Genomic DNA, 72,089 nt, shown 5'->3' with positions numbered 1-72,089 from the left:
GGTCCCAAGAGGGGACAAGCATACAAACAACGGTCCCATCATTAACGGACCCGCTGTTAGCATGCTATATTCCCATTGAGCCCTATGGGGATCACATGGGAATGGGGATTGTCCGGGTCCGGGTTCCCTGAATGGGTAAATACTGGGCCCTCCAAGGTCAGAATGGCCTGGTATTTCCCCATTCAGGGACCACGATCCGGACACGAGTTTGGGGGGAGCCATGCCCTTATTTAGGGCATGGCTCCCTCCAAACTCGTAATGAGGCCCAATGTTTTGGATTTTAAGACAAACATAGAGAATGTCACACTTGAAAACAGGCATGCAGATCTCGGCTCTTAATGCAAAGGGCATAAACTCAAACCCCCAAAAGATATGTCTTGGCCAGCGGGTTGAACATGAAAACACTCTCTCTAAAGAAGAGAGTTTTGGATTTAATGTATACATTTGGGTCACATGTTCTATGCCTCTAATACCACAGAACAGAGTGCAGTGGGAATATTTTTGCAGAAGATGTAACATGTCGAATGTGTAACAATCAAAAGGGCCTACATGTGAAAAGTATTGTGGAGAAAGAGAAGAAGTCTTCAAACTCACCTTCAGGAATTCTGATTCGACCCATCAGTAGCCATTGTCTTGACACTGATGAGGATGCCACTCAAAGCACTCAAAGCATTAGGAGACACTCATTTCCCTGTTTTGAATGATGATGACTTAACTCTTCTGGAGCCTACACATTTTAATTGACTCAACGCCAATCACCATGGGATCGCATTGACAGGAATCTTGACATCGTATCTACTGCAGTAAAAGCATGAAGAACCTGATTTGATGCAGTTGAAGAGCCTACTGTTAAAAGGCCAAGGCCAATTTTCGAGCAACCTAATGACTGTTAAGACACTTTTTACTCCGGGATTGCCAAACATAGACATAGCCTTTGACCAGTAATATTGCTTCAATTTATTGCCCGAACAATCCAGCTCAAGTTCCGAGAGTGCCAAAATATACACCAGTCTCCATTTTCCATGTTCTCTTGATTTTGCTTGTGCTTTCTTGTTACCCACTTGCATTTTCATTGTTTAATTAAAAGTCTACATTGTTATGAAAGTTTGATTGAAGATTCTTTTTTTTTGTAGTCCTGGTATTATTGGTTTGCTACTGTTATCAGCTCAAACTTACCCACCCCCCGCCCCCGCCTAGAGCATAACCTGCCCTGAGCCCATGTTTGAAAAAAAGGAAAAGGACGTTTACCCTACTGGCTGTGTCTGCTTTATTTTTATGATTGGGATCACTGCTCGTTTAGTAGTAGGGTGGGACTGACGTAGGCTGTTTAGCACCTGCTCATTCCTGTACTCCTATTATCTTGAATAAAGTTTAAGTCACCATGAGGAGGATTAATGTGCACCAGACTCTTATCTCCAGCGAAGGATTTCTTTACTGACAGTTTTTCCTAAGATTTACCTTGATACCTTTTCTGGTTAAGGTTTCTAATGCTATACTGCAGAAGGGAATCACCCTCTGGTCTCAGAGCATTAGGATCAGGAATCCCAAAAGAGAGAACAGACATAGGTAGCTGTGCTACATGTAGGCCATTCTCACTTCTCAACATTGTTGCTAAAATCCTGACCAGGTTATTGCCATTCAGTCTGTCTTGACAGAGTCCTTCCAGGAACTGTACATGGTGACTAGGTCAGCTTTAAAAGAAGTAGGAAATGTGACCATAACTAATAGTTCACCGGACCTGGTCCTGTCAACGCAAAAATGATATTTCAACTGGGCAGTTGACAATTGATTTGTTAAATTCTAATGCAGGTTGGTTTGGAAGGCAATGTAATTGATGTGGCCACATTGTACATGTCCAACAGAAAGAGTAGTGGTCAATTGATTCCAATCAGAGGTCTTCTCTTTATGCAGCGATATGGATCACGGCTGTCCCTTATCGCCATTATTATATCCATTAGTGATCTCAAATCTTTCTCTTCTTTCTCTCCGACAACACCTAACCATGTTTCTAGACTAGTCTGATCTATGAAAGTGTCATCCAAACAGGAGCTCCCCTGCACCTCCAGAACCTTCAAGGACCACATTGACACTCTTGCTCCAGCCTTGGCCAATTTCTGCCATCATTCTTTCACCAGTGGATCTTTCCCCTCTCTCCTCAAGCACTCAAGCATTCCCTTGTGCACCATCTCCTTAAAACTTAAAAGCCTGATCGCTCACTCCTTTCCCGGGCAAACTCTTGGAAAAGCTGGCCATCTCCCAGCTTACTCTCCACACTGAATCTGTTGGTTCTCTCCATGATCATTAGTCCGGCTTTACAGCAGCCAGAGGCACGGAAAATGCTCTTCTGAATACCCATGAAGATGTGCTCACTAATCTTGATTCCAGCTTTCCTTCTGCCCTCATTCTCCTTGACATTTCCTCTGCTTTTTTACACAGTCAATCAAGCCATCCTGATCAAATGATTCAGTGGGAATCTGGGCATCATGGACCAGGCCCTGGAGTGGTTGATCCCCTTGCTCCTGGACCAACCCTCGCAGGTCCAATTTGGCCCCTTCTCTCCACCACCTCTCTCTCCACATGTGGTGTTCCCCAGGGCTCTACCTTCTTACCCTGGCTCTTCAATGTCTACTTGGTCCCTTGGGCCTACCTAATCTCTAACTTCTCTTACTTCCAGTGTTATGTGGATGACAATCATCTCACTTTCAGGCTCTCCTCAGCCTCCTCGCCTCACTCGCTCATTCCTGACTGTTTATCTACAAATCAGGACTGGTGAGCCTGCAAATATCTCTGCCTTAATGGCAGTAAAACGGATATCATTGTCATTGGGACCCCGACTCCCACTTTCCCTCTCTCTCTCTGTCCACCCTCCTTGGGCCCTCTTCCTTTTCCTTCCTGTGAGGTCAGAAATCTTGGTGTCATCTTCGACTCCACTCTCTCCTTATATCCTCACATCACATACCTTTTGAATAAGGCCCACTACCAGCTGCACCTCATAAGAGGTATTCTTCCTTCTCTCTTTTTCCCCTAAACTCACCGTCTCCAGAGTCCTGGATCTCTCTAAGCTGGATTACTGAAACAGCCTCTTTCTCAATCTGCCTTCCTCTACTCTCTGCCCTCTGCAACTAATCAAGAACAGGACTGCATGACTTGTCCTTGGCGTCAAGCCCAGGGACAGTATCTCTCTAGCCCTGAAATCTCTCCACTGGCTCACGGTGGCTTTAAGGATCAAGTTCAAGACCCTCTGCATCGTCCAGAAGGCTTTCTGGGGCCCGCACTAAATCCAACTCTATCTTCCAAAATACCTGCATTCAAGAGCCCTTTGCTCAGCTACCTCAAACTCTCTGAGGGTCAGATGCTTCTCTGGGCAGAGAGTGGGAGGTAGATCTCTCTCCACTGTAGGTGCATTCCTCTGGAATGGCCTCCCTGACCCTCTCAAACATGAGCTGGACCCCCTAAAGTTCCAAATGTATCTCAAGACCTTCCTTTTCTCCTGTGCTTTATCTCTCTCCCCCCTGCTGACCTACCTGTCTGCTATGCCAACTGGTTGCTTGACTACCCTCAAAGTCTTATTGGGTACCAGGCTTCTCCATGGTCAGTATCCCCTGCATTGCCTCCGGGCGTACCGCATACTCAGGGGCTGTATCTGTAACCCCACAGCCACCTGCCACTTTGCACTTACGCAGAGCCGTACTGCCCTGGCTGCATCTCCTCAGAACATTGCCCTGATTGCACTACCCCTTCTTCTTATTCAAAATATAAATATATTCATTTTTTGATAAAAAAGGATTTTTTGTTATAGCATCCATGGTTCAAAATCATTACACAAAACATACATATTTAATATGACAATCTTTCAGACAAACAACAACACTCTACAATTGTGCCTAGGAGTTAGTTCGTTGTGAATTCTACCATATTAACAATGCAATTTTAACTTATTTCTTGATAGTAAAAAAAGAAAGACACTACACATAGGGCCTCACTACACGGTAGGCGGTAAGGGTTTACTGGTACCGGTAAGGGCACCGGCATCTGTAAACCCTTACCGCCTTACTACGAGGTCCCTTTGGGGGACCCGACCTTAATGGCTGGTGTAGACCAGCCAATAAAGTTGGGACCCGCAAAGGGACCTTGGTGCTAATTACGGTACCGCAATTTGCGGTACCGTAATTAGCCCCTTCCCCATTCCCATTGAGCCCTATGGGGCAAAAATGGGAATGGGGAAGGGCCATGGAGAAAGGGGGAATTACCACCCCGCCAACCTTGGAATAAGGTGGTAATTCCCCTTTTCTCCATGGTGGTACCGGTATGGTACCGGCGGCAACCATGGTGCTAATAGCACCATGGTTTACCGCATTCCGTGTAATGAGGCCCTGCACTTCCACCTAAGGACATTAGAAATCTTTACATAGGTTTTTGCATACAGACATTAATTTGTTGTAGTACTGGGACAGGAATATTCCTATCTCTTTAATGGAAAAAAGGCAAGACTAGTCAGCCCATGAAATTTAGTCATGTTCTTGTCGACATGTGTTTTGGCCCCTCCACCGTGATATGCTTGTCCATATGTTCTCAGTCAGCTTTATATTGGGGCTTCATCAGGACAGAAATATTTTGATGTTTGAGTTAATCAAATGTACCCCTAGGATTTCAAAGCAGTCAATCCAAAACAGAACCATAAAAAAACATAGAGCTCCTAAAAAACTATCGTCTGTGATACGACTTTATACTCAGTCTCTGCTTAGGGAGCAAACTACTGACCATAGTCTTGATATTTTGAATGCAGGGCAGACTTTCAATTTGATTTCCTCTGTTTATAGTGCAGGAAATGACTTTGTTCCACTCAGCCCGACAGAAAAAAAGACCACTTATTACACAGCCTATTACGTTGGCTTACTGGCAAGGCATTGTTTTATATTACTGACCTTGCAGTGGAGAGTAACTTCTACTGTGGGCTCTGGTGCCCTTGATGTTGATTATTTTCTGTTTCTAAAACTTCTTCTTCTTAATATTTCATATTACTTCTAAGGAATAGCAAAAAAAGAAACTCAATTAGATTCTTGTCCCTTTCTAACCTATCTTGACATATATTTTACCTAAGGCCTATGATATTGCACCTTAAATATCTATTCTTTGACTTGTGTGTAAAGTTATAGTTAGTCTTTTAACTGGCCAAACCCGTTTCATCATTTTACCCATGACATTCAACACACACTTTTATGGAACATTCATTCTAAACCCTCATTCTAGTGGAACCAATCCACAGCACCACAGACCATGGGCCTCATTACGAGTTTGGAGGTAGCCATGTCCCTACTAAGGGCATGGCTGCCTCCAAACTCGGGTCGGGGTTCCTTGAATGAGGAATTACTGGGCCATTCCAACCTTGGAGGACCCGGTAATTCCTCATTCAATGTACCCATCCCATTCCCATTTGAGCCCCATAGGGCTCAATGGGAATGGGGAGGGAGCTAACAACGGGCCCGTTAATAACGGGCCCGTTGTTAGCTCCCTGGTCCCCTCGCGGGACCCGCAAAGGACGTATGGTCTGACCAGACGTCCAGAGTGGGCCCCGCAAGGGAACCTCGTAATAGGGCGGAATGGGTTTAACGGCCCTGGCACCTTTGCTGCCGCCGTTAAACCCATTCCGCCAGGGTCGTAATGAGGCCCCATGTCTCTCTATTTTAGGCATCACCATGAATTCAATAACTCAACATTTCAAAAATGACGTGCCTGCATCAGTTAATTTGAAAAAATACCTTTTTGGGAAAACAATTTTTTTGGCAACATGTCATTGGTACCACAAATATTAATTTCAATGGTTATGTTTTTAAAGTACGCTGTAGCCCTCACTGGGTCCAGACATTTTAAAAATACAAAATTACACACCCGCATCATATCATATGCAAAAAATGACATTTTAAGAAAGACTCCTCATTGGGAAACGTGTGGTTGGCCACACTACTCTTAGGGCCTCATTAAACGGATGGCGGTAGGGATTTACCGGTACTGGTAAAATACCAGTACCGGTAAATCCCTACCGCCTTACTACGAGGTCCCTTTTCGGGTTGGGGGATTTAACGCCTGCTTTTTGCAGGCGTTAAAATCCAACCCGCTAAGGGACCTCAGAGCTAATTACGGCACCGCAAAATTGCGGTGCCGTAATTAGCGCCTTCCCCATTCCCATAGAGCCCTATGGGGCAGAAATGGGAATGGGGAAGGGCAATGGCGGAAGGGGGATTTACCGCCCCTCCAACCTTGGAATGGGGCGGTAAATCCCCTTTCCGCCAAGGCGGTGCCGGTATTTTATATATAGCGCCATGGCTCACCGCCTACCGGGTAATGAGGCCCTTAGTGTTAGTGATTATATTTTCATAATTTCAGGGATTATATTTTCACTGTAACCCATGCTCGGATGAAGGGGAAAAAGGAGAGAAAATACCCTTACTTGCATCCTGCTCCCTCTGTAGTTTAGTTCCTCCCTGATCGCACTCTAACAAACGAGTGGCAGAATCAGCACAAGTTAAGGTGCTCGAGACTGGAGAAAAAACCCATGTCAACAACGTAGTATATATATGACTGCCATCTTTGGAAGGGAAATGTCCCATTAAAGTTATACTTTTAATATAAAAAAAAGATGATTCAAGGATACAGTTATTCCTGTGCACCCTACCGTGCATCAGAAAATAACCTTTTTCCTTCTTCATATTCCTTAGAGTATTTACTTTCTCTATATTCGTGCTCTGGCTACGCATGGCTATATCAGCAGAAGCTAAAATACTTGATACTAAAAGAATGCATAATCCTAGGAAACAAAACATTCTGGAGTACCCATATCTTATACATGCCTTCAGAAAGCTGCATTTGGGCACCCATATAAGAAACATTATGGGCCCATTGAAGTTTCCGGATTAGTTTGAGATGGGCTTAGAGACAGTGGTGAACATGTGGAAAAGAGACTGGTACAGACGCATGCTTCAATTGGAACTAAATCTAGGCAGACAACTCCTTTCTGTCTTTATGTATTTTCAATTCAATGAGCTCTGTCAGATTCCAAATGGAGTGAAACATACAACGAAAATGTAACCTCTTTCAAGAAAATACTTCTTACCTATTGTGGCACAGAACATTTGATTTGTTCCACACATACAAAAGTAGTGAGGGCTGGCTCTGATGCTCCACAGAGGGCAAAAATGCTTTGGGAGCAAGATCTGGGGTGTTACATCACAGATAGCCTCTGTCAAATTGGCCCTCATTACGACCCTGGCGGTAAGTAATCTACATTACCGCCATGGCGTAATCATCGTTTACGCCATGGACCGATGGCGTAAAGAGCGCCATATTCCGACCCATCGCGCACGAGCATTACGCCATGGCGGTAATGTAAACTACGCCATGGCGTAAACAGCCCTTACCGGCATCGAATGCCGCGCTGGGTGACCTACCGCCACCCATCATTGCGCCGACTGTAATCAGCGGGCCCCGTAATCAGCGGGCACCGTAATTAGCGGTCACCGCAAATAAGCGGAACCGGAAGTAGCGTCATCGTGGCGGAACGGGAAAGAGCACAGCGGCCATCTTTAAAAACACAATCCATTGCCATCCTACCCAACCACACTGCATTCGACCCTGAAACCCTGTGAATCCCATTACCCACCCATTTCCTCACCTAACCATGCCAAAAGTTGTTAAAAAAGCCTGCGACAGGCAGCGGCAGGACCGCTTCAGTCGCGAAGAATTAACCATGATTGCAGAAACGCTGCAGGAGAAGGCAGACGTCGTCTTCTCATCAGAGATGACGAGACCAGCCATAGCCCGGAAAAAAGCAGCACGGGAACTCGTGGCACAACGCGTCAGTGCCATAGGTACCACCCCACGCACCGCCAGACAGTGCCGCAAAAGGTGGGATGACCTCCGGCTCCGAGTAAGGGGCATACTGTCAGCAAACCACAACCTGGGACTGGCAACTGGCGGTGGAGCAGACTCCCCACTGAAGATGCAGCCATGGGAGGAGACATGTGCCTCATTGATCGGCATAGAGTGCATTGAGGGCGTCGGCGGAATGGAGAGAGGAGCCCCGACATCAGGAGACACAGGTAGGTGCCTCCAATGCAGCCTTGCAAAACACCCTGAATCACACTTACATGGGAATCACAATGTCGCCCCATATGGCAAACGCAACACATCAGCAGAAGACCCACACCCTGCACACATGCAGCATGTACACTCTACGGCAGGCACACACATTCCTGCATGCTCAACCCACCCAAAAGGGAGACAACCTGTATGTCACGGCCTACAAAGTCCACCATCTATCCATCTAAACCATGGCACTCATCACAATGCCTGCTCAATGTCCGTTGAACCATCAATAACACTTTCCCTCCTCTGCTCCACCACAGGCTCACACTCGGACACCGGCAGGGACGAGAGTGGCACCACCCCAGCCAAGAAGACCAGGACAGAGGGAAGAGGCCACCAACCATCCACCTCTGCTGGACCCATGGCCAACCCACAGCAGGCCACAATTCCTGTTGCCGAACAGCCCAGGGCAGCAATTCCCCCCGAGGAAAGGGACATGATGGCACCCACGGCAGACCCACAACCACTGCCGCCCACTGAGGGGATCGTGTCTGCGGGGAGCAGTACAGTCGGGGAGACTGCAGCCATCGCAGCCTGTTCTGACAGCGATGTGGCGAATGGGGATGATGACATGGAAGGTCCCCCCAACACCCAACTTACCTCCCCACACCTGTCCCCATGTAGCCTGCATGGACAGGACACACAGGGGCAATCCCCTGGAGGTTCATGGCCAGCCACTCCAAGCACAGTGGGAGTAGGGGAAGAGGGGAGTAGTTCTATTGGGCCTGCAATTGCAACCTCCATTGTGCCTGATTTCAGCCAGGTGCTGGACCAAATATCAGCGAGGCAAGAACAACTGGCGTCAATCCTAACGCAGCATGTTGCTGATTGTGGAGGTGCCAGTTCAGGCATGGAGAGGTGTGCTGACAGCATCAAGGCAGCCATCCAATCAGCAATCACGAACATATGCACAGAACTAGCCGCAGTGCGGAATATGACTGGTGAACTGATACGGACAATCATGGACACAAGGCGTAGCAAGCAGGCCGGTACCTCCTCAGCTGCAAGTTCGGCCCCATCCAGCCCCGTCCGCAGGTCATCCAGGACCCGGAGGAGTACAGGCAGGGGGGCCCCAGGTTCCAGGACAGGGGGCTGCCAATAGTGCCCGCCCAGTGGACCACTAAAACATTACCCACTTCACCACAGGCACTGGCACTCCTTTGCAGAGATTTCTGGGGGGAGGGGGAAGGGGGGATTGGGTGTGTTGGGGTTTTCAGGGGGGAGGGGGGATTGGGTGTGTTGGGGTGTTCAGGGGGAGGGGGGATTGGGTGTGTTGGGGTGTTCAGGGGGAGGGGGGATTGGGTGTGTCATAACTTTTCAGAAGCACAATACACTTTTTCGTTTATCACAAACCAAATGTGTGGACATTGCTCATTGTGTATGTGTGCTTTATTGTTGTACAGTCTACAGTGTGCATATACCAGACACACACAGTGCCCCAAGTGCCGTCCACATGTTACACGCACACGCTGTGTGTGCTAGAAGTATTGGTCAATGAGATTCTGACGCATTTCACGCCCCTCCTGTGCATCGCTGCCTCCTTGAGATGCTGGCCCATCCCCACCCTCATCATCCTCATCATCAGGTGGTTGCAGTTCTGCGTCAGGGGGCATAGGCACGTTACGTCTGACGCATATATTGTGTAGCATGACACATGCCATGACGATCTTCGCAACCTTCTCATGGCGGTACAGGAGTGCCCCGCCAGACCTGCTGAGGCAGCGGAAACGTGCCTTCAGTAGGCCAAAGGCCTGCTCTATCACCACACGGGTACGTGCATGGGCACGGTTGAAGTCCTCCTCATGCTGGTTCTGTGGGTTCCGGACTGGTGTAAGGAGCCACCTCTTCAGGGGATAGCCTGCATCACCTGTAAATGGGCAACAATGTATGTGTCAGGAATGAGATCGCTTTCTGAACATGACGCGCCGCCATGCCTTGCATTCAACTGTTACTTTGCACCAAATTTAGTTGTGCTAATGGATTCACACTATGCAACCGGTATATGTTCATGGCTCTCATGTACTGTTTTGCATGCCAAGACACAATGCAGGGGGGACAATTGCCTTGTGAGTGCCCATCCACTGTGTCCGTTCAGGCCGTTACTTTATGTGACCTGGCACGTGTCCTGTGATGTCAAAGCTCACATGATTGCAACATTGCTGTCTGGCTCATTATGACCCCAGGGAACAATACTGGTGTCAATGGGGGGAGTTTGTGGGTCTTGCTGTCTGTGTAGTGGTGCATTGATGTACCTGTCCGACATGTGCCTCCTTTGTGCGCAGTTATGGGGGACAGGCCTTTCAGTTGATCAAGCCATCCTGATCAAATGATTCAGTGGGAATCTGGGCATCATGGACCAGGCCCTGGAGTGGTTGATCCCCTTGCTCCTGGACCAACCCTCGCAGGTCCAATTTGGCCCCTTCTCTCCACCACCTCTCTCTCCACATGTGGTGTTCCCCAGGGCTCTACCTTCTTACCCTGGCTCTTCAATGTCTACTTGGTCCCTTGGGCCTACCTAATCTCTAACTTCTCTTACTTCCAGTGTTATGTGGATGACAATCATCTCACTTTCAGGCTCTCCTCAGCATCCTCGCCTCACTCGCTCATTCCTGACTGTTTATCTACAAATCAGGACTGGTGAGCCTGCAAATATCTCTGCCTTAATGGCAGTAAAACGGATATCATTGTCATTGGGACCCCGACTCCCACTTTCCCTTTCTCTCTCTGTCCACCCTCCTTGGGCCCTCTTCCTTTTCCTTCCTGTGAGGTCAGAAATCTTGGTGTCATCTTCGACTCCACTCTCTCCTTATATCCTCACATCACATACCTTTTGAAGAAGGCCCACTACCAGCTGCACCTCATAAGAGGTATTCTTCCTTCTCTCTTTTTCCCCTAAACTCACCGTCTCCAGAGTCCTGGATCTCTCTAAGCTGGATTACTGAAACAGCCTCTTTCTCAATCTGCCTTCCTCTACTCTCTGCCCTCTGCAACTAATCAAGAACAGGACTGCATGACTTGTCCTTGGCGTCAAGCCCAGGGACAGTATCTCTCTAGCCCTGAAATCTCTCCACTGGCTCACGGTGGCTTTAAGGATCAAGTTCAAGACCCTCTGCATCGTCCAGAAGGCTTTCTGGGGCCCGCACTAAATCCAACTCTATCTTCCAAAATACCTGCATTCAAGAGCCCTTTGCTCAGCTACCTCAAACTCTCTGAGGGTCAGATGCTTCTCTGGGCAGAGAGTGGGAGGTAGATCTCTCTCCACTGTAGGTGCATTCCTCTGGAATGGCCTCCCTGACCCTCTCAAACATGAGCTGGACCCCCTAAAGTTCCAAATGTATCTCAAGACCTTCCTTTTCTCCTGTGCTTTATCTCTCTCCCCCCTGCTGACCTACCTGTCTGCTATGCCAACTGGTTGCTTGACTACCCTCAAAGTCTTATTGGGTACCAGGCTTCTCCATGGTCAGTATCCCCTGCATTGCCTCCGGGCGTACCGCATACTCAGGGGCTGTATCTGTAACCCCACAGCCCCCTGCCACTTTGCACTTACGCAGAGCCGTACTGCCCTGGCTGCATCTCCTCAGAACATTGCCCTGATTGCACTACCCCTTCTTCTTATTCAAAATATAAATATATTCATTTTTTGATAAAAAAGGATTTTTTGTTATAGCATCCATGGTTCAAAATCATTACACAAAACATACATATTTAATATGACAATCTTTCAGACAAACAACAACACTCTACAATTGTGCCTAGGAGTTAGTTCGTTGTGAATTCTACCATATTAACAATGCAATTTTAACATATTTCATGATAGTAAAAAAAGAAAGACACTACACATAGGGCCTCACTACACGGTAGGCGGTAAGGGTTTACTGGTACCGGTAAGGGCACCGGCATCGGTAAACCCTTACCGCCTTACTACGAGGTCCCTTTGGGGGACCCGACCTTAATGGCTGGTGTAGACCAGCCAATAAAGTTGGGACCCGCAAAGGGACCTAGGTGCTAATTACGGTACCGCAATTTGCGGTAACGTAATTAGCCCCTTCCCCATTCCCATTGAGCCCTATGGGGCAAAAATGGGAATGGGGAAGGGCCATGGAGAAAGGGGGAATTACCACCCCGCCAACCTTGGAATAAGGTGTTAATTCCCCTTTTCTCCATGGTGGTACCGGTATGGTACCGGCGGCAACCATGGTGCTAATAGCACCATGGTTTACCGCATTCCGTGTAATGAGGCCCTGCACTTCCACCTAAGGACATTAGAAATCTTTACATAGGTTTTTGCATACAGACATTAATTTGTTGTAGTACTGGGACAGGAATATTCCTATCTCTTTAATGGAAAAAAGGCAAGACTAGTCAGCCCATGAAATTTAGTCATGTTCTTGTCGACATGTGTTTTGGCCCCTCCACCGTGATATGCTTGTCCATATGTTCTCAGTCAGCTTTATATTGGGGCTTCATCAGGACAGAAATATTTTGATGTTTGAGTTAATCAAATGTACCCCTAGGATTTCAAAGCAGTCAATCCAAAACAGAACCATAAAAAAACATAGAGCTCCTAAAAAACTATCGTCTGTGATACGACTTTATACTCAGTCTCTGCTTAGGGAGCAAACTACTGACCATAGTCTTGATATTTTGAATGCAGGGCAGACTTTCAATTTGATTTCCTCTGTTTATAGTGCAGGAAATGACTTTGTTCCACTCAGCCCGACAGAAAAAAAGACCACTTATTACACAGCCTATTACGTTGGCTTACTGGCAAGGCATTGTTTTATATTACTGACCTTGCAGTGGAGAGTAACTTCTACTGTGGGCTCTGGTGCCCTTGATGTTGATTATTTTCTGTTTCTAAAACTTCTTCTTCTTAATATTTCATATTACTTCTAAGGAATAGCAAAAAAAGAAACTCAATTAGATTCTTGTCCCTTTCTAACCTATCTTGACATATATTTTACCTAAGGCCTATGATATTGCACCTTAAATATCTATTCTTTGACTTGTGTGTAAAGTTATAGTTAGTCTTTTAACTGGCCAAACCCGTTTCATCATTTTACCCATGACATTCAACACACACTTTTATGGAACATTCATTCTAAACCCTCATTCTAGTGGAACCAATCCACAGCACCACAGACCATGGGCCTCATTACGAGTTTGGAGGTAGCCATGTCCCTACTAAGGGCATGGCTGCCTCCAAACTCGGGTCGGGGTTCCTTGAATGAGGAATTACTGGGCCATTCCAACCTTGGAGGACCCGGTAATTCCTCATTCAATGTACCCACCCCCATTCCCATTTGAGCCCCATAGGGCTCAATGGGAATGGGGAGGGAGCTAACAACGGGCCCGTTAATAACGGGCCCGTTGTTAGCTCCCTGGTCCCCTCGCGGGACCCGCAAAGGACGTATGGTCTGACCAGACGTCCAGAGTGGGCCCCGCAAGGGGACCTCGTAATAGGGCGGAATGGGTTTAACGGCCCTGGCACCTTTGCTGCCGCCGTTAAACCCATTCCGCCAGGGTCGTAATGAGGCCCCATGTCTCTCTATTTTAGGCATCACCATGAATTCAATAACTCAACATTTCAAAAATGACGTGCCTGCATCAGTTAATTTGAAAAAATACCTTTTTGGGAAAACAATTTTTTTGGCAACATGTCATTGGTACCACAAATATTCATTTCAATGGTTATGTTTTTAAAGTACGCTGTAGCCCTCACTGGGTCCAGACATTTTAAAAATACAAAATTACACACCCGCATCATATCATATGCAAAAAATGACATTTTAAGAAAGACTCCTCATTGGGAAACGTGTGGTTGGCCACACTACTCTTAGGGCCTCATTAAACGGATGGCGGTAGGGATTTACCGGTACTGGTAAAATACCAGTACCGGTAAATCCCTACCGCCTTACTACGAGGTCCCTTTTCGGGTTGGGGGATTTAACGCCTGCTTTTTGCAGGCGTTAAAATCCAACCCGCTAAGGGACCTCAGAGCTAATTACGGCACCGCAAAATTGCGGTGCCGTAATTAGCGCCTTCCCCATTCCCATAGAGCCCTATGGGGCAGAAATGGGAATGGGGAAGGGCAATGGCGGAAGGGGGATTTACCGCCCCTCCAACCTTGGAATGGGGCGGTAAATCCCCTTTCCGCCAAGGCGGTGCCGGTATTTTATATATAGCGCCATGGCTCACCGCCTACCGGGTAATGAGGCCCTTAGTGTTAGTGATTATATTTTCATAATTTCAGGGATTATATTTTCACTGTAACCCATGCTCGGATGAAGGGGAAAAAGGAGAGAAAATACCCTTACTTGCATCCTGCTCCCTCTGTAGTTTAGTTCCTCCCTGATCGCACTCTAACAAACGAGTGGCAGAATCAGCACAAGTTAAGGTGCTCGAGACTGGAGAAAAAACCCATGTCAACAACGTAGTATATATATGACTGCCATCTTTGGAAGGGAAATGTCCCATTAAAGTTATACTTTTAATATAAAAAAAAGATGATTCAAGGATACAGTTATTCCTGTGCACCCTACCGTGCATCAGAAAATAACCTTTTTCCTTCTTCATATTCCTTAGAGTATTTACTTTCTCTATATTCGTGCTCTGGCTACGCATGGCTATATCAGCAGAAGCTAAAATACTTGATACTAAAAGAATGCATAATCCTAGGAAACAAAACATTCTGGAGTACCCATATCTTATACATGCCTTCAGAAAGCTGCATTTGGGCACCCATATAAGAAACATTATGGGCCCATTGAAGTTTCCGGATTAGTTTGAGATGGGCTTAGAGACAGTGGTGAACATGTGGAAAAGAGACTGGTACAGACGCATGCTTCAATTGGAACTAAATCTAGGCAGACAACTCCTTTCTGTCTTTATGTATTTTCAATTCAATGAGCTCTGTCAGATTCCAAATGGAGTGAAACATACAACGAAAATGTAACCTCTTTCAAGAAAATACTTCTTACCTATTGTGGCACAGAACATTTGATTTGTTCCACACATACAAAAGTAGTGAGGGCTGGCTCTGATGCTCCACAGAGGGCAAAAATGCTTTGGGAGCAAGATCTGGGGTGTTACATCACAGATAGCCTCTGTCAAATTGGCCCTCATTACGACCCTGGCGGTAAGTAATCTACATTACCGCCATGGCGTAATCATCGTTTACGCCATGGACCGATGGCGTAAAGAGCGCCATATTCCGACCCATCGCGCACGAGCATTACGCCATGGCGGTAATGTAAACTACGCCATGGCGTAAACAGCCCTTACCGGCATCGAATGCCGCGCTGGGTGACCTACCGCCACCCATCATTGCGCCGACTGTAATCAGCGGGCCCCGTAATCAGCGGGCACCGTAATTAGCGGTCACCGCAAATAAGCGGAACCGGAAGTAGCGTCATCGTGGCGGAACGGGAAAGAGCACAGCGGCCATCTTTAAAAACACAATCCATTGCCATCCTACCCAACCACACTGCATTCGACCCTGAAACCCTGTGAATCCCATTACCCACCCATTTCCTCACCTAACCATGCCAAAAGTTGTTAAAAAAGCCTGCGACAGGCAGCGGCAGGACCGCTTCAGTCGCGAAGAATTAACCATGATTGCAGAAACGCTGCAGGAGAAGGCAGACGTCGTCTTCTCATCAGAGATGACGAGACCAGCCATAGCCCGGAAAAAAGCAGCACGGGAACTCGTGGCACAACGCGTCAGTGCCATAGGTACCACCCCACGCACCGCCAGACAGTGCCGCAAAAGGTGGGATGACCTCCGGCTCCGAGTAAGGGGCATACTGTCAGCAAACCACAACCTGGGACTGGCAACTGGCGGTGGAGCAGACTCCCCACTGAAGATGCAGCCATGGGAGGAGACATGTGCCTCATTGATCGGCATAGAGTGCATTGAGGGCGTCGGCGGAATGGAGAGAGGAGCCCCGACATCAGGATACACAGGTAGGTGCCTCCAATGCAGCCTTGCAAAACACCCTGAATCACACTTACATGGGAATCACAATGTCGCCCCATATGGCAAACGCAACACATCAGCAGAAGACCCACACCGTGCACACATGCAGCATGTACACTCTACGGCAGGCACACACATTCCTGCATGCTCAACCCACCCAAAAGGGAGACAACCTGTATGTCACGGCCTACAAAGTCCACCATCTATCCATCTAAACCATGGCACTCATCACAATGCCTGCTCAATGTCCGTTGAACCATCAATAACACTTTCCCTCCTCTGCTCCACCACAGGCTCACACTCGGACACCGGCAGGGACGAGAGTGGCACCACCCCAGCCAAGAAGACCAGGACAGAGGGAAGAGGCCACCAACCATCCACCTCTGCTGGACCCATGGCCAACCCACAGCAGGCCACAATTCCTGTTGCCGAACAGCCCAGGGCAGCAATTCCCCCCGAGGAAAGGGACATGATGGCACCCACGGCAGGCCCACAACCACTGCCGCCCACTGAGGGGATCGTGTCTGCGGGGAGCAGTACAGTCGGGGAGACTGCAGCCATCGCAGCCTGTTCTGACAGCGATGTGGCGAATGGGGATGATGACATGGAAGGTCTCCCCAACACCCAACTTACCTCCCCACACCTGTCCCCATGTAGCCTGCATGGACAGGACACACAGGGGCAATCCCCTGGAGGTTCATGGCCAGCCACTCCAAGCCCAGTGGGAGTAGGGGAAGAGGGGAGTAGTCCTATTGGGCCTGCAATTGCAACCTCCATTGTGCCTGATTTCAGCCAGGTGCTGGACCAAATATCAGCGAGGCAAGAACAACTGGCGTCAATCCTAACGCAGCATGTTGCTGATTGTGGAGGTGCCAGTTCAGGCATGGAGAGGTGTGCTGACAGCATCAAGGCAGCCATCCAATCAGCAATCACGAACATATGCACAGAACTAGCCGCAGTGCGGAATATGACTGGTGAACTGATACGGACAATCATGGACACAAGGCGTAGCAAGCAGGCCGGTACCTCCTCAGCTGCAAGTTCGGCCCCATCCAGCCCCGTCCGCAGGTCATCCAGGACCCGGAGGAGTACAGGCAGGGGGGCCCCAGGTTCCAGGACAGGGGGCTGCCAATAGTCCCCGCCCAGTGGACCACTAAAACATTACCCACTTCACCACAGGCACTGGCACTCCTTTGCAGAGATTTCTGGGGGGAGGGGGAAGGGGGGATTGGGTGTGTTGGGGTTTTCAGGGGGGAGGGGGGATTGGGTGTGTTGGGGTGTTCAGGGGGAGGGGGGATTGGGTGTGTTGGGGTGTTCAGGGGGAGGGGGGATTGGGTGTGTCATAACTTTTCAGAAGCACAATACACTTTTTCGTTTATCACAAACCAAATGTGTGGACATTGCTCATTGTGTATGTGTGCTTTATTGTTGTACAGTCTACAGTGTGCATATACCAGACACACACAGTGCCCCAAGTGCCGTCCACATGTTACACGCACACGCTGTGTGTGCTAGAAGTATTGGTCAATGAGATTCTGACGCATTTCACGCCCCTCCTGTGCATCGCTGCCTCCTTGAGATGCTGGCCCATCCCCACCCTCATCATCCTCATCATCAGGTGGTTGCAGTTCTGCGTCAGGGGGCATAGGCACGTTACGTCTGACGCATATATTGTGTAGCATGACACATGCCATGACGATCTTCGCAACCTTCTCATGGCGGTACAGGAGTGCCCCGCCAGACCTGCTGAGGCAGCGGAAACGTGCCTTCAGTAGGCCAAAGGCCTGCTCTATCACCACACGGGTACGTGCATGGGCACGGTTGAAGTCCTCTTCATGCTGGTTCTGTGGGTTCCGGACTGGTGTAAGGAGCCACCTCTTCAGGGGATAGCCTGCATCGCCTGTAAATGGGCAACAATGTATGTGTCAGGAATGAGATCGCTTTCTGAACATGACGCGCCGCCATGCCTTGCATTCAACTGTTACTTTGCACCAAATTTAGTTGTGCTAATGGATTCACACTATGCAACCGGTATATGTTCATGGCTCTCATGTACTGTTTTGCATGCCAAGACACAATGCAGGGGGGACAATTGCCTTGTGAGTGCCCATCCACTGTGTCCGTTCAGGCCGTTACTTTATGTGACCTGGCACGTGTCCTGTGATGTCAAAGCTCACATGATTGCAACATTGCTGTCTGGCTCATTATGACCCCAGGGAACAATACTGGTGTCAATGGGGGGAGTTTGTGGGTCTTGCTGTCTGTGTAGTGGTGCATTGATGTACCTGTCCGACATGTGCCTCCTTTGTGCGCAGTTATGGGGGACAGGCCTTTCAGTTGATCAAGCCATCCTGATCAAATGATTCAGTGGGAATCTGGGCATCATGGACCAGGCCCTGGAGTGGTTGATCCCCTTGCTCCTGGACCAACCCTCGCAGGTCCAATTTGGCCCCTTCTCTCCACCACCTCTCTCTCCACATGTGGTGTTCCCCAGGGCTCTACCTTCTTACCCTGGCTCTTCAATGTCTACTTGGTCCCTTGGGCCTACCTAATCTCTAACTTCTCTTACTTCCAGTGTTATGTGGATGACAATCATCTCACTTTCAGGCTCTCCTCAGCCTCCTCGCCTCACTCGCTCATTCCTGACTGTTTATCTACAAATCAGGACTGGTGAGCCTGCAAATATCTCTGCCTTAATGGCAGTAAAATGGATATCATTGTCATTGGGACCCCGACTCCCACTTTCCCTCTCTCTCTCTGTCCACCCTCCTTGGGCCCTCTTCCTTTTCCTTCCTGTGAGGTCAGAAATCTTGGTGTCATCTTCGACTCCACTCTCTCCTTATATCCTCACATCACATACCTTTTGAAGAAGGCCCACTACCAGCTGCACCTCATAAGAGGTATTCTTCCTTCTCTCTTTTTCCCCTAAACTCACCGTCTCCAGAGTCCTGGATCTCTCTAAGCTGGATTACTGAAACAGCCTCTTTCTCAATCTGCCTTCCTCTACTCTCTGCCCTCTGCAACTAATCAAGAACAGGACTGCATGACTTGTCCTTGGCGTCAAGCCCAGGGACAGTATCTCTCTAGCCCTGAAATCTCTCCACTGGCTCACGGTGGCTTTAAGGATCAAGTTCAAGACCCTCTGCATCGTCCAGAAAGCTTTCTGGGGCCCGCACTAAATCCAACTCTATCTTCCAAAATACCTGCATTCAAGAGCCCTTTGCTCAGCTACCTCAAACTCTCTGAGGGTCAGATGCTTCTCTGGGCAGAGAGTGGGAGGTAGATCTCTCTCCACTGTAGGTGCATTCCTCTGGAATGGCCTCCCTGACCCTCTCAAACATGAGCTGGACCCCCTAAAGTTCCAAATGTATCTCAAGACCTTCCTTTTCTCCTGTGCTTTATCTCTCTCCCCCCTGCTGACCTACCTGTCTGCTATGCCAACTGGTTGCTTGACTACCCTCAAAGTCTTATTGGGTACCAGGCTTCTCCATGGTCAGTATCCCCTGCATTGCCTCCGGGCGTACCGCATACTCAGGGGCTGTATCTGTAACCCCACAGCCCCCTGCCACTTTGCACTTACGCAGAGCCGTACTGCCCTGGCTGCATCTCCTCAGAACATTGCCCTGATTGCACTACCCCTTCTTCTTATTCAAAATATAAATATATTCATTTTTTGATAAAAAAGGATTTTTTGTTATAGCATCCATGGTTCAAAATCATTACACAAAACATACATATTTAATATGACAATCTTTCAGACAAACAACAACACTCTACAATTGTGCCTAGGAGTTAGTTCGTTGTGAATTCTACCATATTAACAATGCAATTTAAACATATTTCATGATAGTAAAAAAAGAAAGACACTACACATAGGGCCTCACTACACGGTAGGCGGTAAGGGTTTACTGGTACCGGTAAGGGCACCGGCATCGGTAAACCCTTACCGCCTTACTACGAGGTCCCTTTGGGGGACCCGACCTTAATGGCTGGTGTAGACCAGCCAATAAAGTTGGGACCCGCAAAGGGACCTTGGTGCTAATTACGGTACCGCAATTTGCGGTACCGTAATTAGCCCCTTCCCCATTCCCATTGAGCCCTATGGGGCAAAAATGGGAATGGGGAAGGGCCATGGAGAAAGGGGGAATTACCACCCCGCCAACCTTGGAATAAGGTGGTAATTCCCCTTTTCTCCATGGTGGTACCGGTATGGTACCGGCGGCAACCATGGTGCTAATAGCACCATGGTTTACCGCATTCCGTGTAATGAGGCCCTGCACTTCCACCTAAGGACATTAGAATTCTTTACATAGGTTTTTGCATACAGACATTAATTTGTTGTAGTACTGGGACAGGAATATTCCTATCTCTTTAATGGAAAAAAGGCAAGACTAGTCAGCCCATGAAATTTAGTCATGTTCTTGTCGACATGTGTTTTGGCCCCTCCACCGTGATATGCTTGTCCATATGTTCTCAGTCAGCTTTATATTGGGGCTTCATCAGGACAGAAATATTTTGATGTTTGAGTTAATCAAATGTACCCCTAGGATTTCAAAGCAGTCAATCCAAAACAGAACCATAAAAAAACATAGAGCTCCTAAAAAACTATCGTCTGTGATACGACTTTATACTCAGTCTCTGCTTAGGGAGCAAACTACTGACCATAGTCTTGATATTTTGAATGCAGGGCAGACTTTCAATTTGATTTCCTCTGTTTATAGTGCAGGAAATGACTTTGTTCCACTCAGCCCGACAGAAAAAAAGACCACTTATTACACAGCCTATTACGTTGGCTTACTGGCAAGGCATTGTTTTATATTACTGACCTTGCAGTGGAGAGTAACTTCTACTGTGGGCTCTGGTGCCCTTGATGTTGATTATTTTCTGTTTCTAAAACTTCTTCTTCTTAATATTTCATATTACTTCTAAGGAATAGCAAAAAAAGAAACTCAATTAGATTCTTGTCCCTTTCTAACCTATCTTGACATATATTTTACCTAAGGCCTATGATATTGCACCTTAAATATCTATTCTTTGACTTGTGTGTAAAGTTATAGTTAGTCTTTTAACTGGCCAAACCCGTTTCATCATTTTACCCATGACATTCAACACACACTTTTATGGAACATTCATTCTAAACCCTCATTCTAGTGGAACCAATCCACAGCACAGACCATGGGCCTCATTACGAGTTTGGAGGTAGCCATGTCCCTACTAAGGGCATGGCTGCCTCCAAACTCGGGTCGGGGTTCCTTGAATGAGGAATTACTGGGCCATTCCAACCTTGGAGGACCCGGTAATTCCTCATTCAATGTACCCATCCCCATTCCCATTTGAGCCCCATAGGGCTCAATGGGAATGGGGAGGGAGCTAACAACGGGCCCGTTAATAACGGGCCCGTTGTTAGCTCCCTGGTCCCCTCGCGGGACCCGCAAAGGACGTATGGTCTGACCAGACGTCCAGAGTGGGCCCCGCAAGGGGACCTCGTAATAGGGCGGAATGGGTTTAACGGCCCTGGCACCTTTGCTGCCGCCGTTAAACCCATTCCGCCAGGGTCGTAATGAGGCCCCATGTCTCTCTATTTTAGGCATCACCATGAATTCAATAACTCAACATTTCAAAAATGACGTGCCTGCATCAGTTAATTTGAAAAAATACCTTTTTGGGAAAACAATTTTTTTGGCAACATGTCATTGGTACCACAAATATTCATTTCAATGGTTATGTTTTTAAAGTACGCTGTAGCCCTCACTGGGTCCAGACATTTTAAAAATACAAAATTACACACCCGCATCATATCATATGCAAAAAATGACATTTTAAGAAAGACTCCTCATTGGGAAACGTGTGGTTGGCCACACTACTCTTAGGGCCTCATTAAACGGATGGCGGTAGGGATTTACCGGTACTGGTAAAATACCAGTACCGGTAAATCCCTACCGCCTTACTACGAGGTCCCTTTTCGGGTTGGGGGATTTAACGCCTGCTTTTTGCAGGCGTTAAAATCCAACCCGCTAAGGGACCTCAGAGCTAATTACGGCACCGCAAAATTGCGGTGCCGTAATTACCGCCTTCCCCATTCCCATAGAGCCCTATGGGGCAGAAATGGGAATGGGGAAGGGCAATGGCGGAAGGGGGATTTACCGCCCCTCCAACCTTGGAATGGGGCGGTAAATCCCCTTTCCGCCAAGGCGGTGCCGGTATTTTATATATAGCGCCATGGCTCACCGCCTACCGGGTAATGAGGCCCTTAGTGTTAGTGATTATATTTTCATAATTTCAGGGATTATATTTTCACTGTAACCCATGCTCGGATGAAGGGGAAAAAGGAGAGAAAATACCCTTACTTGCATCCTGCTCCCTCTGTAGTTTAGTTCCTCCCTGATCGCACTCTAACAAACGAGTGGCAGAATCAGCACAAGTTAAGGTGCTCGAGACTGGAGAAAAAACCCATGTCAACAACGTAGTATATATATGACTGCCATCTTTGGAAGGGAAATGTCCCATTAAAGTTATACTTTTAATATAAAAAAAAGATGATTCAAGGATACAGTTATTCCTGTGCACCCTACCGTGCATCAGAAAATAACCTTTTTCCTTCTTCATATTCCTTAGAGTATTTACTTTCTCTATATTCGTGCTCTGGCTACGCATGGCTATATCAGCAGAAGCTAAAATACTTGATACTAAAAGAATGCATAATCCTAGGAAACAAAACATTTTGGAGTACCCATATCTTATACATGCCTTCAGAAAGCTGCATTTGGGCACCCATATAAGAAACATTATGGGCCCATTGAAGTTTCCGGATTAGTTTGAGATGGGCTTAGAGACAGTGGTGAACATGTGGAAAAGAGACTGGTACAGACGCATGCTTCAATTGGAACTAAATCTAGGCAGACAACTCCTTTCTGTCTTTATGTATTTTCAATTCAATGAGCTCTGTCAGATTCCAAATGGAGTGAAACATACAACGAAAATGTAACCTCTTTCAAGAAAATACTTCTTACCTATTGTGGCACAGAACATTTGATTTGTTCCACACATACAAAAGTAGTGAGGGCTGGCTCTGATGCTCCACAGAGGGCAAAAATGCTTTGGGAGCAAGATCTGGGGTGTTACATCACAGATAGCCTCTGTCAAATTGGCCCTCATTACGACCCTGGCGGTAAGTAATCTACATTACCGCCATGGCGTAATCATCGTTTACGCCATGGACCGATGGCGTAAAGAGCGCCATATTCCGACCCATCGCGCACGAGCATTACGCCATGGCGGTAATGTAAACTACGCCATGGCGTAAACAGCCCTTACCGGCATCGAATGCCGCGCTGGGTGACCTACCGCCACCCATCATTGCGCCGACTGTAATCAGCGGGCCCCATAATCAGCGGGCACCGTAATTAGCGGTCACCGCAAATAAGCGGAACCGGAAGTAGCGTCATCGTGGCGGAACGGGAAAGAGCACAGCGGCCATCTTTAAAAACACAATCCATTGCCATCCTACCCAACCACACTGCATTCGACCCTGAAACCCTGTGAATCCCATTACCCACCCATTTCCTCACCTAACCATGTCAAAAGTTGTTAAAAAAGCCTGCGACAGGCAGCGGCAGGACCGCTTCAGTCGCGAAGAATTAACCATGATTGCAGAAACGCTGCAGGAGAAGGCAGACGTCGTCTTCTCATCAGAGATGACGAGACCAGCCATAGCCCGGAAAAAAGCAGCACGGGAACTCGTGGCACAACGCGTCAGTGCCATAGGTACCACCCCACGCACCGCCAGACAGTGCCGCAAAAGGTGGGATGACCTCCGGCTCCGAGTAAGGGGCATACTGTCAGCAAACCACAACCTGGGACTGGCAACTGGCGGTGGAGCAGACTCCCCACTGAAGATGCAGCCATGGGAGGAGACATGTGCCTCATTGATCGGCATAGAGTGCATTGAGGGCGTCGGCGGAATGGAGAGAGGAGCCCCGACATCAGGAGACACAGGTAGGTGCCTCCAATGCAGCCTTGCAAAACACCCTGAATCACACTTACATGGGAATCACAATGTCGCCCCATATGGCAAACGCAACACATCAGCAGAAGACCCACACCCTGCACACATGCAGCATGTACACTCTACGGCAGGCACACACATTCCTGCATGCTCAACCCACCCAAAAGGGAGACAACCTGTATGTCACGGCCTACAAAGTCCACCATCTATCCATCTAAACCATGGCACTCATCACAATGCCTGCTCAATGTCCGTTGAACCATCAATAACACTTTCCCTCCTCTGCTCCACCACAGGCTCACACTCGGACACCGGCAGGGACGAGAGTGGCACCACCCCAGCCAAGAAGACCAGGACAGAGGGAAGAGGCCACCAACCATCCACCTCTGCTGGACCCATGGCCAACCCACAGCAGGCCACAATTCCTGTTGCCGAACAGCCCAGGGCAGCAATTCCCCCCGAGGAAAGGGACATGATGGCACCCACGGCAGACCCACAACCACTGCCGCCCACTGAGGGGATCGTGTCTGCGGGGAGCAGTACAGTCGGGGAGACTGCAGCCATCGCAGCCTGTTCTGACAGCGATGTGGCGAATGGGGATGATGACATGGAAGGTCCCCCCAACACCCAACTTACCTCCCCACACCTGTCCCCATGTAGCCTGCATGGACAGGACACACAGGGGCAATCCCCTGGAGGTTCATGGCCAGCCACTCCAAGCCCAGTGGGAGTAGGGGAAGAGGGGAGTAGTCCTATTGGGCCTGCAATTGCAACCTCCATTGTGCCTGATTTCAGCCAGGTGCTGGACCAAATATCAGCGAGGCAAGAACAACTGGCGTCAATCCTAACGCAGCATGTTGCTGATTGTGGAGGTGCCAGTTCAGGCATGGAGAGGTGTGCTGACAGCATCAAGGCAGCCATCCAATCAGCAATCACGAACATATGCACAGAACTAGCCGCAGTGCGGAATATGACTGGTGAACTGATACGGACAATCATGGACACAAGGCGTAGCGAGCAGGCCGGTACCTCCTCAGCTGCAAGTTCGGCCCCATCCAGCCCCGTCCGCAGGTCATCCAGGACCCAGAGGAGTACAGGCAGGGGGGCCCCAGGTTCCAGGACAGGGGGCTGCCAATAGTGCCCGCCCAGTGGACCACTAAAACATTACCCACTTCACCACAGGCACTGGCACTCCTTTGCAGAGATTTCTGGGGGGAGGGGGAAGGGGGGATTGGGTGTGTTGGGGTTTTCAGGGGGGAGGGGGGAATGGGTGTGTTGGGGTGTTCAGGGGGAGGGGGGATTGGGTGTGTTGGGGTGTTCAGGGGGAGGGGGGATTGGGTGTGTCATAACTTTTCAGAAGCACAATACACTTTTTCGTTTATCACAAACCAAATGTGTGGACATTGCTCATTGTGTATGTGTGCTTTATTGTTGTACAGTCTATAGTGTGCATATACCAGACACACACAGTGCCCCAAGTGCCGTCCACATGTTACACGCACACGCTGTGTGTGCTAGAAGTATTGGTCAATGAGATTCTGACGCATTTCACGCCCCTCCTGTGCATCGCTGCCTCCTTGAGATGCTGGCCCATCCCCACCCTCATCATCCTCATCATCAGGTGGTTGCAGTTCTGCGTCAGGGGGCATAGGCACGTTACGTCTGACGCATATATTGTGTAGCATGACACATGCCATGACGATCTTCGCAACCTTCTCATGGCGGTACAGGAGTGCCCCGCCAGACCTGCTGAGGCAGCGGAAACGTGCCTTCAGTAGGCCAAAGGCCTGCTCTATCACCACACGGGTACGTGCATGGGCACGGTTGAAGTCCTCCTCATGCTGGTTCTGTGGGTTCCGGACTGGTGTAAGGAGCCACCTCTTCAGGGGATAGCCTGCATCACCTGTAAATGGGCAACAATGTATGTGTCAGGAATGAGATCGCTTTCTGAACATGACGCGCCGCCATGCCTTGCATTCAACTGTTACTTTGCACCAAATTTAGTTGTGCTAATGGATTCACACTATGCAACCGGTATATGTTCATGGCTCTCATGTACTGTTTTGCATGCCAAGACACAATGCAGGGGGGACAATTGCCTTGTGAGTGCCCATCCACTGTGTCCGTTCAGGCCGTTACTTTATGTGACCTGGCACGTGTCCTGTGATGTCAAAGCTCACATGATTGCAACATTGCTGTCTGGCTCATTATGACCCCAGGGAACAATACTGGTGTCAATGGGGGGAGTTTGTGGGTCTTGCTGTCTGTGTAGTGGTGCATTGATGTTCCTGTCCGACATGTGCCTCCTTTGTGCGCAGTTATGGGGGACAGGCCTTTCAGTTGATGGTGTTTGGTGACGTGCATGTAGGTGCGTTCCTTTGGAGTCAATGTGGTCACATTTCGTACAATGCACTTGCAGATGGTTGTGTCATGGTTGGGGTACACTTTCATTCACATGTTAGGGCTGATTAGATCAGGCATCATGTATACAGTTCTCAGATGACGTGAGTGCTGCCTCAGGGTATGATCTGGCTACTGCTAGTCGCAGCCATGTGACGTATGCATCATTCCCCCCCGCTTTCTGCCAGGTGAAATATGCATTGGTACGTCGATCACCTACACACTTCGCATTTCCATGCTCATGACATTAGACTCACCGAGTAGGCAGGATCTTGGGCCTGCATGTCGTTCCATGTAGCGTGGTATTGTGGAGTTCCGAAGGGCATTGAATCATGGGTTGATCCGGGGAATCGGGCACAACAATGTGTGAAGATCCTGTTGGAGTCGCAGACCATTTGCACGTTGATTGAGTGAAATAGTTTACGGTTGCGGTATGGTACCTCCATGGCATGTGGGACCACCAATTCAACATGGGTGCAGTTGATGGCACCAATGCAACCAGGTATGCCAGCTAGTGCATGGAAACCCACTTTGGTGTTGGCAATCTCCTGGGCAGACCGTGGCAATGAGATGTGGTCGTCTGTGTGCTTGAGGAGGGCATCAAGCACTTGGATAAGTGTACGTGAGAATAAAGGTTGGGATATGCCATGCAACTGGCCCACTGTGTGCTGGTAGGTGCCTGTGGCCAGGAAGTGGAGCACGGACACGACCTTCAGTAGGGGCGGGATGGCGGTGGGTGTTTCTATCATGCTGACGATGTTGTTGTGTATCATGTGCACAATGTTGGTGATGGTGTCCCTGTCCAGTCGGTACAGGGTGTGGATCTGCTCTGCGGTGAGGTTGAATGGACTGGCTCTGATGCGTGGGATTGGGGGCTGCCTGCGTGGTGCCACTGGCTGTGCTGGTGGGGCTTGCTGGCCCTGCCTTGCCCTCCTTCTCCTCCTGCGTCTCCTCTGTGCAGCTTGTTGTTATTGTTGTTGTTGTTGTTGTTGTTGTTGCAGTTGTAGCACTCGCATTGCTATCAGGTCCTCCAGCCCCAACATTGCTAGTCCTATTGGTATCATTGTGGAGTGTGACTGGGGCTGGTAGGGGTGGGGTGTGGTCTTTTTTCACTGGGAGAGTCTGTATTGCCTCCACCTGTGCTGATTCTGTGCACCTGTGGCAGCTGGGAACACTGCACATGGCCATTTACGGTTGGTTCGCGATGGCGGAATTAGCGCCATGGCGGTAAGGTACTTTACGGCCTTGGCGATGGCGTTAGGGGCATGTCCGCTTGGTTTGTGATCTGCGTAGCTTTGCGCCATGCCGGTATTTACGGCATGGTGGGTCGCGCGCGCGTGACCTTGGTGCTGTTAGCGGCACCGTAAACTACGATGTCGCTAATTGCACTTTCGTGGGTCATAATCGGACCTAGCGGAAAACGATGCCGGTATTCATTTACTGGCATCGTTTTCCGCTTACCGCCTGGGTCGTAATGAGGGCCAATGTGTAACAATGCATATAAGACTGCCACATAACTCCTAATACAATATGCATGGAATGCAACTGTTCCATAGATGGCAGCTCCCACCACGAAGGTGTTATCATTCTTTCCCAGAAGAGAAGCATTGTTGTAGATAGAAGATAATTGTGAATGCTTACTATTATAACATGTCCTCCTTCCTAGGGATTCAATCAGTTTTAATATAAAGTAAATGCGTGTGGCACTTAGCACTTGTATACACAATGGTGGTTGTTCTTGAGGAATGTTTTGGGTGATGTAACCTAGTTGGCCCCACTTGGTCATAATCTATCTATATATAAAAAGGAAAAGGTGGGTGTGGCTATTCATAATGTTCAGCATGCTTCCCAACATGGGAACTCAAGGAGTTGGAGGTGGAGGAGCAGAGAGGTTGCGTAGGAAGATATTTCAGTAGAGAGAGTTGGAGGTATTGCGGTCACAGGCCCCAGAAAGCCTTGTGTATAATGCAGAGGGTCTGATCTTTGCTGCCACTGGGGGCCAATGAAGAGAATTCAGTGCTGGAGAGATACAATCCCTGGTTTTGAGACCAAGGACTAGTCTTGCAGTCCTGTTTTGGATGAGTTGTAGAGGACAGAGAGTAGAGGCAGGTAGATTTGGAAAGAGGTTGTTGCAGTAGTCCAGCTTAGAGAGAACCAGAGCTCTGGAAATAGTGAGCTTCTGGGGGAAGTGAGGAAGGGAAGAATACCTCTTTGAAGGAGAAGCTGGTAATTTAACTTCTTAGAGACGTCAGAGATGTGAGGAGAGAAGGAGAATGTGGAGTTGAAGATGACCCCGAGGTTCTTAGCCTCACAGGCAGGAGCAGGAAAAGGGCCCTGAGTGGGCGGCCAGAGCATGAGAGGAAAGAAAGGTGCTGGTGAGCCAACGAGGAAGATCTCTGTCTTAGTGACATTAAGTCAGAGATCACTGGCGGCACACCACTCCTGGATTGTGGACAGACAATCCGGGATGAGAGAAGGAGAGGAGGCGGCTGAGGGGAGCCTGAAAGTGAGCTGAGTGTCATCCGCAAAGCATTGAAAGTTTCAGCAGAGAGCAACTATGCAGTGGGCAAGAGGTGCCAGGTATTGGTTGTACAGTCAAGGAGATAGATTAGACCCCTGGGGAACACCACAGGTGAAGAGAATGTTGGAATTGAGGAAGGACCCAAGTTGGACCTGGGAGGGTCGTCAGAGAGATCAGTGTTACCCAGGTTATCATGGAGCCAGTTGAACGGGTCTGAATGCAGCAAAGTGACTGGATGACAATCCCATTATCTCGGAATACAGCAGTGTGTTCTGTATCGAAGAAAACATTTGCCTTTTTGACCAGAACCCTAAGTTCTGGGACTCTATACCCCTGATGTTTCACCAGGCCACATCTCTCATCACCACCAGGAAACAAATCAAGAAATACCTTACAAAAAACACAAACTATGTCTCTCTGTTAGTAACATGAGGAACTACACACCTTTGTCATTCTACCTTTCTACTTGTGTGTTTTTGTGGTCTGTTTCATATCGGTACACTTTAAACCCTACCTATTTCGACCCCCAATAACTACCTTTATCCCAGCTAACACAAACATCAACTAGCAGCCCTGGATCTTTCACTGCCATGCCCAATCTACTTAATACTACACCTCAACTAATATGCTTCCTGGACGCAACTCCCATTCTCGCACCCCCTCCTGCTTTGTAGCTTGCCATTGGTCAACCCTTTCTGCCTCTCTGTCAATCCATCTTCGTCTGCAAAAAATGCTGGTGTACTTTCTTACGTCCTACCTGCTTAATTCCTCTGAACCACCATTGGAATGCGGGTACAAGCCACCTGCATTATTTCAACTGTACAATGAATGGGATCATTCGTTTTGTGCTTTTCCCCAGTCTTTTCCCACTCCACCATTCGATGTCCTCCCATTCAATCTTCTCTTCCTCCTGGTCTTACTCCTCATCTGCTGCCCTTGACCGCCATAAATGTGGTTAAAATTGTGACCTGTATTTTCCTACTTTTCTCCTCCTGCTTCCTGTCCCCACCACCAGCAGGCATCGACTTCCATGACTGTGGTCTTCCCCTCATATGGCATTCTTTACTTGGTAACTTTCTTTCCATCTCTGCTTTGAGGTTAGCTTCCACTAGCACTGACTACCTGACTATTCCCTACATGGAATTCTTTTTTCTTCCTTCTTCTACCCTTTCAATTACGGGTCGGGCATTACCTTTCCCTACAACCCAGTACCTCCCATCTCTTCCTCTATCTTCCCTTTTTTGTTTTTTACTTCAAAGTAGTTCAAGATATTTTAAATTTACCTTAGGTTTACACTTTAAGCATTGGATATTTCTCTGTAAATATATAGCTTCTTTCACATAGCGCCTTTATATCCTTCTACGTGTGGATTCTGCTTTATAAAATAATATAACAATCACACGAGGGACTCAGGGGGGGTTTAGAGCATTTGCTGGCCCTTTATGCCCCTCTCCCCAAGTGGGGGTGATTCTTATTCGCATCGGGTACGAATACTTTTTGGGGTGGTGGACCGGCTCAGCCTTTATTGTGTGAGCCCAATCACCCATAAAGATGAAAAAACAAGCTGGATGCCACCATAAAAAATTAGAAAAGGGGTCAAGTCCGTTTTCTTTTTCTATGGCAGCTGCAACGGGAAGTAGCGGCGATGCCGGAATCCCTAGGACGTAAGTGGGGTGGGGGTCAGGAGACTTGGGGATAACGTGGGGGTAGGTGCAGGCTCAGGTTGCGCAAATAAACATTGGCTGGACCCAGGGAAGGGCCTCAGGTGGCTGGGAAAACACAGGCAGTACACTGCGTGTTCTTGCACGTGTGTCCAAGCCACCTGATTGGCTGTGTCCCCTTCGCCGGGTGCAATACATATATGAACTACGGAAGACGTTTCAGACCTGTATGCTTTGCATGGGAAATATGAGAAGCAGGATAACTTGTTAGTGGTTGTAAATTTAAATGAGATAATGTTGATGATGACACGTTAATGTACAAAAATGGCTGTCCTCCTGTAGACGTCTGGAGAGAGCAGGAATACTGGAAAGCAATGACACTCAAAAAGGAATTGCTACCAAACCTATGAAGCAAGCAGTAAAATAAAACATGTATGAATGTTGGTAAAATGGGTTCTATTCTTGTGAGGGATTGTGAAACTGAGTGAGATGTCCTTCATATTTTTGGTACTTTACTATAGCATGAATGAGAAAGAGAAATGAATCACAGCACTGACCAATTAAATGCAGGAGCCAAGATATTGAAACCACCAGTGTACAGATGCAAAATAGAAACAAAAACCCTACTGATGTGAAATATTAAAATAACAACCAGAAAAATAGTCATAGCTGGAGGAAAATCCTTAACAAATGACTTGCCCCCAGAGTCAGGTTTTAGTAACTTCTTACATAATAACAAATCAGAAATCAGAATGTACAGGCCAGATAGGCGATCCCATGATATGACATGTATCCCTAAGGACGTTTAATCAGATGTATAATCAGAAGGCTGGGAAATAATGAATGAGACTCCATAGCTATATAGAATTTCGAATTCTTTTGAGTTTTACCTCCATTTCGTTTGAACGATAAAAGCTGATTTGAGCCTCCATTATACTGTGAATCTGATTTGCCTGTTTTTCCCATATCTTGAAGCACAGGAGAATCTGACAACGCCGTTTTGGCAGCGTTTTTAAAATGCATTCTCCAGCCTAGAAGCTCACATTACCAGAATGCTGAGCTCACCAAGTGTACATGATGACCCCAGCCAGTTGATCCTTCTTCGGACTTTGCCTTTTACCAGCCCCTGTTTGACTTCACTGAGCTATAGATATTTTTCAAAGTCGCTGTATGTGGCATGCTAAACTCACATAAGGCTGTTCAGGTCTTGTCATGGCCTGGTCCTCCAACACGGCCTCACTAAAAGATTCATCTGAAGAAGAGTGTCTGGACCTTATTAATCCTTCCAAATACAAACACTGATACCAATTAAAACATATTTAATAGACAGCCCCAGTTAAAAAAAATTTAAACAGAAGACCCCATTGTTTGATATTATAAAATGGTTACGTCGATTGTTATTCCTATTTTTCCAATTTTCTTCATGAATACCATGCCAGTATTCATATAATGACCGTCTATACTTTTTAAAAAATCAGTTGAATTGGCATATGTGTCTTATCTCTTTTGTTTTGCATTGTACTTGTGTTATTCCTGAATATATGGTGACGTTATGGCTTGGCAAGTCTACCAAAACAGAGTTGTCTTGTCAGGATCTAATTTACTGTGCCACTCAAGCAGAACACATTCTCCATTTCTTAGTAAAAATATTCTAGAAAAACACGTGTAAGCGTTAACCTTTGACCATGGTTGGTTGTGCTTAGAATACATTACTGCAGTTGATGGACACTTGGGTTTCATTGGAGTATGGGAAAAACAAGTGCAATTGCAATGGGCACAAATGCAAAAAAAAATGCAATAGAGCAAAAGAGAAATGTTTGTGTTAGTCTTTTTGTACTGGTGCAAAAACGCATTGAAAGATGTTTTTTTGTACTGGGTATTTTTATTTCCCTAGTTGACATGTTTTTGTAATATCAAATCTATATGTTTTCTCTCTTCCTTTTAACTGTCTCAATAAGTGCCCTAGTCATTTCAAAGGTTTCAAATTAATTGTAAACTTTGGCACTGCTCTGGACAGCCCTCTAGACCATTGTTCTTCACCTGTCAAGCCATTACAGAAAAGAAAGACCATATGCAAATCAGGCTTGGTCCCCACCCATAAGGGATAGTCCAGCAAGAACTGCAGAAACGTTTCGGCCTTGTTGAGCATCATTAGGGAGGAGTAGCTTAGGTCTATAGGCACAGGACCCATGTCTGGTCATACCCATTGCACTCAGGGTGAGGGATCAAGCCTGATTTGCATATGGACTTTCCTTTTCTGTAATGACTTGGCAGGTGAACATCGATGGTCTGGAGGGTTGTCCAGAGGTTAAGAGGTTAAGATTAATTTTAAACCTTCCAGCCATCACCTCTTCTATTTCGCAATAGTCTCCCTGAGTGGGACGGGCATGACCAGACATGGATCCTATGCCTGCTGGGCCTAGATACCCAAGCTACTCCTCATTGATGATGCTCAACAAAGCTGATGCTTGAGAAATCAGATGATATGCAGGCAAAACCTGTTAATATTTGTCTATGGGAATATTTGACTGGACATAATGGGCCTCATTACGACCCAGGCGGTAAGTTACCGCCTGGGCCGTGACTTTACCACCATGGCGTAAACTATGTTTACGCCATGGTGTTTGGCGGACTTACCGCCCCATTCCGACCTAGGCGGGGCGGTAAGTCCCCAATCCCCATTTACCCTTCCCCATTCCCATTTTTGCCCCATAGGGCATAATGGGAGTGGGGAAGGCGTTAATTACGCCACCGTAAATTACGGTGGCGTAATTAACTCCATGGTCCCTTAGCGCCATGGTTTTTAACACCTGCTAAAAGCAGGTGTTAAAAGCGCCATGGCGCTAAGGGACCTCGTAATTGGCGGTAAGGGGTCGGCGCAGCTAACGCTGGCGTAAACCCCTTACCGCCAGGGTCGTAATGAGGCCCAATATATTGAATTGGAACACAGATTTTGAAAACTCCTGTTCAAGGTCACTTCCAATTACTCATTTATATGAGCTGGCTATACCATAGACTTGATTGCCAAAAAGAAAAACACAAGAGGTGATGTCTGGAAGGTTTATAATGAATCATAACCTTTGGCATTGCTCTGGGCAACCCTCTGGATCACTGTTCTTCACCTACCAAGCCATTACAGAAAAGAAAGACTATATGCAAATCAGGTTTGGTCCCACCCCATGAGGGATAGTCCAGCATGAACTGCTTGGTCCTCAGATATGTTTTGCTTTGTTGTGCATCATCAGTGAGGAGTAGCCTGGGTCTCTAAGCCCAGCAGGCACAGGACCCATGACTGTTAATACCTGTCACACTCAGGGTGACTCTAGCAAAAAAGAAGAGGTGATGGCTGGAATGTTTATAATTAATCTTAACTCCTCGACAACCCTCCAGTCCATCATTCTTTGCCGGCAAAGCCATTACAGAAGGGGATAGAGCATATGAAAATCAGGCTTAGTCCCTTCCCAATAGGGTCAGTCCTGTTCGAACTGCTTGGTCGCCTGCCTTCTGCACAAGATCACAAGCATCCAAGACATGTTTCCACGTTGTTGGGCCTCATCAGTGAGGAGTAGCTTGGGTATCCAGGCCCAGCAGGCATGGGACCAACGTCTGGGCATATCCGTCCCATTCAGGGTGACTAAAGCAAAACACAAGAGTTGATGGCTGGAAGGTTTAGAATTACATTTTAACCTCTGGCACTGCTCCGGGCAACCCTCCAGACCATCATTCTTCACCTACAAGCCATCACAGAAGGGGAAAGATCATATGCAAATCAGGTTTGGTCCCACCCCAAAAGGGGCAGTCCAACCCAAACTGTTTGGTCACATCCCTTCTCCATGAGACCCAAGCATGCCCAGACATGCATTGCATACATTGTATATGTATTTCTGACTATAAATAAGCACTAAAATAGCACCCTTCCTTACCCGACACCTGTTACCAGACACAGCAACTTTAAGAGGTGGCCCCGCCCACTAAGGGGCTGGTCTGTGACGCCTAGTTGTGGGGCGCTGGGGGGACGGTGCGCTTCGCGCCAGTTACAGTGGGCACAGAATAAAGAAAGGTTGAATTATATCTCCGGCTGCGTGTCCTTATTGAAGCACGAAACCCGGGCAACATTGGCGATGAGGATCTCTCCCTCATGCACCGCAGTCCTCCTTGCTGGCATCCGCTGTGCTCCCAAGCCCTTGGCAATCCGCCAGGCCTCCTCCTCCTCACGTGGCCGGCGATCCCGCCGCGCTTGCACTGCATCCCCCTGGCATCCCGGCAGGTCTCCACCTCCAGACCCAGCCAGGGTACCCCAGCGCGACAGTGCTCCGCTCCTCCACGCTCCAGAGCCCAACTTCCGATGCCGCCCACGTGGCCGTGTTGAAGCAGCCGCTCCTGCCCCCCACGAGAAGAGCGGCCAGCCACTCCATGCCACACGAGGCCCAAAGCCTACACCTGACAAGTGAGACACGTGCGTAACAACGGTTGGCGGGCCTCTATCCCCGCACACGCCGTCACCCAACCCAACCACCAGGAAACACTCCTTCCCTAACAGACCACACGGCCCTGAAGCCACAGCCAAGCTGGGCGGATCACGTGGCCTAAACACATCAATCCAGGTGTTCTCCCACAACTGGCACACAGCGTGCACCAGAACACCCACCCAGTAACGCCACCATCTTTGTTCCTACACAAACTGAGGAGAAGAATATAAAAAAAAGAAACATTTTGTTAACATCTCCTCACTCGCAAACCTTCAATGCCCGCACCCGACAGCCGGCTACCACAAAAAAAAAAAAGGCACACCATCTACACAAGATGAGCAATCCCTCATCGCCCCAGCCGGCCCATGCAGTGAAATCTATCCAGTTGCGGATGCCACAGGCCACGAAAGGTCCGAGGTGGACTGAGTGGATGGAAGACTTCCAACACTTCGTAAGGGGTTCAGGGGATGGCGATTCTCCCCACATTAGGAATATCGTCCTCAACCTGGTGGGGGGAGAAATAAAGACTATTGTAAAAACCATTCCAGCAGCGGAACAAAATGACTTTGCAGCCCTAATCAAAACCCTGGAAAAACTACTCATAATTGAACCCAATCGCTACTATGAAAGGTATCTGTTCAATCAGTGCTCCCAGAAACTACAAGAGACAGTCGACAAATACATAACCCGCTTAAGAGTGAAAGGCGTACGCTGTCAATTTGATGCATTCTCGTTAGATGAAGCGATACACCTAAGAGTCATCGAAGATTGCCTATCACCTGCATTCAAGAAGCAGCTATTGAAGAAACCCCTCACTATACCCGAAGTCAGCGAACTCGCTCGCATCTTTGAGAGAGTTGACGCCCAAGCCGCATCCATGACTGGTACCAGCAATCCAAAACAAGAGCACACTGACCTCATAGCAGCAATCCAGCCACACCGCCAGGGCGACAAAGGACAATACCCATATAGGCCTCAAGCCCTACAAGTACCACGTCAACAAAGACAATGTTACCGTTGCAGCATGGCATTCCCACACTCAGGGTCTTGCCCAGCACTATCGCAAAGATGTATGAACTGCGGAAGGGAAGGATATTTCCAATCAGTGTTCAGAGAAGGAAAATCTTTCCCCACGTTGCGACCCCAAGCTCCCGTCAGGATGCCTTCCTGCCCGCCATTTCCCCAATACAGACACAAAGATACTATCAACCAAACCAAAGGCAATGCGTGAGAGCTGTCGACCATTATCAGAACTATGAATACCCACAGGCACAGGACTACTCGGAACAACCAAAATACCTCACGGATGAATATGACAACCCCGCCGGAGGGATACGGAGAGGACACATACTATCACGACCCCACGACAACTGCAACCACAATGTATTATGACCCGCATAGCCAAGACAAGTAAGTCAACATCGTCCTCGACAGCGAAGAAGCCAGAGAAGCCCTAACAATACCAATCAAAATGGGAAACACCGAATTTCACTTCATGGTGGACTCGTGCGCCACCGTAAACATCATGGGCGAGCAGGAATACTTGAGAATTCCAAATCCACCAGCACTCGAACCATCGCAATCCAGATTCTTCCAGTGGGGGGCAGCCACACCCTTACAGACTGTTGGACACTTTACGCGCCGTCTCCTCTTAAATGGACGACAAGTTGACACCACCATCCATGTGATACGTTCCCTCACCAAAGGGAGGTGCCTCCTCAGCTACTACACCGCTTCACGCATGGGCCTGATCGAAATCCACATAAGAGCAGGATACACTATAGGAGCAGATCGGGAAGATCTCCCATGGACAACCCCAAAACCTAATTTCCAAAGCAGAGATTGTGCAAAAATACCCCAAATTGTGCAGGGGCCTAGGAAAACTCAAAGGTCCCCCAATCAAGTTGCACATCGACCCCACAGTGCGACCCGTACCGTGACACTCAAGGCGGGTTGGATTCCACCTACAGGAGGCAGTCTCGAGAGAACTTGAACAACTACTCTCTGATGGCATTATTGAGCCTGCAACAGGACCAACACCATGGGTCGCCCCTCTAGTCATCGTATCCAAAGATGGGGGCAGACTATGCCTATGCGTCGACATGTGAGTCCAACGTGAGAGAGACCCTGCCCCATGCATCGAGGACATGATAGTACAACTGAACAATGCTTGCATGTTCTCAAAACTTCATCTAATCCAGGGATACCACCAGCTGGAGCTACACCCTGACTCCAGAGGAATAACAACCTTCGCAACACATGATGGGTTGTTCAGATACCGGAGACTAAACTTTGGCATTTCATCCACCGCCGACATTTTTCAGGAAGCGATGCAACAGATCATTAGACCAATCCGGGGAGCCTTAAACTACAGCGACAACATTCTCATCTTTGGAAGCCCATGATGCCGCCCTCTTTGCCACGTGCGAAGCAATACAAGCCGCTGGCCTCACGTTGAACAACAACAAATGCCGATTCAGCAATTCAAAGCTCACATTTTTTGGACACATCTTCTCGAGTGAAGGGATGATGTCTGACCCTGAGAAGGCCGACACTATTACAAAGCTGAAGGAACCACAGCAGACGGCTGACGGTCGCTCCTTCCTATGCATGGTAGGATACTGCGCCAGGTACATACCACATTATGCCTCACTCACAGAAACACTCCGGAAACTCCTACAGAAAGAAGCAACGTTTGATTGGTCCCCAGCGTGCCAATGCACATTTGATGCCATCAACCAGGCTCTCTTGGAAGCCCACCTCCTAGCCTATTTCAACCCAACCTGGCACACGGAAGTTATAGTGGACGCCAGCCCAGTTGGCCTGGAAGAGATTTTAGCACAGACGAGCAGTGCAGAAATCAACCCCAAACACATTTTTGCTTATGCAAGCAGAGCACTGTCCACCCCAGAAGCGGCATACTCGCAGGCCGAGAAGGAAAGCCTGGCCGCAGTCTGGGCCTGTGAACACTTTCACAACTTCCTGATAGGAAAAAAGTTCACTCTGATCACGGACCACCAGGCACTGCTTTCACTATTCGGCAACCAACACACCAAGATGCCTCTGAGGATAGAACGTTGGGGCATTCACCTTCAAGAATATGATTATGACTTCATACACCGACGCAGAGGCAACCTAAACCCCACCGAATAGTTAACGCAACACCCGGTGGGGGCCCCTTTGACCCAAAGAGGTGATGTCACTTACGTCAACTACCTCGTAGCAAACTCACTACCACCCGCATCGATGGAGATGGTTGCAGCGGCCTCAGCAGCGGATGCCACGACCTCCATCAGCCTCACGTCTGCCAACAAGTGGAAAGACCACCGACGAGTAATGCTAGCTCACCCGGGGGTGTTCAAAGAAGAAATTGAAAGACTAGACAGAGTACACAACGAGCTGACCGTCAAAGACCACAACATACTACTCAGAGGGTGCCACATCGTCATCCCAGCCACCCTGAGAGCAGATGTTGTCTGCACCGCCCACGAAGGACACCGGGGGGCAGAAAACACAAAGAAACAACTGCGATGCCACTTCTGGTTCCCATTCCTGGACGCGGCAGTAGACGAATGGATAAAGAACTGCCATGCGTGCCAATGCACGTCGCCAGCCGAACCTCCTTCTCCTCTACAACACACGCAAATAACAGACCGCCCCTGAGAAAGTGTGGCGGTGGACTTTTGCGGACCTATGGAATCAGGTGATTATCTCCTTCTCCTGATCGAGGAATACTCACGTTGCCCCATCATCAAGAAACTAGCTACCACAGCTTTCTCCCAGGTAGCCGCAGTGCTAGACGAAGTGCTCAGCGAATAGGGCATTTCCAGAGTCATCAAATCTGACAACGGTCCACCTTTTAGTGGATATGAGTTTGCGGCGCTGGCAAGACACCTTGGGTTCAAGCACATGAAAATCACACCTCGACACCTACAGGTAAACAGAATGGCGGAACGATTCATGGCGTCAATAAAGAAGACGGTACAGAGAGCCCGCATTGAGGCAGTTAACCCACATCAAGCATTATGCCGGCTCCTTAGAGACTACCGAAACACACCCCACGAGGCCACGAACAAAACTCCTGGTCTGATACGAAGTGCATACCCGCATCTTACGAAACTCCTCGGCCGCAGAGGACATGGACGCTGAAGTAGCACAACATGATGCCGAAGCGAAAGAACAAGCGAAGAAGGACACTGACGCAGATCAGGGATGAAATTCTCATGCAACAGCTCATGATCAGAAAGACAGACCCACGGTTTGCTCTGAGCCCCATGAGAGTAACATCCGTAAAAGGGACAATGGTGACAGCCCAAGATCACAACAAGGCCGTCATGAGGAACTGCCAACAATTCCAACACTACCTCAAAAGAGAAGAGAGAGAGCCTCCACCCAGGGCCTGCAGCCCAGTCCCACGAGAAACACATGATGATGAGTGGATTCCACCCGGGGGAGCTGGCGTCAGATCGGAGCACAGCGGAGATGCTCCAAGTGCGGAGGAAGCAGAAGCCTGACATGAGAGACCACAGCGGGTAATTAAGGGGCCAGCATGACTGGTCGAAGAATGTTAACCTGATGCTTGGACATTTTGTCCGGGGGTGTTGTTACCAGACACAGCACCTTTAAGATGTGGCCCCACCCACTAAGAAGCTGGTCTGGTGACGCCTGGTTGTGGGACGTTGGGAGGAAGGCGAACTTCACGCCAGTTACAGTGGGCACAGAATAAAGAAATCTTGAATTATATCTCCGGCTGTGTGTCCTTATTGAAGCCCGAATCCCAGGCAACAGCCCCCTGTGGTGACTGCAGTTGGTTGTGCTACTGGTCCAGAGGCTCCATACTAAGATCACTGTGCATTGTGTGCCACTGTGTGCTGTGACAGAGTGTCAGACCTCGCAACTGTGCTGAGAAGGAGCGTGAGGTGGGGTGGCCCTCACGACCGAGATTCTTGGATTCCTGTCCCGTGCTGTAAGGCGGTGGTTGCAGCAGTCTCCTATTGGTGGGTGCAGTCTGGGGCGGTGAGGCATGAGCAGCGAGTGTGTTTCGGTGCTGTCCAGAGCCCTGCCCAGCTCAGTGTGATGTAGCCTGCTACCCTTGCATGTTGGCTGCATTCACTGCAACTGAGAGGGTTGACCGAAGACAGCCATCCTGGATGAACACAATTACAATCATCACCCTGATTGTGGGCCTCCCCCTGCTGTGGATCCGCTCTTACCTGACGTTGGGCTGTGACCTGCTCCAGGGAGAATTGTTGGGCCTCTATGCATTGAGGAGGGGACTGAGCTGTGAACATACAGCGGGTCATCCTGCTAATATAGCGAAATGCATGTAAGAATATATTAGGAATTACCAGTCAAGAATACACATTTTGCAGCGCTGGCAATTGTGGGGCTCTGCATGCTAGCCACTGCCTTTGCAACCCTGGCAACATCTGTTGGGTTGAGAACTCTGGTGTACATGGTTCAGACCAATGTCCAGCCTTCAGAACTGTTGTGATGTTGGGTGGGGGTCAGGTCATGGCTGACACTGTGGATGTTCTGCATTTAGATGTTTAAAGAATACTTGATGCCCACTGAGGGACGACTGTTTGTAGCTGTACTGTGTGGATCGTGTTGAGTATTTTTACCTCATCATTGAATTTGGCTGATGAAGTGCTAACAGAGGGGGACTGATCCTTGCTGACTGGCCCAGGCCTACTCCTTTGTCCTCCTGGGGAGTGAGTTACTGTCTGAGGCACTTGTGGCTTTTGGTCACTGGGTGGGTCTGGCCTGCAGTGGGCCCTGTACAGTGGTTGCGGGGCTGTACTACTGCAGTACATAATGCATGTCAATTAGAGGCACCCAGGTCCTTGGGCTGCAGGGCTTGCAGCAATATCCTAATGACCTGTCACTTGGGTCAGCATCTAAGGGGCCTTGAACAACTGGGCCTTGCCTTAATACAAACTGGATTGCCTCAGCAGGACCATCCGGCCCCAAACGACCCCTTTTCAGGTGCCTCCCCGCTGCTTACTAATTGTACCTATGACCTGTGAGGCCTAACTTCTACACAGGGCTGATCCTCGAGACTGGTGTTGAACCTGCCTGTAATCTTTGGCTGAGTGGCAGCTGCTATCATGCTTCTCTTGTCATTACTTGCTGATGGTACATATCTCCTTCTGAGTTGGGGCGATGCGAGGCAGCACCCTAGTGGATACATCCTGTGAACACATTTCTCCCCTCCCCTCTCCTAGGGTACTCCACCTTGTCACACTCTTCTCAACAACCCCCTCCTCTCCTGGGCCGGGTTATCACCATGACTAAAGGAGGCGGAAAGAAACAAAGCTTGATGAATATGTTTTCCAAGTCTACCCCCAGAGGGACCAGAGATCTTGGGGAGTCTGAAGCTGGCCCATCCTCTCCTGGCAATAGTGAACCCACAGAGATGCAGAAGTTGATGGACTACATGAGGGAAGCGTTCACTACTCTCAATACCAAGCTGGACGACATTAGTGACACGATTAGTGCTATTAAGGCCTGCATGGAAAAAACTGATACCCGAGTAACTGAGGTGGAGACCAGGGTCGAAGCTGTGGAAGATGATATCACTGCGCTCAGATCCGACCTGACTGTGCTCACCAAACAGGTACAAGAGAATGGGAGGAAAAACGAGGATTTGTAGTCCAGATCTAGACGTAATAATATACATATATTTGGTATCCCTGAAGATAATATTTCTGGCTTCATGGAAGACTTTGTGGAGCAAACTCTTCTTTCCTTTTTGGATGGTCCCAAGTTATCCCCCCTCTTTGCGATAGAGAAAGCACACCACTCACCAATGATGTAACCCAAGCCTGGTGCTCCCCCTCGCCCGATCTTTGCCAGAGTCCTAAATTACCGGGACTGGGATGCACTACTACGAGGCCTGGTTTTACTTTCCACATGGATTTGATGACAGGTGAAACATCAAGATGTATGAGTTGGAATGTTCGAGGTCTGCGAAATTACACTAAGATGCACAGACTGCAATTATATGTTGAACAGCACAAAGCCTGCATCCTCTTTCTGCAAGTGATGCATGCACAGGTGGCAGGTTGTGAGAGGTTTGCAAAGAGTTGGCACGCACAATGCTTTTACACCCATTATTCAACCCACAACCGGGGGGTAATGACTTTAGTACATATAACACTCTCCAAGGAGTCGGGGATCCTAAAGAAAATGCATAGGAACATCCAGCAGAGTGAGAAATCTCTAAAGTAACTGGAAGCGGCATATGCTTCGGACTTGGCTGCTTCAATCCTAGATGCCATTAAAGAGGCCCTTCATAGTTTCAGGGAGGCGGCGGAGAGGGAGCTCAAGTTTTTGGATAGCACTACGGCTGCAATGCAATACGGTTTGGATGAATGACTGGGTGGCCTATTGGCTAGAGTGGTCCGGCAAGAGGCAGTGGGTTATCACATTCTCTTAGTTGAGGATCTTGACTGAACACTGATCCATACTGAAAGTGACGTCAATGAAGCATTTTGTTCCTTCTATGCAACACTGCATACTAGCGGTGATGAGGCCCACCGGGCACTGACATTGAAACATTCCTAGACGCTCTACCTCTTCAATACTATCAGATGATACTAGGGATTCCCATGACTTCTCCATTGGAATCAAAGAGATTGTCCGTGCCATTGATACTCTACCCCCCAATAAGGCCCCTGGGCTAGTCAGTCCCACTATGGACACTTACAAAAAGTTACACATTTCTCCTGGCCCCACCAATTAGAAGTGGTGTGGGACAAATCATGTGTAAAGAAAGAACTTGCCCCTACACTAAGAGAGACAGTGATAACGGTCCTTCTTAAACTTGGGAAGCATTCCACGCAATGTGGTTCATATCAGCCCCTATCACTGATAAATTGCGATGTAACAATATTTGCTAAGGTGCCTGCCCTCTGTTTTGCCCCATACATGGCACACCTGATTCATACTGATCAATCTGGCTTCGTCCCCAGCCGCTGTACAGCCCTTAATCTGAGACAATTATTTAATGTCCTAGCCCAAATAGACACCACGGTCTGCGCTGTCGCTGCTGTTAGACGTGCAGAAGGCCTTCGATTCAGTCTCTTGGCGCTTCCTCTGGGCAGTGCTTGAGAAATGCAATTTTGGCCCTCGGTTTGTGTCTTGGATACAGCTGCTATATGCCAAGCCTGTTGCCATTGTGCGCACTAACGGTCGACTCTCACGTCCGTTTGATATTGGCAGGGGAACCAGACAAGGATGCCCTTTGTCCCCACTTACTTTTGCAATAGTCATGGAACCCTTAGCTGATCTCATGCAACTAAAACATGCTCATTGGGGGGATACGGCTAGCTGGGTCGCCCAAGATAGTTTCTTTGTTTGCAGATGATGTGTTACTATATATAAGAGACCCAGAACGCAACTTTGAGCCTGTTATGTGTGATGTCTCTCTTTTTGTCTCCCTGTCTGGCCTCCGGGTTAACTGGGCCAAGTCTGAGCTGTTTCCTATGACCAATGCCACTGTAGCACCAATGGATCTTCTGGTATTCGCCTGGGCCCAAACTGAGATAAAGTATCTAGAGGTAGTGGTCACGAGGCACCAAGCCACATTATATGAACGAAACTTTGGAACTTATCTGCAGCAATTTAGCCTGAAGCTACTTTCATGGGCCAACTTGCCCATTAATCTATTAGGTAAGGTGACCCTCCTTAAGATGATGGTACTGCCCCAAATCCTGTATTGTTTCCTAAATGTCCCTCCGGTGGCCCCCTTACTGTATTGTTTGATAAATTTAAGACCGTGATAAATAGTTTCCTGGGCATTCCAGTGTGGTGTGGCTAAAGTGGGCTACCCTGATGAAACCGCTTAATCAGGGTGGGCTGGCAGCTCCTGACTTCGAGGTGTACTGGCTTGCGGCACAAGCCCATTATGCGCGTACTGGACCGCGGACCAGGGAACTTCGCTCTTTGGCACTGCCCCCCTTGTGGATGGACCGGGGAATACCCAGCCCGGCAGACACTACTGCTTTCGCCTGGGATAGAATCGGGACGCGTACGGGCATTCCCCACCCATTCCACAAAGATCTGCCATTATGGAATCTCATTCCTGGGTCCCCCAATATTAGTAAGACTGTGGCTGCTAAGTGGTCTGCTGACAGTTTTTCCACCCTTTGGGATATGTACAAACAAGGTTCATATGTATACTGGTCTGACCTGCGTGGGCGACTGAGTTTAGCCCCCTCCAGGTGGCTACAATATGCTGGGCTACGGTGGGCCTTTCGGATGGCGTGGTCTGTGTTCCCTTCACAGCCACCAGACGAACCTCTGCTTGCGCTCGTAATGGGTAGTACGGTGCCCACTGGTGTAGTGTCTCAATTGTACAAACAGCTGCAAGAACACAGTAACAAACCCCCCGCTAGACTCTGTAAGACTTGGTTCAGGGACCTGGGAGTAGATATAACTGAAGAGAAATAGGAGGCTATGTGTGGTCATACTTGCGCAGTATCCCTAAACTCAAGGTTTCGCTTGATCCAAATTAAGGTATTGCACAGGTTTCATTACACTCCTGCTAGACTTCACACTATGTCTCAAGATCGTTCGCCCCTATGTCCCAGATGTCACACTGATGATGCAGGGTATCTTCACATGATTTGGGCCTGCCCCCGAATATCCGAGTACTGGATTAAGGTCTGCACAGCTTTCTCAACAACGATTGACCAAACAATTGAGTCCTCTCGCATGAACTGCTTATTGCATGAGTTCTTGTCACTACATAGGAGCTGCCGTAAACTGGCCAGTCTGTGTGTGCTTTTAGCAGTGCGACGCTTACTATTGGTGTGGCTTCGGGCCATCTGTGGAACAATGGCTTTGTGATGTTACTTGGGCATCAGATACAGAGGAGCGTTGGATCTCTCTACAATCACCTGGATGTAAGCCACGAGATATATGACATCCATTTAGGGCATACTTACACACACCGATGATGTGCTGAGCACAGACCCACCTGGACCTTCAATCCCTATTAACTCTTAACTGCGTGAAATGCCAACCTCTGTCTAGTGCATTGTCGCCATATCCATTAGTATACTGCGAGGTGTCGAACCCATGGAAATTGTAACTATATGTAATCATACTCAGCTGTATATTTAAGTACAGATTGTTTTTATTGCATTGTCAAACAATAATAATGAAAGGTTTAAAAAAATTTAAAAAAAATATAGAGTTCCATACCTCACTGTCTTGTAGGCACACGCTGTGGGAGGTCTTTCCATGCCCCAGCGTGCTGTGGGCCTCAGAAACAATAATGACTACAAACGCACCTTTCTTGCAGAGTGGCAAAATACAAATGTACCCCTGTTGAAAGCAACATTATGAGAACGAAGCTATGCAGTGTTGGACTGTCAACTGCAGTGAAGTGCACAACAGTCAGCCCAAATGAACAAAAACTATGCATTTTCATTTGCATGCCGCATTCATCTAGCTCCCTTATTCCTTTTTTCGGGGTCCGTTAGAGTGATTCTAAAGGGCCTCCCAGTAGCCAAATCGTTTGAGATTTTGTATTAACCCACACTATGGATTTAGTCATTGGGAACAGGAACAACAACTGTCCCTGGGTTTAGACGGGGAGGCTTGATTTATGATTTCCGACTTTTTGAATGACATTCTATAAAGTTTCATGCATGCTGTATATCGAATTCAAAATGTGCTGCATATTTCTTAAGCTCTCACAACATTTGGGCTGTATCAACACATTTATCTCTAAGTGTGCCTTTGTTTTCTGCCTAGACATTGTAATTCAGAAGCGAAATATTTGCCTTAGGCATTTTCTGTAACTGTTCTATCAGAATGGAATGCCTTTTTTGAAGAAAACTCACTTGGTTCTTGACCTCCATCTCAAAAAATGTGTTCAAGTTTTTCGCCTGTTTTCCTTGCATGGTGTCATTAAGAATTTGCCCGCATACCGCTGCAGTCTGCTGCTGGAGCCAACTGTGTTCAATTAGGATATGTTTACCTCTTAAATATTGGGCTTAATTGTATATTCAGATTCTTTTTGGTGCATATACTCAATTGATTTGCATACTTTAGAGAGTTCCTATAAAATTCAGTTAGCTTACTTGTATAGCGTCTTAAAACACACAACATCAAAAAAGTATCAAGTTATTGAAATAATATTTTTTTCAAGACAGTTTGGTATTGTGTTCAGTGTTTCTTTTGACTACTTACACTATACAACAGTACATTATGGTATTAGCAATAGGACAAATATTGCCCTATTGGAAAGCATACATTTTCAATGTCTTTTTGCAGAATGGCAAAGTTTACCCTGGGTCTAATTCTATTGTGTATTGGCACTGGTTAAAAAATGCATTGAAATAATACACGTTTTTACTAGGGTAATTTTGCTCACTCAATTGCACCTGTGCCTGTGCAAAGCTTCTGTAATAGGAAAACTAAGAGGTACATTAACGCTGCACAAAGAACTCAAAATTTATGCTGTGGAATTCGCAGATACTTTATTGTGTGCCTAATCATCTTATTGATGTCAGCCTAACACGTGTTTCGAGCTATGTGCTCTTCTTCTGAGGCTGAGTTACAAAAACACATTATAGACACAATTTTTTTATTTTTTATTTTTATTTTATTTGGATTTGTTAAGTGCCCCACGGCCCGGGGGCATTGTGGCGCTGTTACATAATATTTGACTTGGTAACAAGCTGACGACAATGGTTACAGGCATAGACCATGTCTATTTGCGATAAGTGTATGGAGTTCCATGGTTACAGTGGAACAATGTGAGAACAATTATTATTAACAATAACAGACAGAGATGGTGTTCCGTGGTTACAGTGGGACTGCTTACTTATTGTAAGGGTTAGTATTGGAACATAGTTTAGTTGAATAGTTTGTTTTTTAGCGCTTTTCTGAATGTGAGTAGGGATTCTTCTTTTCTGAGATTAGGTGGCAGTGAGTTCCAGGCTTTATGCAATTGATGCAGTACATAAGTGTACAATGGTACACCAGTGTCACATCCAGGGACAACTAAAAAAGGTGGGATCAACATGTTAACACAAATTCAAAAGCAAAATGATTTTTAAAACACTTTACATTTTCGCCATCCAAGAATGAGTAACATGTATACAACCCCATGTGCAATAATGTAACAATTATTAAGGAAAACTTGTTGGAAGCGGCTGTGTGGTTGTGTGATAGCGAGCAAGGTTTCAGTCCACAGTGCGGCTTGAATGGCCTGTTTGTACGTGCGTTACGTGAGGTTCTTTCCTCAGATACGAGGATTCGAGGAACGCTTGCAGGAGGCACGGAAGATCTTGGATCCCGGATGCTCCGCAAACACAGTGTCCCGTCACGTGAGCTGATTCTGTTGGGCCTGTGTTTGTGTCTGCCGGCTGGTGCTGCTCTGCCTGTACTACTCAAAGTGATTTAAATATGGGCGGCATTCAATCCTGAACAGGGGGTGAGTGACATTCACTACCTTTACTTCTCTGCCTAGTCCACCTGCTTTTCACTGACTTGCAGCGGCTGCGGTGTTTCACCCCCGTGCCTGAGGCATTCGGTAAGTGAAGCAGAGGTGGAGCAGGACTTGTACTGCCAACCGTTTTAGCTTGTTGTGCCCGACTTTGTGTACTTATCTGCCCTTTAATATAGTGGAGTGGCATGATATAGAGAGGCAGTATCTTGTATTTGTGTTGCATTCCCAAATTGAACAGTGGTGATTTGCTGGTGCCTTTGGTCATTATTTCTGAGCCAGCCCTGAATATTGTGTGCAAACTTTGAGTGGTGTTAGCAGTGTCCTTGATACCACCTGGCACCTTTGTTTACTCTACCCTGATGCCGGGGAAAGTGGCAAAGCGTGGTAAGGGGTGATCCATGGAAAGAGACCATATGGGCTCCGATCAGCTAAATTGCGTTCCACGCCTGTGGTGTCATCTCCAAATAAGGACTCCGGCGTTAGAAAGGGGGCGAGTTCTCTGGGAGTGCAAACTCTTTCCACAGGCCCCCTTGATGCTTTTTTTTAGGGCCAAATCTGTGCGCCAAGATACAGGCTCACAACCTGTGGAGCCGACTGTGCAAAATTTGGAGGTAAATACTAGTTACTGCCCATTGGACCTTGATAATGACTCCCTTCTACAACTGTGCAATGCCTTACAGGATCATTCTTCAGCTTTTGTAGATAGAGGAGGGAAAAAAGTACCCCCTGGTAAAGATTTCCCCGCACCGTCAAATCTTGGGGAACAAGAGGCTAATGCTGCTATGGAGTCATCTACTATTGCACGCCTCATTAACCAGGGGCCTCAATCTAAAACCGTGCCGTTACCGGCACTAGATGCATCAAAAATTGATGTATGGGACCCATCTGTGGCTGTCTCACTGGGGGACACTAGACTTTCGGCAAGCCCTAACCTCTTGCCGGACTCTGTAATGCCCATCAGTGAGTCGCTCCAAGCTGACTTCAGTACTCATGATACATCATGTACTGCCCAAAACAACGGAATACTGAATTTTGCTGTAAATGAAGATTTGAAACTGCAAGGATCTGCTATTGCAGCATTACATAGCCACTTGTTCTCTGTTGAAAAGTCAATACTGAAGTTAAAACTGGATTCTCTGATAGAACATGTTAACAAACTATCACTGCCTAGACATGAAGTATCTGTACACGTGATTCCTGATTCCTTGGAAGCCCCTAAAACAGTGACGACTGCTCTACCAGTTAGGGCAAATGTAGGGAACAGACAGGCAACGCTCCCTAAACATCAGGAGACAAAGAGGAAGGTAGTACATATTCCCTCTTACCTACCTACTTTGGGGGATAAACCACATAGACCGGATCAACCTCTGAACTCTACACTGCGGCCTAGCAGTTCTAATATGTCAAAAAAACAGAGAAAACGTCCAGCACAGAGGAAAAGGCGATCAGCTCAGACAGTAGGTAATCTTACAAGCTGGCTGAATGATGAGGACCCTCAGCCCTCCGCTCCTTCTGTACCAGATAAAAATAGATCTATCCTAGATTCTGAAATGAGGGTGGGGGTGCAGCCTATCACTCCTGCTATTCATCCTTCTCCAAATGCTGCTATTGGCACAACTATATCTCAGTCAAAGATTCTTGCGACCGTAAGCTTGGACCCAAAATCCTTAATTATTTCGCCAGTACAGGGATCAAAAGACACTTGCCGATTAAATCGACCTCTGTTGCTGGCCTTGCTTAACAAAATACCCTCTCTCAGAATCTTAAACTCCAATGATTTTGACTTTGTAGAACCCCTTTCGCACTGTTGGGTCTTTTGCTACTAAGTTGCACTGCAGTTTACCCGAAACTATATCTCTTATTAGACTGCATAAAGACTCAATAGACCATCTGGGCTATGTGTTGGATTCGCCAATCATGGTGGAAGTTGCCAAAGATGGGTGCGCCAAATGTAACTGTGTCCAGGTAGCACAACAAAAAGTTGCTACCCCAGAACTGATGCTTGCAATACCCAAGATGAACTGTACTGATGCTCAGGGGTGGGAATGGTTGAAGGCCATGATTGCGTTGAAAACTGGCTCGGAGTGAAATTGGACTGTTTCAGTTGGAATACTAGAGGTTTCAGTCATTGGTTAAATGGCAACACTTTTTTAGAATTTCTGTCCATACAGGATGTGCTTATGTTAGAGGAGATATGGTATACTTTTGATGTTGAGTTTTATGGATTTACCACCTTTCAGGTTCTAGCTACTAAGAGGGATCGGGGTCGCCCGAGTGGTGGCTTATTGATTGGTGCTAGATCCTCGCTAAACCCAAGATTAGTATATCAAGCAGCACCTGGGAGCAGTATACTGGCAGTGCAAGTTTCTCCTGCTGGGGGACTTGGTAACTGTCAGGATATCTTAATAGTATATGTCTATGATCCTCCAGGGGAAGTCATTACAGAGCTAATCATTGACCAACTGGACATTATATAAACTACCTAGCAAGGTTATTCTCATGATCAAGCAGTCATTGTCGGTGGTGATTGGAATACAAATGTGGTTGATGGAGGTGGATGTGGGGGTTACCAACATGTCTCAGATTATTGCAGCATTCTATACAAAAAATCCAACAGAAAGGGGAAGTTGTGGCTAGATTTGCTTAAGGAGTGGTCTTGTACGGTTCTAAATGGGCACACAGAGGGTGATTACCCTGGACAGAAAACCTGGGCCTCTGGCTCCAAGATGGCCATTTTAGATTACATGGCTATCTCTGACTCCCTATTGGAACACGTTCTACGATTACAGATGGTATTCAATATCTATAGTGACCATTCCTTGGCCGTATTAGTTATTACTGGCTCCGCTGGACTGGGGGAGCTGTGTCCCTGCAGTGATGTGGTTGTCAATCAGGCAGGGAACAGGATCCGCTGGTTTGAAAAGAACATCGAGAGGGTGAACATATTTGCTTTCCCTAGGAGCTGTTGCATAAAGCAGCTTCTTTGGGGCAAAAACCCTGAGGCCATTGAAGATTGGTTAGGGGGATTGACGCCGATGCTTGCCAGGGGGAAAACAGCTCCTACGGTAAATTGGGGGAGAAAGAGTAGACCGGTATTTGACATAAACATCCAGGACCGTAAACGCCAATTGAGACGTGAACTTAGGGCTTGTAGAGGGGAAGGCTATCCCCGGGGTAACCCTCATGAGATAGCCATTCGCATAAAGTTCTCTAAACGACAGTACCACACCTGGCTTTACCATTACCGAAAATCACAACAAAGAGGGAAATGGGAAAAATGTATCCAGATCCTTAGTAATAGAGACACGTAAAATTTGGCAAACTCTCACTGGGGCTGGAGGTGACTTGTCTCAGAAAATAATAAATCCAATCTCGTCCGATCAGTGGGTACAATATGTTAAGAGTAAGTTCTATAACCCTAACACCCTCTCTCATTGTAACACTGGATATGTATAACATGGCCACTATGAACTTTAAAAGTGTAAAACAAGCCATTATAAATTCTAAGAGGTCTAACGCACCTGGTCTGAATGGTTTGGCAAATTCTGTCCTGAAAAAAGATCCAGATAATTGGGCCCAGGTTCTCCTGGCTCTCTTCACCCGAGTTTGCTGATCTTGTACTGTGCCTTCGACATGGCAAAGATCAGTGTTAATCCCGGTCCATAAGAAAGGAGACCGTAGGGAGGTAACCAATTACCGACTTCTGACCATATTGGACGCCACAGGCAAGGTTTTTGCAACACTGGTACTCAGAGAGCTGGAGACCTGGATATTTGCAGAACAAGTTCTTCATCTTGCCCAGACAGGATTTAGACCAGGTGCCAGCAACACTCACAACAGCAGAGGGCTGGATTCATTGATAAACACCACACTGAGTAACAAAGAAGCTACTTTATATATGGTATTTGTAGACTTCACTAGCGTGTTTGACCAGGTAATGAGAGAGAAACTTTGGTCTAAGCTGACTAGCCTTAAATGTCCCAGCTGGTTAGTTCAGAGTCTAAAAGCATTGCACAGTGATAGCAGTGCTAAGGTTAGACTTAACAACGAAGGTGCAGTGACTGAACCCATTAGTATTAACATGGGAGTAAAGCAGGGATGTGTAGCGGCACCCACATTATATAATCTTTACATCTCTGACTTACTCCAACGTATGGGATTAAAGTCAAACTGCCCCCCTAAATTGGGGACTATTCCAATAGCAGGTAGGCTCTAAGCAGATGACCTGATACTGTTTGACTGAACATTATCGGGCATCAAGAGTATGCTGAGGGAACTTGCACAGTACTCCTCCGAGATGGGTCTGGCTATCAATTTAAGGAAGACAATGATAATGCTGATCAGCAGAAAGGGCCCCACTAGGCTGGGAATTGAATCTAGTTGGGCCTGATAGAGTTTGCTGACTCCTATCCTTATTTGGGTTTGGATTTCGATACATCTCCAAATTATAACAAGATAATTGCCTGCAAAAAAAGACAAGCCAAATTATTGACATTGCAGGCCTGCAAATTCTCAAGAGGGAATGCGGGTTTTAGCCTAGCGGGTACTATAAAGTTATACCAGCAGTGCTTTGTCCTAGCTATACTTTTGGCCTAGAACTGCTGGCTATGCAGGACTTAAACTGGCTCAATATCCTAGAGGGACAGTATTGGCGAGTAGAGTTAGGTTTGGGGCCGACTTCTTCCATGCAATTCCTGAGGCATGGCCTTGCGTGCTCTGGGAGTTTTCTAGTTAAAATCTTGTACTGTACAGAAATGTAAGCTGCTTGCAATAGTGGTAAACAACTATGATGCTGAGAAGGTTTTGTGGGGAGATAATTTAAAAAAACGTAATGAATCACTTTTCCTAGAGATTGGTTGGATTCATGCAGAAAAGAAAATGCAACCATTTATCCATCTGAAAAAATCATTTGTGCGCAAACTAAATCACTGGGATTGGTATGAAAATTACCCCCATCTTGAAAGGCTGAAAGGGTATGAGGCTGTGTTTAACGTAATACACAGATACAGGAGAACACAGCCCTATTTATTACTCTGCCTCGACCCGGCAGTGAGAGACTTTCTGCTAAGGCTGCGAACAAACCAACTGCAGGTCCTCGCTATTACGGGTGTTTATCAGGGCTTAGCTTCAAGTGATAGGTCTTGTTGTATCTGTAAGAGTCCATACTCCCTAGAAACTGCTTGACACATTCTTACCTCTTGCCCTAAATTGGACCCATTATATATGAACTTACTGGGAAGATTGGTACATAGATATGAGAATATTGTTCGAGACTCTTTTTGGGTTTACTGTCTCCATTCATATGCAATATAATCCCATTTGCCCTGTTTAGTTAGAGTGTGGACACAGGTTAGAAAATTACTGCTACCAATTTAACTCAGTATTGCTGATCTGACTATACTGCTATGGACCCTGTTTTGCAGCTGTTGGTATTGATTTATACGGCATGCTTTGACACTGCTTTGAGCCACGCACTAGTTTGTATGTATATTTGCTTATTTAATTAGAGATACACTTATTTTTTGCGATTTTAAGTTCTCTTCAGTGTCAAGAGCTATGAAGTCTTTTGGGATTTTGTATAATCATGAAAGATGTTTCTCTTGACTTTTGTAATCTGGAATTTTGTAATGATTTTGTGTAAAGTTCACATTTCTGGACTAAATCACAATAAATTATTATTATTATTATTATTATTATTATTATTATTATTATTATTATTATTAAGGAAAACAGGTTGTATGGCAATTAAATTCACAGACAAACAAACAGAGAGAGAGAGAAAACAATGAAAACACGGAATTAGTCATTGGGCATTGGACTATATAGGCAGCACAATTAGTCCTTTAAAGATCAGGATATGGGAACATCTTTCAACTATAGGTAATCAGGATGCTAGATATCCGTTAGCGACACACTGGCAATATTTTCAGCAAATGGCTACCAAAAAAAGATATGAGGATTGTGGGTATGGCAAAGGTCATATTAACGCAAAGAGGAGGTAACTTGGAACTTAAATTGAGACAATTAGAAGCCCGCCTTATCTGTCAATATAGGACAGTATCTGCAGGGCTCAATACGAATCACGAAATATCTGTGTTTCTATGAACCTCATCTCAACTGTTTCCATATAGTCGATTGTATTAATGTATCTTAATGGACAACGTAAGTCCTTGTAAAAATGTATTGTGTGCCATATAACATTACATGTAATTGCATGGGTGCTTTATTATATTGAATTCTAATCGTACGCAGCTTTAGAGTTATCAAATTTTTTGCACCCCTTACCCGCATGTTTAATTGCAAAAGACCTACACACACATCCTATGTGGTTTAAACCATTTAATGGGGTTAATTGTGTAACTTCATTGGGGTATGATGGACCAACGCAAGCACAACATTAGTAAGTTCAAATGTTTATTAATATTGTTATGTTTGTATTATCATTGTCATTGTGATACATGGTACTGCACTCTGTCACATACAAAGTGAACTGTCTAGAGAGGATTGGGGATAAGCCCGCCCTCTGTGTAGTGAGAGGATGATTCTATTATATTTTATGGGCAAATAATCTCGGTGCATTAGTGCGTCAAACAATAGAATGAAAACACTACACTACCTTGAATTGGGACGTCACTATAAATTACACGTCATCTAAGCAATGTGGTACAATTTTAACAATATGGATAAGTAATACAAGTCATGCATGCTTAATAAGATGTGCTCCATTGGTACAACATGGTCCTATATTACCAATGCGGCCAAAAGTGTTCAAGCAAAATGGCGACCGCACAAGCACACTCGTGTAATCGGATTAAATAAATCCCCCTGCAAGGTAAGCATCACACTTCCTTGACAACGGCTCTTTACGCTGAAAGGCTAGGTAAGCACTGACATTGCGGCTGCGAGTCATTCTCTAATGTCATGCTGTATAAGAATTGAACCCTTAATGTATATTTTAGAATCAAATTCAGACGATGTATTGTTCTCTTGTTTTCCGGCTTAATTGGCCCAGCTGAACCCATCAATTTGAATGAACTCCTTACTTGTGTGCGAACAGGTTTGGTATCTACAGTGCTGTCCATCCCGCACTCGGGAGGCATATATAGAGGTACATGTTTGACAATTGCAGTATTCTTTAGTTCACAAAGGTATTCATGAGTAACTTGTGCTTAAAAATATTTTTTGTACCATATAGGTTCCAGACAGGAAATTGAGGATAGGTAAGAAAATGTTTTAATTGGCCAGTTCAGATATAATGCCAAGTTGAGCAATAATGTGGTGACCACATAAGCCTCTTAGTAGTACATTACCATTGTACCTGTTTCTTTTTTCTAAGACAGATACTGATTTTTGAAGAGCATTGAAGGTAGACTATACAATCTACAGATCATGATTCAAGTATATGAAATGTGACATAGAGCACAGCGCCACCATGCCCAATGACTAATTCTGTGTTTTCATTGTATTCTCACTCTCTCTGTACGTTTGTCTGTGAATTTAACTAGCATACAACTTGCTTTCCTTAATAATTGTTACATTATTACACATGTACACATGGGGTTATATACATGTTACTCATTCTCGGATGGCGCACATTGAATGTGTTTTAAAAATCATTTTGCTTTTGAATTTGTGTTAACATGTTGATCCCACCTTTTTTGGTTGACCCTGGATGTGACACTGGTGTACCTGTGTAAACTTATGTACTGCATTCATTCTGTCTATAATGTGTTTTTGTAACTCAGCCTCAGAAGAATAGCATGTAGCTCGAAACACTTGTTAGGCTGACATCAATAAGCTGATTCGTCACACAAGCTGATTCGTCACACAATAAACTCACTGCAAATTCCACAGCATTCATTTCGAGTTCTTTGCACTGTGTGAATGTACCTTTTAGTTTGTACATTATCTAACTGTGGTGTATTCAGCAGCATACCCATACTTACATTCACCTGCTGCATTCTTTTTGCCCAAGTTCCATTGTGTATTATCGCTCGGGTGTCGAGTCTTTCTCTGCTCTTGGTTTGGCCTTCTGTAATAGGCCCCCTGATATGTGATACAAATATTCGCCATATATTTGCAGTCCACTTTAAAATCCGAGGCAATAGCAATATTCTGGAACTACAGTAGGGCACATATCTATTCATGCTTGCTTTGTATCTGACTCTTATGGTTTCACTTTCAAAAGCAACAGTGTTTTTAGTTCTTGTGATGTTGATTGTTTATATTTTAAATTACACATTGCTGCAAATTCAGTCATGATAACTGTACAAAGAAGTAAATTCATGTTGCTTACGTTGAACCTTATATTTTCAGACTACGATTAAGCGAGTGTAATATGTACCTCTTTAACAGAATGGCAATCATTTTTATTTTGCAGAGCGAATGATCACCTGCATATATGTATGTGAAGTTGTCCATTGTTATCTATAACACTTTCTTTTCACCGGGCCCTTGGCTTTTCACACAACACCAATTCATCTTGCAAAGTGCTGTTGGTAGAAAGGCCACCAATGGCCGAAGGAGTGATACAGAACATAGGACCAATTGGAATCCATGCTCGTCAGAATCTCTATGGCAAAATCTACATAGGAGAAAAGTAGCTCTGTGATTTTTATCCAACTTGTCACATATATATGGGCAATATTGTATTTCACCCGACATCTAAATTATGTTTATCAATTAATACATATCGCCATACATTCGAAAATAACCTCATGAAGCCACAAACAAAATTACAAATCACAGCAGGACATTCCGTGAAATCAGTTTGATTCTGATTGGCTTGGGGCCAAGTAGCTGGCTCAAGCATTACACCGTTTTCAACCTACTGTAAAATCTCATTTTTCCAGCATCATTGGCAAAATAACTGTGTTGAATAATCAAAAATCCTGGTTAACAAAATGTTAGGTGTCTCTGGACAACAATGCAAAAAGGCTAAATAATCAAGCTTCCTGTCGTGTTTGCTCTGTTGACAGGCTGCAAAACGCTGTTAACCAGCATTTTCTGAACAGGAAACGTTACTAATGCTGGAAAAGGAGGTGCGAGTTAATAAAGTGATTGATAAGGGCCAGTTAACAAGGCGTTTACTGTAATGTTATGATGAACATCCTACATCCCACACATGAGAGGAAATTTAAGTTGAGACAACCCGTAAACATAAGTCTGAAACCTCATCAGAGGCCAAAGGCTGAGAGCAACAAAAAAAAACAGATCACTGTCATTCCTGCCATTTCCTTTCAATGAGAGGTAAACAGTAGACCACAAGACACATACATATAAACCTAGAGTTCAAATGTGTAGAAAGAGGGCAGACACATTTGCCAGTAAATACACATTTAGAATCAATGCAGCACAAAGCTACACACACACATGCAAGAAAGTAGGCATCAGGAGATAGTGAGCATTTTAGACAATAGAGTGAGCATTTATTGGATATAGCAAGTGGTAACAGATGCAGACAACATAAACATAACGCATATTCTGTAAGTGTGAGTACATAGAGTAGGTCTGAAAATAAAGGTCATTCATAAGACATTTAGATTGTAGTAGGCCTCAGAATCTCATGGATTATTCCACACAGTCAAAATACATTTGGTTTCAGCTCATACACGAGAAACACGCTGACAACGTTAGCAGCCTTGAACATATTGTAAAGCCACGCTGTTATTGGTTAGCAGGATGAGGTGAAATATTGTTTCCCAAGCACAGGATGAGAAAACTTGATATAATCAGTTGTTGCAACTATGAGCAGACATCATAAGGGGAAGCAGGGGAAGCCGAGTAGAGATTGGTTAAGAGTAGGGGGGCGTAGCAAGGTCCCACACATTTAACAAATGAGACAAATAACTAATAAGGATTCTGCCCATGTTCTTAGAAACTCACAAATGCAAGGCCACAGTTTGGTGGGAACGAGGCAATGTGAAGAGGTGTCACAAGACAAATCCACTCAGGCAGTAAACACACTGCACATTTTAGGGAAAGAATGCACTTAGGAATAAAGCAAATATCATTGGTGCCATGAGCATCTCTTACCAAGAACATACAGAGGTAGTCAACTACGGTTGTTAAAACCAAGAGCTAAATTAAATATTGAAGTTTTCTGAACACTCACTAAATTCACCTGCATTTGAATATAAAAAAAAACTACGCACACCCACCCAATCATTGAATGCACAATTTAGTCATGCCCGTGGTCTCAAAGCAAGAGATCAGAAAGCACGCTCCATGAAGTCATGCAGTCACATCATGAAGTTGCGACATTAACTACTGGTTGAGCAGTCACAAGAGTGATGACGATAAGTTGGTGCCAGCCTTTTAGCCCTCTTGAGAATGGATGCAAAGTGTTCTCTTTTGTTGCCACAATGCTCGCCACTCAAAATTCGATTGGTCACCAATGACTGAAATAGCCCACCCCAGGAGAATCAGAGGGACTCCACCAATCAGAAGTCAAGTTGTATATGAAAGATTTTAACATGACTACTATGTAATCAAAATCCTGATAAACTAAATGGTCCCACCATGAAGTCATTATCATAAGGCAGTCATTAGAATGGCCACGAAGCATAGGATAGGCCAATACACCTAGGCATTGTATAGAATCACCTGAAAGGCAACCAAGGCTGTCCAATCAGCAAACAACATTTCTAAAATATTTTGAATTAATGTTTGAAATGTCGTTCCAATTTCTACTAGATAACACAACCATTTTGTGATGTTCTTTGAATACTTTTTGGATTGTTCCCGGCCACAGTTGCATGTCATTCATTTTTGTTTTTCTTGCTGTTGTGGACTTTCATTGACTCATTGGATTACTTTTATTATATTGATTTTTGGGCCTTACATTAAATTTGGTGACCCAACCGCCGTGATTCCAGGATTTTCTGGGAGCTGGAAACTCTCTGTTGTGACTCCTTGGTACGCGGCCCTGCTTTCGTGGAGCAGAAACTGCACAGACCACAAGGAAGTCAGCAAGTGGCAGAATTATCCATTGGCTTTCCTGATCGCTGAAGGCTGATGTGTGACTCCCACGTATGCAGGCCTTTTTGAGGGGAGAAATGGCATTAGAAAATGTTGGAAGAATGTAGTGCAAAAACAAGGGGGGTTCTGGGAGTTTCTCTACTATCGGCCTATATCCCGGGTTAGAGTCTCAGCCAGAGTCTTTAGCTCACCATCCTTTTACGGAAGAAAGATTTCCACTACATATCAGTCTTTGTCCTGCCCAAAGGCAGTCCAGCACCAAAATGCGTGGCAATTCTCTTCTGAACAAGAGTACCAAAAGCAACCGCAGACACGTGTTTCGGCCTGGTTGGACCTTGTCAGAGAGGTGGAGCTGTGCCTCTCTAAGAACTGTGAGTAAGGGTTCCACGTCTGGATTAGCCTAGTAATTTAGGGTGAAAATCCAAAGCTACTTAATATGCAAAAACAAGGGGGGTTCTGGGAGTTTCTCTACTACCGGCCTATATCCCGGGTTAGAGTCTCAACCAGAGACTTTAGCTCACCATCCTTTCAGGGAAGAGAAATTTCCACTACATATCAGTCTTTGGCCTGCCCAAAGGCAGTCCAGCACCGAAATGCCTGGCAATTCTCTTCTGAACAAGAGTACCAACAGCAATCCCAGACATGTGTTTCGGCCTAGTTGGGCCTTGTCAGTGAGGTGTAGCTGTGCCTCTCTAAGAACAGTGAGCAAGGGTTCCACGTCTGGATTAGCCTAGTAATTGAGGGTGAAAATCCAAAGCTACTTAATATGCAAAAACAAGGCGGGTTCTGGGAGTTTCTCTACTACCGGCCTATTTCCCGGGTTAGAGTCTCAACCAGAGTCTTTAGCTCACCATCCGTTCACGGAAGAGAAATTTCCACTACATATCAGTCTTTGTCCTGCCCAAAGGCAGTCCAGCACCGAAATGCCTGGCAATTCTCTTCTGAACAAGAGTACCAACAGCAACCACACATGTTTCAGCCTGGTTGGGCCTCATCAGTGAGGTGGAGCTGTGCCTCTCTAAGAACAGTGATCAAGTGTTCCACGTCTGGATTACCCTAGTAAGTTAGGGTGAAAACCCAAAGCTACTTAATATGCAAAAACACGGGGGTTTCTGGGAGTTTCTCTACTACCGGCCTATATCCCGGGTTCGAATCTCAACCATAGTCTTTAACTCACCATCCTTTCACGGAAGAGAAATGTCCACTACATATCAGTCTTTGTCCTTTTTGCATATTTCAAGTAACTTTGGGTCTCACCCTATGTTACTAGGGGAATCCGACGTGGACCCCTTGCTCACTATTCTTAGAGAGGCACAGCTACACCCTACTGATGAGGTTCAACCAGACTGAAACACGTGTCCGAGGTTGCTGTTGGTACTCTTGTTCAGAGGAGAATTGCATAGCATTTCGGTGCTGGACTGCCCCAAGGCAAGATAAAGACTGACATGTTTGGGATATTTCTTCTCTGTGAAAGATAGTGAGCTAACGACTCTGGTAAGGCTCTTGTAACCAAGACTAATGTCTGACAGAGAGTCTTCAGGACCCCCTTGTTATTTGCATATTTCAAGTAACTTTGGGTCTCACCCTATGTTACTAGGGGAATCCAGACGTGGACCCCTTGCTCGCTATTCTTAGAGAGACACAGCTACACCCTACTGATGAGTGAGGTTCAACCAGACTGAAACACATGTCTGGGGTTTCTGTTGGTACTCTTGTTCAGAGGAGAATTGCCTAGCATTTCGGTGCTGGACTGCCCCATGGCAGAACAAAGACTGATATGTTTGGGAGATTTCTTCTCTGTGAAAGATAGTGAGCTAAAGACTCTGTGTAAGGCTCTAGTAAGCAGGACTAATGTCTGGCAGAGAGTCTCCCAGGACCCCCCTTGTTATTTGAAGAATTTAGTGCATCAGATGCGTGGTTTTGTGTTGTATTTGGAGGCACCTGAGGGGTGTGCCTTAGGAGGTGATCGCAGGAGATCTTTTTTGTTGAGTATTGATGTATTACTGTTGTCCGGTACGTCACTGTCACATCATCAGTGATAAAAACGTGCATGGCAGTTGAACATATGTACAAGTAGCTCCCGAAATACAGGGACAAGATAATCAAGCACATTTTAGAGTGGTCAAAAGGGACAGATGGGAACATGTTTGAAACATGTTTGGGAATGCAACCTACAGAGTTCAGACTGACCTACCCCTTTTGGGCTGCGACCAAGACTGATTTGCATATGGCCTTTCCCCTTTTGTAATGGCTTAGGCAAAGAACAATGTTCTGGAGGGTTGCCCAGAGCAATGCTAGATCTTAAGATTAATTCTAATCCTTCCAGCCATCAACTCTTTTCTTTTGCTGTAGTCACCCAGAGAGGGACTGGTATGCCTAGACGTAGGTCCCGTGCCTGCTCGGCCGAGTGATCCAAGCTACTACTGACTGATGAGGCTCAACGAGGCTGAAACATGTTTGGGGATGCCTGTGGTTTCATGCAGAAGGGATGTGAGCTAACAGTTCGGGCCGTCCTGCCCCTTTTGGGGTGGGACCAAGCCTTATTTGCATATGGTCTTTCCGTCTTTTGTAATGGCTTGGCATGTGAAGAATAGAAGTCTGGAGGGTTGCTCAGAGCAATGCTATCAGTTAAAATGAAATCCAAACCTTGCAGCCATCACCTCTCTTGTTTTGCTGTGAGTGGGACCAGTATGGCTAGATGTGGGTCCTGTGCCTGCTGGGCCTAGAAATCTAAGCTACTCCTGACTGATAAGGCCCAACAAGGCCAACACATGTTTGGGGATGCTTGTGGCCTTGTGATGTGACCTAGCAGTTCGGGCCGGCCTGCCCCTTTTGGGTTGGAACCAAACCTGGTCTGCATATGGTCTTTCCCCTTTTTGTAATGGCTTGGCAGGCAATAATTATGGTCTGGAGAGTTGCCCAGAGCAATGCCAGAGGTTAAGAATCATACTTAACTGTCCAGCCATCACCTCTTTTGTTTTACAAATAGTTGAACTACAGGAAAAGGTGCCAGTTGAGGAGAAAGCATTACCCAATGATTTGGTACGGAGACAAAACATCACAGGTAAAGTAGTGATACCCTTGGAGATGCTAAATGTTGCCTTAGAACAGCTGCAGGACCCAACACATCCACCTAAGCAGCACATTGCTGCTGACAGCATTAAGGATTGATTTGTACCGAACCTGTCAGAGCAAGTGGATATGTTTCTGGCCAACGCAGTAAGTGCCACATGTATCAAAGCGATTATACCATGAAGATCTTAGGGCAACATTGCCCCACACATCAGGGCCTTTCAAGGAACTCCATGTCGATTTTATCGACATGGTGAACAGGTGCATCACATACAGGTATCTGATCATAATTGTATGCCCATTTTGCCATTGGATTGTGGCTGGTCCTTGTGGGAACGCTGATGCAAAATGTGCAGCCAAATTTCTGATCAGAGAGGGATTTTCAAGATGGGGAATGTACAATGTCCTGAAGCCCTCACTTTGCAAACAAATTATTTTGTGAATTAGCATTGGATTGGCGAATCACGCAGGGCAAACAAAGTAGTAACAGTACAATACAGGTTTGTATGTTATCGTCTGCTGTTGATACAGTTTCGTTTTCTCTTGAATTCATCCATAAAGAACTCAATTTCATCATCAGTGTGATTTATTCAGATTCGGGTGGTGTATGACTGCTTGCAGCCGACACGTTTTTCGATCATAGGTTGTCCTTAAGGCAAGGATGATGCACTTGAAATTTCCTTTATAACCAGTGGTCGAAGTGGGCGGGAGCGGTCGGGAGCGGTGCTCCTCTACTTCTTTTAATGAAGTTTTACCGTTCCTATACTTTTATTTTAAAAAGAAACGGTTCCAGAACGGTTTCGTTTTAAAATAAAAGTGTAGGAAGCAGTTGAAACTTGCACTTTCAGTGCAGTCCACTGAACATTCCCTTAAACTGCAGGCGCATGCATTTGGGGGTTTATATTGTGCATGGAAGGGGGTGTGGTGATGGGGTTTGCGGGCGGTGCAGACCAGTAGGGAACATAGCTCCACTACTTCTTTTCGTACACTTTGACCACTGTTTATAACGTTATCAATTCCTCAAAATATATGTTGTCAACTATTGACTATTGACTGGCTGTTTGTCTCCTTAAGTGAGTTCTTGTATATTGTGTTTCTCTTATATAAACCTCATTAGGTGTGTCGTGCTATCCCAGGGACAATTCCCGGCACCTCACAAAGTTGCCTTGCGTGCTAGCAGAATCTGAATAAATCACGCTGATGTTGAAATTGATTCTTTATGGATGAATTTAACAGAAATTTGAACTGTATTAACAGCAGACCATAAAATACAAACCTGTATAGTACCGTAACTACTTTGTTGGCCCTGCGTGACCCACAATCCAATACTAATTAATGTATTTCTTTTTGAAGCTTTGGAAAGAGCATCTATGTATTGGTGATGCTGCGGGCGAGGATACGTACACTTATAATACAATTTTAAGAGCCAGAGCGCATCCACCAGCTTGTTTTACCTTACACAGCTTTAACAAAATTGTTTTGTTAGATTACAAAATTACTGGCTATCAAACGGTATCTGGTCATATTTTTGAAAACATGTTTTCAAATGACCATGTCAAAAAAAATAGCAGAATTTTTTTTTTAATGTTTTCTTTTTTATTTTATAGGTTTTTTTGGGTTTCGTTAGTAAAAATAAGTTAGTTAAAAAAAAGTGAAATTAAAGAAAAATACAGGGTTTGGGGGGAACACCCCCATTTTAAAAAGAAAATTAAAAAAACATTCGAAAAAAAAAATTGCGGCAAATTTGGTGTCGAGAAAATGGCATTCGAAAATATGGGGTATGAAAATATCACTATAAACCGTATCAGACATAAGCTATGCACAGCATACCACCAACAAGCCAATGAGATCGTAGAGAGATTAAATGTTTACTGAACAACAACGTGCTAAAATGTGTGCAACTCTAAAAAAGAGCTAGGTTTATTGCCTAACACTAGCACTGTACAGTTTGTGCAACCAGCCAAGCAAGAACCACCACCACTTGTCACGTAATTAGGTGGTGACAGGTAGGCAGATGCACACGCCAGTCACTCCAACAAGAACACTGACAGATGCTCACAGGATGTGCAGATGTTCTGGGGCCAGAGATGAATGCATATCTTAAGAATCTTTAAAAATCATTAGGTAGCAACAAAAATACATCAAAAAGCGCCCGCAAATCCAAGCAAAATAGAAGCAACTCAGCCCAAACAGCTAAGTCCACGGGATTGAGTCTTCACACAACAGCACAATCACAAATGGAACCAGCCCAATTTCACTGTTCCGCATGAGGTTGCCCTGTATACAGCCACCACTCTGAAGTTGAAGAATCGTAAGGTGTGGATTCGCCTGTCGGACGTCAAAAAACATACCAGCACCAGCAACCGAAGTTCAGTAGAGAAGAGACTATGAAATCTTATCTTAGGAGAGTACAAACATTTGGGCAAAGCAAAGCTGCAAGGTCGACACAAAAATTAGAGACTCATACAGCAGGAGATAACAGAATGAAACAGCTGTGTATAGGGATTTGTTGTTTGTTTTTCTCTCTTCTTCTCTCTAACTCTATTATGAAACTAATGACTGTCAGAATTAGACATAGGAATAGCAATGGTAGTGTTAGTGATATCATAGATATAACAGCACTTAGAGGTAGCCTCGTGACCAGACATAAAAGAAGTATTCAAAAATAAAGAAGTATACATGTCAATATTATATATGAGCATCACTCTGAAGGAAATAATATCTGGCATGATCCTATAGGCAGGGCCCAATATAAGAATTCATGTTATATGTGTGGGCTTATCCAGGATGTGGTGGAACCCCCAAATTATTCATAAAAGGAGAGGTACCAGTGCTAGAGGCACAGTGCTTAGCATACCTGATACTCTGTATGTTGCAATCACAGTTACAGGGACACATAGTTCAAATAAAGCTTGAAGAATCTAACAAAAGCAAATGTGAAGCAAAAAAAGGAACAGGCTATAGCAAATGTGCAGTAACACCTCAGATGTACATTGAAGGAGCAATATTCTGGAAAAATAAACGGGCGAAGGGGAAAGCAGTATTCATGGCAGACGGACTGGTAGGATATACAGAAGATGTCATCAAGAATGCAGATGGAAAATCTCAAAATATCTGTGCATCATATGTCAATAAGTTACAAAGTTTGCAGCAGCGTGGACAAAAAGTAAAGCACAGTTACTCAATCTTAATTTTGTTTCAGAGGCAGAATAAGCATGCCCATGGGTCAGAACAAAGGGTGCAGCATAACTATGACCATAGCAGCAGTGCCTAAGGGCACTGCCACCATAATGGACCTGTTCTGGCAGTGTGGGACTAAGACTTACTTCCATCTACCACCATCTTCAAATGGGGCATGCTCACTCGTCAACTTGCACATCCCAGTACTTTTAAAACCTGAGAAACACCTATCGATCCCAAAAGGTAAAGGTGCAGCAAGGTCCCACACATGTAACAAATGCAACATATAACTAATAACATTTCTGCCCATGTTCGTAGAAACTAATGAATACAAGGCCACAGTTTGGTGGGAATGAGGCAATGTGCAGAGGTGTACACGAGACAAAGCCACTTGGACATTAGACACACACTGCCCTCTGTAGGAACATTTTAATTTAGGAATCAAGCAAAATTCGTTAGGGGTCACAAGCATTTCCTACCAAGAACATACAGAGGTAGTCAACCAAGGTTCTGAAAACCAATATATAAATTAAGTACTGAAGGAATATAACACAGAGAGTTTACTTAACACTTACGAAAGTTCACCTGCATTTGAATATACAAACTACGCATACCCACCCATTCATTGAATACACAATTTAGTCATGCACATGGTCTCAGAGCAAGAGGTCATAACACACGTCAAGTGATGTCATGTAGTCACATCATGAGTAAAGAAATAAAAGGGATTTGTTTCCAACCAGAAGTCACAACATGTATTGCCGGTTGAGCTGTCACAAGAGTGAGAACAGTAAGTTGATGCCAACATTTTAGCTATTGGAAAAGGATTCAAAGTATTCTCATTTTGTTGACACACTGTTCACACCTCACAATTTTATTGTTCACCAATGTCAGCAGTAGCCCACCCCAGGATAAGAAGAGGGGCTGAAATGAGTTAATGCAGTTCTAATATAAAAGAAACATAGAAAGAACTTCAATACGTGTTGGGCATATGATAAATGTGTCTGTCATCTGTGACAGAACCTGGAAAATCCCACCTTAGGTTATAGGGTTATACCTTTTAGTTTAATCCTGTACCACCCAATGGTTTGGTAGAAGTGGCTGAGCAGTCAGGCTTATTCTAAAGGGGGAGAACACTTTAAATCACAGTAGAATACAAATTAGCACACCTTAAGTCAAATATAAAGCAATGCAAAAGTAGAGAAACTATTGATACTTTATAGCAAACAGTAGATTAATTGTTGCACTTCAATTAACCCTGATTAACACATATTCCAAAGCCCATCCCTACACTACATGAGTCTCACAAAGTCAAGGGGGGCAGTGGTGATGCACTGACCAATGGCAGATGTGGAGAGAAGCAGGTAAGTAGTGGTAAGTAGTGAACCAAGCAGAGTCTATTAAGGTTTCTTCGGGTATATGTGATTTTACTGACAGACATTACAGAGTGGTACATTTAATTGCGGTCAAAACACAGAAAAACACAAAAAAACATTTTTAATAGGGGGGCCAAGCCCCCGATTTCCACCCTTAAAATGCCACCCCAACCCCATTTAACCTCTTACCACACTACACTTTACATATTTAAATAATGTTTTCAGTGGTTTTCAGTGTTATAGTATGCTGTGAAATGTATCACTCTGTAATGATATATGTAAATTGGGCACCGTTTCTCCAGGTCTTGCAGTTAAGTATTAGTGATTTTCTCAATTTAGAGTGCTAGCAGTGGTTCACCCGAATGGGACTTAGGGTGCCCTGGAGGGAGCTGAAAGTAACAGCATAACTGCAGACCTGCAAGAACACAAGAGCAACACAGCGAGATCAGGGTAGGTACCTAGGCTCAGGACTGTACCTTTTCAATGAAGAACTTGATGCAGCAGGTTGATCCCCAACGTGATGTAACCGTTGCCCCCAGTTCGGATTTCTTGGTCTGGCTGAATAATGAATGCTGAAGAGAACCGTTGGATTCACTCAAACTGTTGGATACCCATCAGTGCATCTTTGTGACACTGGTGCATTGGAGCCCTTTACAGGCTTCTGTTCTGTGATTGTTGTCATCCAGAAGACTTTTTGTTGGTTCTCGATCCTACACTCAGCCCCTCAGCTGAGTGGAATAGTGTTGCTGCAGGCCCAGAAGGATGCCTACAAGGTTTCAGCTGGATCCACACTTCACATGAGTTTGCACCACAAAATGGCACAGGTCCCAGGATATTGAGAGTTAGCAACCCAGGAAGGTCGCAGCTCTTCGTGGGATGGTGCCAAATGCAGGTGGTCTTGACACTGGTTAGGCCCATTAATCCCTGGGAGGAGGTCATCTTCGAAAGATCTTCCCTGTTGCTCATAATTCGAGGTTGGGTCTTCTGCGGTCACTCAATGACTCTGGTGTTTGCTTGGAAGTTGCTGCAATGTCTTTCTTTAAATTCCTCATTGCACCTTCAGTCCAGTGGTTGACTCTGAGGTTCAGGTTCAGGATCCTCACCTTGTATGCAAGAAAATTGGCTAATCCCACCAATCACAAGACCCACTCTCATGCAAGGGGATAGCCAGCTTCCCAGGTTAAACTGGTTCCAGGCAGGCACACTGCAGGACAAAGACCAGCAGAGTTTCAGATACCACCCCCATTTCCTGTGTTTTCAGACACTCAATGAGCCTTGGTGGCCTTTCCAAGGCAAGCCTGCCAAAGGCAAAATACCTATCAAGATGACCCCCCACCAGGCAGGTAGAAGAACGCTCAGGTAAGAACAAGTGATCATGAACAGGGCTTAAAACATACAGCCACCATTTTAGGCAAATGGAGATCCTGGTGTCCCTATCGCAGCTACGAAGGCAGCCTGCAACAAACATTCCACCAAAGGTTGTGCAAAAAGGTACACTGCCACCAGCCTGTCAAATGCACTTTTAACAGTAACTAAAAGTTACTGGATCTCTGAGAAAAGGGAGACAACGTTTCCCCTCATTGTTCCTAATAGGGTGGGGTGTGCTGATCTCACAAAATAAAATACAGGAGGGACAAAAGGGTGTCCCCCTGCAATGTAACATATGTTATCACAAGTACGGTAAAAAGGAAAGCTAAAGGAGCTTTCAGCAGAACTGCACAGAAAGTGTTGTGTGCTGCAATAATAAAATGAAGATGCCAGAAAACATGGCTCCATTATAACATTATTACAAAAAACAGGTAAAAAAGATTCTTCAAGTTAGACTAAAAGAATGAGTGACTGTGGGAAAAGGGTCCCACTCAGTCAGGAGAATGATATAATAAAACAATAGTCCAGCAATAAGTGCTGAGACACTCACGAGTGGAAAGCATTTGACTCAAAAAGGAAATCTACTCAAACAGCAGCTTTTAGGGAATGTGAGCTGTCTTCATCCTCGTGTCACTGAATAATCCTGAGACAAGGTCAATTAAAGTTTCTGCATGCTACGGCTTTTCCTTTTAAAATTGCTATGTTTGTAACATGTAGACTCTGTAAACATAGACCTAGCACCATCGGATCCATGTAATAATGTCCCTGCAAAAATTACACCTGGCAAAATAGTCGCCGAACAATGGCCGTTTTTTGCAGGGACATCATTACATTAAACATGCAGGGGCCAGTGGTGGCTGGTGACTTTGAAAGATGGTGGGGCGTAGATTTCTCTGGGAGAATTTGGGAGCGAGCGAGTGCAGCGAGCAAGCCCACACCACACCAAGGGGGTCCGTGAGTGTTCTCCCCCGCAACATATTTTGAAAAATGTCTTCCATACTGTGCAATTTACTGTCCAAGCCCACAGAAATACGACATAAAAAGCATCAGGTTTTACGTACTAAATGTGGTGCATTATTCTTACGTGTGCAAGTCTGATGGTGTATTTTACATCAGCTTGTATTGAGAATATCTGGTACTATGCTGTATGCATAAAGACATTCATTATATAGATAGCCAGTAATGATGGAAAAATATCTTTTTGTCATGCTATTACTGGCATAAACATGTGTTCATCCTCTTGTTAAGGTGTGATTTTATTCATTTTCTGAAATAACCCACAAAATAACTACAAATATAGTAGTACCACACTAACCAGACAGCATTGTATTTGTACAGCTAGGGAGAAATGGCATGTGAGGAGGGATAGAAAGTATGTAGGTGTTGCTTGGTTATTCACCCACCCATTGACTGCCCATGGCCAAGCTAATCCCTATGGCCATTCCACCCATGTCCTGCCCTTCCCTGGGCAAAACACATCATCATGAGAGCTCTTTGAGATAGCTTTTTCCGGCATTACCATCAGACTTTGTGCTCAAAGTGCCTGCCATTGTTTTTTCAAAGCAGTCTTAAGTTAATGACTTAATTGGAGCTCTAAACGCACTACTGGTCTTATAAAAATGTCTTTACCAGGTCTGCCTTCAGCTACTCGATTTAGAAGCACTATTTGTCCTTCACTGAACTCCTTCTGAAAATAAGCACTGGCAAACCCAAAAGTTTTGGCTTGTGTATTGTATTAGGCATTTGCCTGGCACTGCTACTAGAATCCCAGGAACTCGGACCATTTTGCCGTTTGCGCATTCTGCCATCAACTTCCCCGTGAATTTCATTTCCCTGGGCAGGGCTCCGGACGGTCCTGGAGTGGACTGTCCTCCTGGGGAATGATCAAACGTCTTTTTCTGTGGCAATACTTCTGTGCATAAAGGCGTTCACAGGGGTCAATGGAGAGCAGGGTCGGACTGGGCCATACAATTGTCTCGGGCACCAATGAAAAAGTGGCCCACAGTTGCAAAAGGCTATTCATTCCTTTTGTGACACTGTTTGAATAGTACCAAAGGGAGAGTTTTTTGATAAAAAGTGAAGCAAATTGTGCATTTTAAAGAATATACATTCAGCAACACTGGTCAAAGCTACTAGCCACATAGTGAAGTAACTCATCAAACTGGCCCACATTGGCCAAAAAAGTGTCCCACACCAGCATTTTGTGTTTTTGGTTCAGCCGTGGGCCTATTGCCCTATAGGCTAGTCCGAGCCTGATGGAGGGAACTCTTGAACTGGGCTGGAGTCCCATACTGCTTGCTGGTGGCCTGCTAATGCACCAGTGCTTGCATGCCCTTTCCCCAAAAAAAACAAGCACACACCCCTGCATAGCCGAATAGCCGATCTCACCTAAAACTGATTAGTATGGCAAAGGGTCGTTTAAGCAGGGTGAATGGCTGCTGCTCTTTCCGACTGTGAGAGAAGTGCTCTCGATGTTCCATTTTGGCAGGTAACATACATGGAAACGGTCTGAATTGAGTTCTAGACTAACGAATAGACTCATTGCAGGGATTCTCTATCAACTGAAACCGCAACTGCCCGCTGGTCCCTCTTCGTTGTCATTTTCATAAGTCAGTGAAGGATGGCCAGGTCCTTCACTGACTTATGAATGTTATGAATTGATTGTACCTGACAGACTCGTGTTTGGGGCGGGGCCTGCAGATGTGCTGGCCCATAGGTGTGGTCAGAGCCAAAACATTTACAGTACACACTCAGCACAGACGGCCTGCAGTAGGAAACTCGCAGAGCCACAGGCAATAAAACACTTTTTTGGCAGCAGGCACTCTTTTGCAGCCTTCGCCATGGGATGGTCTCGGACGAGCCACAGGGACCATATCTACTAGTCCAAATGCCCTATGTCGTATCAGATGGCTGCTACATGTCCCCACTTCTTCATTGAAGCCGGGAAATAAACTCGCCGTTTTGCTAAACGTGTGCAGAAACAATTTATCAAAGTCACAATTTATTAAAACTGGTACCTTTTCTAAAAACTTTAGGAAGAACACCCCAAACCGTGTGTACCTCCAACACTGACAGCCTACAGCTCTCCTAAATATAGCAACAGCCGTGGTCTATTAGGTACACTCGCTTTGGTTAAAACAAAGCATGTTAAAACTGTTCCGCTAACACGTACCTGAAGCGCAGCAGCCCCATGGAGTAAGACTCGGGGTCATAAGGACTGCCTTATGTAATTCGACAGCAGGCCGAGGAGGCCCCGCATCGATGACACCCGGGCTGGGCTCTCCTCTGACTCACACTGTCGTGATTCACCGGTCTGAGTCAGAGGAGAGGAGAGCCACACACAAGTGCTATCCAGGCTATGCAGGGCCAACCGGCCTGCCGCCTGGCCTAGAGGCGACGAAGTCTCAAGTAGTCCAACAAAACAAGGCCCTGCTAGCCCCGCAAGCCCCGCATTTCATTTCCCAGGGCAGGTCTCTGGGCGGTCCTCCCGGTCCTGGAGCAATCTGCCCTGGGGAATGATTTCCAGGCCAGGCTGCCTGCAACACTACAAGTTAAGTTGCTTACCGGCAGCGACAGCGGTGGCCGTCCAGGGAGCCCGGTCGGAGTTGGCTTCTAACACCTCTGCTCTGTCAGGATCCATCCCAAGACAAAATGAAGGTGGCAGTGTGGCACGCACGCACCATGCGCCCTTCACCCCACCCATACTGAAATGTCATTGGCTGGCAAACAGCCAATCACATTTCTGTTGCTATGCGCCCTTGTCCCCTGACTAACTGAAAGCAGCACTGAAATGATCAGATCCACTGCGCTGTTTGCGCACATGATATTAATGCTGGCGGGGCCACCCCTCTATCGCCCCGCCAGCCTCCTAGTTGATGGGGTTACGTAGAGTGCGTGGAGCTACGAGCTCCACACACTTTACTGCAGAAAGAATCTGCGTAAAAAGGGACGCGCCCCTGTGGCAGCCGGCCCATGATGAATATGCAGGCAAGGCAACGAAGCGCACACACAGTGAGCGAGTGTGGGTGCTGGCATATATATATATATATTTTTTTTTTTTGTTTTGCTCACTGTCACGAAATGCAGCAGAACAGATTCAGATCAGAACTTCTTTTGAATCTGTTCTGCTGCACACATAACAACTTAAGTTGTTCGAACACTCTTCCCTGGGGAGCGTCCTGGATGGGGGGGCGGCGCCCCCCCGCCCAATGAAAGCGGCCGCCACTGGCAGGGACACCCTTGCAACCCCCAAAACCTTCTTTTTTTCAAGGTGCACGGGGGACACCCCCGCAACTCCTGCTCCCCTTGACCCCATATATATGGTCACCATATAATGACGCCACAACCTTTTCCCGGCAATATTATGTATGGCGACCATAGGTAAAGGGATAATATTACCTGATACCGCACTGTAAGGATGATTGTTGTGTGTGGCGTACATGGGAGAGCAAATAAGCTATCATTTCCA

Source organism: Ambystoma mexicanum, chromosome 6p, assembly GCF_040938575.1.
Source record: "Ambystoma mexicanum isolate Mex_15411 chromosome 6p, UKY_AmexF1_1, whole genome shotgun sequence".
Classification (NCBI taxonomy): Eukaryota; Metazoa; Chordata; class Amphibia; order Caudata; family Ambystomatidae; genus Ambystoma; species Ambystoma mexicanum.
Note: the sequence above shows the minus strand (reverse complement) of the source record.